We start from the raw sequence: 72,089 nt of genomic DNA on the forward strand, positions 1-72,089 counted from the left end.
TGTTGGAGGTGGAGGTCAGTGTTTTCATCCTCCGCTCGCTCCATCGATTTCGCGCTGGCTCTGTTTCAGAGATGTAACATCTCCCGTTTTCTCTTTTTACAGCTGTACGACGACATCAAGTTCGGAAAGTAGCCTTTTCCTCTGCGCGCACGGCGCTAACGACAGCTGCTAATGGGTGGAGACAACCAGCACACCCCCCCCCTCGACACACACACACACACACCTTGTCCAGGAGGTCTGCACGTGCTGGTCCTGGGACCGTAAAGAAGAAAGAAGATGTTCGGTCAACACGGGACCCGGTGCCAAGAAGCGGAAGCACGGCGAGACGCCGTTTTCTTTCCGCGCAAACGTGTGAATATGAGCTTATGTGTATATACCAGACAAGTCGTGTGTATTATACTGTAAATACAGAGATATTATTTTTGTACCTGTGAATACGTGAAATTTTAAAACATTATTGACAAAAAAAGATGTTAAGAATAATAAAAAAAAAGAATATAAAAAAAACAGCTTATGAGGAGGGTTTGATTTTGTCGCTACTTCGGCACGAGGCGAGAGAAACCAGACCGGCTGCCCGGAGTTGTTAAAACTAAAAAAAATAAAAAAAAGACGCAGATAGTAAATGATCGCTCAGTTCCTTGTAAGTGTGGGATTTCCTCGCCGGGCTGAGGTCATCGGGGTCTGAGTCACGGGCGTTTTAAAGAAAGTCCCGCCCTCATCGCTCAACACGGGCGCCTGGGTTTTTAATGAGGTTTTGAAAGGGGGGAATGTTTTATTACAAAAGCGGGAGGAAAAAAAAAAAAACCCAGACGCTGAAAAGATTCTTTGTCACGTCGAAGAGGAAACATAGGGAAGTGTAATATTTTGCCCCGTCAGCTGACGGGTGCAAAAAAAAAAAAAAATTCTGGGAAAGGGGAATAACCTGAAATATTAACCGCATCATGTGTTCGACTCCTCAGTCAGCAGTTGTTATTAAAACAACTTTATCAGATCAGTTTACGCTTTATCATCCTTCACACTTACAGGACTGTCCAGTCATTTACTTACACAAATAAGGAAGAAGTACTAATAATGAGTTACTGTAGCTCAGTAACTTGAAGTACATGCTGTACCTTCCCGAAGAAAGGAAGTTGAAAGGTGAAAAAAGAACAGGCCCTGTGATATAGATAAACACGATTTACGTGCCTTGAGCGAGAAATCCCGAGGCGGGAAAGTCCGACGCGTCCTGACAAACAAGGAAGGAGCCGGACTTGGAAATCAATGAGAGGAAAGCAGCTGAAGTTGCAGGAAGGAGTCAAAAATGGGTAAAAGCGCAATGAAACAGAAGCAAGAAAATGTCCCAAAATGTGTAAAGTACACATGCAATTTTAAGACATTCAAATATTGTGTAAAAAAAAAAAAAAAAAGGTAATTCAAATTGTATTGGGATTTTCATTAAAATTGACCACAAAGATTAACAAGATATTCACAAAATCACCAAAAAAATAATGAAAAAAAAGTTCCTAAAATCACATGAAAATTGAATTTAAAATGTCAGAAATTGCCCCTTGCCTAATTCAATTTTTATATTGAATAAAATTATTGCAATTTACGTTAGAATTTACCATTAAAATCACTTTGAAAATTGATCCAAAAAATGAATAGATCATTTAAAAATGACGCCTAAAAATATATATAAAATTATAGTAAATCATATAAAATATACCAAGATATACATGTTACAAAAACCGAGCAGAAAAAGCTTCATCTTCAAGATTTCTTAGAAAAAAAAAAAAAAAAAAAATCACCTGAGAACAAACCCAAAGGTTAGCAGGCGTTTGTGGGGAGAAAAGTTGATTTAGGTTTTCCGTTACCAGTTGAACCAGTCTGAAGCCCCAAGGGGTGTCAAAACCCCCCACCTCCCCATCCCCAAAATGAATGTAGGCTTACTTAAAAATAAGCAAGAAAATAGTCTCAACTGTATATAATACACATCAAAATTTGCTTGATGTAATTAGAATATTGTAAAACAAAAATTATGGTAATTTCTATTAAAATGTACACGGAAATTTGCAAGTTAAAAAAACCCAGAGAAGATCAGAAAAAAAGTCCCTCCAGTTATTTGAAAATTTGATAAATAATAAAGAAAAATAAATAAAAAAAATTAGCAAGCCTTATACTTTGGTACTAGTTGAGCATCAGTCGATGTCTGAAGGCTGGACTACACCTTAACTGACTGGATATTTACCTTTTTGCTCCTACTAGGGCAGCTCTTAATCCTGAATAATATCAATGGCTTTTTTACTTTGATATGCGGATTTCGAAGAAGGCTTGAAGGACAAATGAAGTGATGAAACTGGCAAAAGCCGCTAAGAATAACCGGCCGATGACATTTCTGATCATGTGCTGATGACAGAGTGAAAAGCGGAGCTGAGCTTGTGACTCCAACGCTCGACCGATTAGCCTTTGGAGATCCCAGCTATAAAATCCTCCATAATGTACACAATGAATATAAACCGTCAGCACTGGAAATTCCCAGTATTCTGATAGTCAAATCTGCCCCCCCACTCCTCCAAAGCCCCCTGAAAAGAAAAGCTACTACTGTTGCGAAACATCTGGTGAGGAAGATCATTCTTTTCTGATCTGCATCATGTGTTTAAAAAAAAAAAAGAGGAAAAAAAAAAGGATTCAGTTGTAAAAATGAGGTCAGAGTCGTTTTCATTCAGCAGTGAGGGAACCTTAGGGGTTCGGCTTGATTTCTATAAACTGAATTAAACACAAATGAAGCGGATTGCGATATTCAGAGTCGCCGTCAGACAGAAGAAACATCGGCAATAGCAATTTTATTCCAAAACTTTTTTTTTTTTTTTAATTATTGTTGAATGAAACAGTGGGGTAAATGTACAGCAAACAAAGATGACGCCGGTCGTCCTTCTGGGGAACCACATATCCCATCATGCTCTAAACTTGATCCACCGGGTGAGTCGCCGCCGCCGCTCGCTCAGTCCCGCTCGGCCAGGGACATCAGGTGGGTGTCCACCTCCGTCTCTGTCAGGATCCTGTGGGGAGCCGAGGATAGTGACTCAGCGAAGACATTTTCAGACAGCCCGGGTTCGGGTCTATGCGAAGCACGTCCCCTGTTGGCGCCGATTCAAGTGACACGAGGCGAAACGACCGCTGATATTTTAACAACGCTGGTTTCCGCGGAGACGGGAGGCGGGCCTTTACCTGAACTTGGGGTCCTGTGTCGTTACGACTCCCACCTCCAGCTCCGACGGCTTGAAGTCAATGGAAAGGACAGTTGACAGACAGGAGATGGCAGTCTGGAGGGGAAACAAAAGTTGGGGGGGTGAGATGACGTCCCCTTCACTCTGGTTGTTTCGTAATAATTTAACATCATACGAAAAATAGAAGCAACTGCGAGAGGAGACGGTGACAACTCACTAAGTTACTTTCACAGTTCACTTCCTCATCAGTGAGAGTAATACTAGCCGCTGCCGATTGTGATCGAAAAAGAGCGGTCACCTCGATGGTTTGTTCGAAGGTCCAGTCCAGTTTCTTTTTGACTTTCTTCTCCAGGAAGCTGGTAGCCTCTGTCTGCTTCACGCCGGCAGCGGTTGCCTTGAACCCGCAGTAGTAGCCCGCCGGGTCACACTTGTAGACCTGCGGGCCGTACTCCTCGTCGATGCCGATCACTATCATACCTGCGTGGCGCAGGTGCAAGTGGGGAAGAGAAGCACGCTCGCATGTGATTCTGACGTGTGATTTCGGCGAGCACGTCCACGGCGGTTTTTCAGACGCACTTTAACTTACAGCCCGGATATAAGTCTGCATTTATCTCAGTTTCATTACTGCAACTTATCTCACCGCGTAGTTAAGGCTACACGTACGAAGGAAAAGATGCTAAAGCCTGCAGGACGAACTGAATCAGTGACAGAACTTTGCCATTCGCATGTCAACTGAACCTCCTCTAGCTTCAATGACCTATCTGTAGTTTTATTGAAGTTTTTACAAACTTCAATTAAAAAAGTAAAAATAAAAATCAACTCATCTATTTCGAGGGGAAAAAAAGCAACAAAAAGAAATCAACACTTACAACAACCCAGTGGTCGCATCTCAGCGTTCTGCGTGTAGACTTGTGAGATGTCTGCAATTCTCTTGCACAGCATATCCACTGGGATCTCGTAGCCGTACTTGTACTGCCAGTTGGCAGCCTCGTAGCGAGCTCGCTGGACTTGGGAGCGACTGTCGGCTGGTCGTTACAAAATCATGTCGAGGACAAAGAGTTGGCTATTAGTCCCGAGCCACAATCACCGGGATGCTGTCGAATTGTCAGGGTTTGATGTTTCACAAAAGCGTCCGAGGTCACCGGGACCGGGGAAATAAGTGTCGGTTGTAACCGTATTCATTATTGTATACAGAAAGGATCAGAAAAAAAAACAAAACAAACAAAAAAAAAAACATTGTGTTTGTACATGTGTGAATTGCAATTCCCCAGAAAGAAATGAGGGAGCAGATTCTCCAAACTGTTTCATCTGTGCAGACGATCAGATGCTAAAGCCAAAGTCTTGTGACTGCGGTTTATGGCAGACATACAACCCTCGTAAAATGGACGTCAGGAATACAACAGAGATAAAACAGACGGTTTCTGCTACTATTAACAGAACTTAAGCAGTTTTTTGAAGATACAAAATAATCAAAAACCGTTGAAAGTGGTTTTTAAGCTGAGAGCCGCTTTGGCTCATTTCCAAACAGCACACTGGTAATAACTGCGGGTTGGCTTAATATAAACAAAGAGCAAGGACTTCACTTTTTATGGAAGTGTGATTTTCCCTCTCAAGGTTCCTGGTTTTGATCGTCTACATCCTTCTGCATATCTTTTATCTATTTTTTTTCGGTAACAGGTCTGCGTGTCTTACCTGTCATCCCAGACATTACGCATCCAATATTATCGGTTATTCTGAAGAGGTGAGTCACTGTAGAAGCATCCAGAAGCTTGTCCTGTAGTGAAAAGAAATTTTCATGAGACGGTGATGAACCCGTTGTGAATGCAGTAGCACCGTTTTCATTGAAACAAATTTGAAAATAGAACAATGTCTGTGGAGGTTCTCAGTCTCCAGTCAAGTTACAATAAAGCAGTCCTCATGACAATCTTTAAATATACAGTTTATTCAAATTTACTAATCCCCCTAGCTGCTTACTTTATTTGTATTCAATCATTATCTGTCCTGCTTATCTTGCACTATCTTGCAGCTGTTGGCAAGAGACAGGATGTAAGCTGGACCCCTTGGCAGTCAATCACAGGGCCACACAGAGAAAAACAACTACTGACCCTCTCATTCACAAGTCTGGGCAATTTAGAGTCTATGATTAACCGACTTACTGGGACGGTGGGAGGAAACTGAAGAACCTGGAGTTAACTCACGCAGATACCGGTTGAACATGCTAATTCTAATGCCTCCTACAAATTACGCTCAATATTTTGAGACCTATTAGCTGGATAGACGTAACCTTAGAATATCACATTCGCCACTTGCAAGCACAGTTTAAGATATATTATGAGCAGGCGATGAAGTAAACACATATCAAAACAATAAGTCACATTCACCTCAGGGACTCATTGACATCACTCAAGAGGACAAAACAAAAATACAGAGTCAACTTACCGGTACTTTTTTCTGTGTTACGACAACCGCGCAGTCCTTCCCTCTAACGGCTACTGATGTGAGTCCACCTTGGTTTATAGCCTTGAAAGCATATTCTGTGAACGGGAGCAAAGCAGGCATGTTTATCAACACTAAATTCACTTGATGCACCGCTGTCTCTGCAGCGATCCAAAACAGTTGGATTGGTGTGCAAAAAGGCAGCAACTGTTCTCTTTCTACCACAAATGCAATGTTTTATACAAACCAACTTAAGAGACTGAGCTGCTACTTCATTATGTGGGCATTCACCTAGTTTTAGTATATATTTTATTGTTTTTTTATTGATTCATCCATTCACATTATTAACAGAGCAGCACATACAAATGAAAACAGATCCCTTTGAAACAACTTACACAAATCACAATTCATTTTAAGGCAGATACAGTTCTTGTTTGTTTCAGAATCGGAATTGCCTTAATCACCAAGTCATTTTACAACTCCGAGGAATTTGGTTTAATGTTTTAAAAATCCGACATGTAACAGGCATGAAATTAACTTGAGTGAAATCAGGGTGATTGTGGTTGGCGGTGCAAAGCAGTAGTTTTAGACTCAAAAAACATGTTTATTTATTCATTATCAATTAGCTAGAGAGGCGGAGGCAGACTACGGGAAGATTTTAGGATAGTTTGCTCTCCCAACTGTGTTAAAACAGAGCGAAAGCAAAAGAGATGAGTAGAACAAATGCGACTGATGAAAAACAATCTGTGGCTTGTTGACTCGTTACTTGAGACTATAATAAGGGTTTTCTACATTATACTGTCTAGCATTACCATTGAAAGTGACATATAATATCCGACCAAGGAGTCTTTTTTAATTTCGGCTTTTAAAGACTGGGGAAGGTTAACTAGCTATCGTTTCAAACTGTTTACAAAACAAAGGTGCACACTACTTATGGGGAAGAGAGCTGACTTATCCTTGAATTCAGATTACCACTTATGGGTAAATATATGATACACACATCGGTGACGCTGTTCGAACAAAAGCTGTACACGGGGGGAACTTATATGCGACTGATCACGATAAATGATCGCCGTTGTTCCCTAAAACACGACAAGTTATAAAAGTGGCAGATGACATGGACCGCTTTGCTGACTGTAACGCTAACATGCTAACTAGCTTGACAGCCAGGCAGAAAAGAAACCGCTATAATTCGCGTTGTATTAATCGATAAGAAGGTCGTCATACTAGATATAAATCTACCCCTACGGCCCCATGGAGATATTATTTCAAGTATTAACATGAAAATACGTTTGCTTCGGAGGAGTTTGGTGTATTTTTTAGGTAAGGCTAACCGAACCATGACAGAGCATTTAGCTAGCTAGCAAACAAGTAAGCCGGCGAGCCGGGTTTCGTCCGAACAAATCCCCACACTGACCGACTTGATAGAGCCTTCCTTCCGGAGAGAAGATTGTAATGTGTCGGTCGAACCCTGCACTGGAGCCCCGAGACATTTTCAAAGATAAACACGGCCGGTAAGTTCGTCCAAACGAATTTGCAGGCAGATTTTTACTTCATGCACAAAGCTTGCACCCGGAAGTTGAACCACGGGCATCGCAACTTCATCCGGTGTGAGAGGCCTTCTCCGTTGCCATGGTGACGCCGGGCCCGCTCTGTGTTGACTGTTTATCCGGAAGTTCATATCTGTGGGCGCAGCAAGTGTTCTTCATGCAATACTAAAAAACCTACTCAGAAAAAAGCTATTCAAATCACACAAATGATACAGGAAATAAAATCCAAGAAGAAAAACCATGATTGAAATATTTTTTGAACTAATTTATGCATGAAACACACGCACAATAGAAGCAGCTTAAGAAGCCGGCTGTGAATATAACTTACTATTCCACATCTTAGGATAAGAAAAATTTGGATTTTAGTACCTGGCATTGAGAAAGCTATTGCATTCCAATGCAGGCTGGTGAGCAGCTGTGCACAGGTATAATTTAGACAAGCTGCCCGTGTTCAAGCCCACAAAAGTTTCTGGAATGACAACTGGGATAATATTTATGGGGACAACATGATGGGTAGATGGACAGATTATCAATATATTCCACTGATTGCACTGTTAGTTTTTAACAGTGAATAAGGCTCTTTTAATTCGTACACTCGAATCTCCATGATACAGCATAGTAGGACATGATATATGAACACCATATATGAGAATGGAAAATGGGCTTGCATAAAACATGGTCCTAGGTGTGCTATATAACTAATTCTAAGAATCCAGCTGCCTGCATTAGACATCAACATAATTTCCCCCCCTGGCCTACACCAAAGAGCAAAAACTGTAACACTAAACTACTATATATTCTCCGAAATGAAAACCAAGTAGCAGGTCGTAAGATTTTGTGGCCTCTCAGGAGAACATTTTTCGCATCATATAACCAGCCAAGTGAAAATGACAAACGGGACCTGAGCGTGTTTTAAAACGATAAGGTATTCGTACAGCTAATTGTTAATCATCAAGGCGCAGCAATGCGTGAGAACAACGAGGGATTGTTTTACAACACAAGCGCCACTGCGGGCAGTTCTCTGTTGCCTAATGCTATAACAAAGAAAACAGGGTCAGGCGTTTCGCAACTTCAGAATAATGATGAACTCTGTGGTTTTCAGGGCAAGGGCATGAATTATATCACATTCAGAGGCAGACATCCAAAATAGAAAGCATGGAATGCTTTGCAATTTTGTTGCTCTGCACCTACATTGTTTGAATATTTCACAATCTGTAAGAAAAAAAATCAACGCCCCCCACCCACAGCATCAGCCTCCCCCTTTCCTGTACCCTCTCCCCCCTTTGCCTCTTCCTGACCGCACTTTTGAGAGTCTTATTCGAACCGAAGGAACCTTTGAAAGACCCCCACCCACGGCTCGATACTGAGATGTGTGGGATCGAAGAAGAGGGCGCGACTAAAAAAATGTTTTCATGTTGCAGAGTTTCAGCGGTTGATTTTTGCCAGTGCAGACATTTAGATGTTGGGCAATAAGGGGATTACTGTGATGAGACCGATCTACAAAAAGCCCTCATAATGTAACTTGAAACATTTTGACATGGATTGGTGTGTAACATGTTTAAAAACGTTGCTGGCTTTTAGAATAGAATAGAATAGCCTTTTATTGTCATCGCATTTACGAAACAAAATGAAATTGTAATGCTGCTCCATGATGTAGGAAACAAAAACAAAAGGAGACGATGCAACAATATGCTACCCAAAATAACAAGAAAAATTGAACAGACACACAAAAAGTGAGACGTGCAACTGGAACAGTCAGGAATACTGTTGTAAACATGCTAAGATGAGCTATTTTGCAATTGTCAACGGAACATGTAGATATAAATAAAAACAATAAATAATACACTGCGAGTTATGGCACTTGAATGATGTTGAGAAAAGAATCTGGAGGTGTGTGGCGTGGTGGGGATTTGTTTGTGGTGGTTGAGTGTGGTAATGGCTTTTGAAATAATCTGTCTCTGAGTCTGCTTGTGCAGCTCTTGTGGCATTTTGAGTGCCGGCCAAAGGGCTGCAGTTTGAACAGGTGGTTGCCGGGGTGGCAATTATCCTCGATGATGTTTGTCGCTCGGCAATGCTCTCCTGTGCGCCGTTGTGTATCTAGCATACTGTTTAACACTGTCACGCAGTATGTCAGGATGCTCTTGATGTTCTTCTATCCCGCTGTTAGAAAATTTCCCAAAAGCAAACAAAAAACAAACAAAACTCTTAAACTTAATCAAAGGTGGTATTTGTATGATTCTAAATTGATCGTAATATGTTTCGTTATTGTCTGTCTAAGCGGGTCACCGATGCAGATAAGTGTTAGAAACATTTCTGCACATTCTTAATCATATTGTCAAATGTTTGTACATTTCTCTCACTGCATGTTTGACTCGGAAATGTCACCGTCATATTCAAATATTCCACATGAATGTTGATTCCGCTTTAAAAGACCCTTTCTGGTTCCCTCTCGGACAAAAGTTTATTGTTCCCCATGCATTATCTTGTGGCTTGGCATGTTGCAAATGTGTCAACAGACTCCCGGGTATGCTGCAAGTGTTTGCGTCACCAGTCTCTTCTCTCTTGAGATTATAATGAAATGGTGTGGCATCACTCGGGAGTTGGTCTGTGTGACACGTGTGTGCAGACGCCGGTCTGAACACAGAGACTGAACAACCCGTTCTACCCGGCTGCCGTCACTCTCCCAAAGAGCTGACAGGGGATTCAAATCATGGACACTCTCGGAATAACTGGCTGCGCCCGAACTGTTTACACCAGGTTTGCCCGATGCATCGATCGCGATCTACCGGTCGATCGCATGGCGTCAAAATGTAGACGGCAGCCTATCATCCTCACTATGAAATTAGTCACTTGACTGACAGTCGTTCTTTCCGATCTGACCTTTTCTGACACTCGCGTCACTGCGCATGTGCATATAACGGCGCGTTCTGGCAAGCTAGCCAGTTAGCCTTCAATTTATCTCTTTTTAAACTTATGGGTATAAAAATGAGCGGGGGAGCTGGACTGAGTAAAAAGACTTAAATGTATCACTTCCGTACGGAATGGGAGGTGGAAATTTTTTTTTACTGTCATTTTCAAAGTGCGTTCGCCTCATCTGCCGGTCTGCCATCACTTGTCACATCACGTGACTAAGCTTCCTGTGTCTCTTCGATATTACTGACACCTTGTCATATCATCTGGCGATCACTGTGCATAGAAAACAAAGAATTTCATTATTCAGAGAAATATGTTTCCTTACTCCGAAAATGTCAATGAACACTTGAACCCCCGACAGGTACTTTATACAAATCGATAGCCGATTTCGGCCAGGAAAAGCTTTGAGGACAGACGAACTGCCTGGTTCCAATTTTATTCCAGGAACCTTTTAATTTCGCATTTGCGCAGGCAGTAAGGGGCAGCGGTAGGTGTGACACGGACAACAAGGAGAACCAAGCTGCCACAGCATTCATGTTCTGCAAGACGGGAAAAATAACCATGGATGGGTTGAAGTGTTTTAAGTTTCTTCCTGCACTGCCTCATGGTGTAAAACCCCCGCTTTTAGCAAACACGGCCAAAATATTGACATTCTGCTATGAGAAACTCCTCTATGGCGTAGCAGGACAGAAGAGCTTGGACCTCTTTGATGGTCCATTTTGTCGAAAGAAAACAGCTGAGCAGTGACCGCTTTTGAAAATTGCGCATCGCAAGAAGAATCTGGCTAGTGGCTGAGGTTTATGAGCTCCATCAATCACCAAGCACGATCATATGAGCACTTATGGAACTTTAAAAAGACCCTGCCTTGGAGTAGGACCTCAAGGAACTGAGCACCATGGTCCCTGGTTCCTGAGAAGGTCCTAGGAACTGCATTAAGTTCCTATAGTGTTATAAAGCCTAAGGATTGTGCTTCAGATCCAAGGGGTGATTGTGTCTTCTGCAGCCAAACTATTGCTGAATAATGTCTTGTCGTAACAACTGGACATGAATTTCTTCACTTGAAGATGTTTCACCCCTCAGTGGAGAGGCTTCCTCAGTTCTAATGACCTGTGGGGAGTTTCCAACTATAACCGATTCATTAGAACTGAAGAAATCTCTGGGATGAGGGGTGAAACATCTTCAAGGGGAGAAATTCAAGTCCAGTTGCCACGATAAGAAGATTTCGACATGTATTGCAGAGTGATATCACACCGGGTTCACGCCGGGGAGAAGCGAGCTGGGCAGCTGTGAGGTGAAGAGTTGGGTGTATTTCTTTCCCCAGAAGTTCCTCCTTGCGTTTCGTAACGAGTTGATCCGAGGCTTTGTTGCTTTTATTTCAGTGCACTTTTCATTCACTGTGCCGCCCGCCCGGGAGTGTTGCTTCTGGTCTGGCTGGTTTGCAAATTCCAAAGTATTCGTTTACTGTTCACGTCCAAGTGGCTGCTCGGTGAAAATCACCCAAAGGCAAACACGGAAAAGGAATCAAAACCCAAACCTTTGTTTCCTTGAATGTTGGATTCAGATTGTTTGCGTGAACGAGCGTCCCGGAGGAAGCACCTGCAAATTAAGATTTTCGGTTAACCTTTAAAACAGCTGTCACATTTCCTGCATATACGTACTTGAAAAGGTGACAAATTAGCAGCTGGTCAAGAACACGACATCTGGATTCTAAAAATTCTTCTTTGATCGTCATGTCTGCAACGCCGAGCTAGAAATAACACAACAATCAGCTGATATGACCTAATAATCATTTAAAAAAAAAAAAAAAAGGCGATAAAAGTCCTGAGTTCAGCAAGAAGTGACCCTGGGGAATTACCCAGGAGGTGCTCCAGATATTATGCAAAAAAAAAAAAAAAGAACAAGAGAATGAAGTTACCCAGGAATTGCAAGGAAATTACCAGAATTATTTAAGCTGAAATCAACAACAAACAGAAACGGTGTTCAAAAGCCTTCCAGGAAGAATTAGAAAAATGTTGCTGTGCTGGTCCGGTCATTGTGGAACCGGTATAAAATGGATGGAAGAACAGACGATCCAGATAGAAATGATTGACATACAAAGGGACGTGTAGTTCTGACAAGTTTTTTCCACGCCAGACGACCTGGCAGCTCATTCTTACATTCAACATCTACTGTGTGCAGAGACTCTTTTAACCACCATTTGTTTTTTTAAGCTGGAATGAATTAACATTGGACTCCTATTACTATAGTACGGATGTCAGCTTGCATATTTCATTCTATACATATATTCATACATATATATGCATATATATATATATGTGTGTATGTGTATATATAGACATAAAATAATATATTATATTATATATGATTTAGGCAAAAAAATAATTTGTGTCAAAAATTATAAATTATTTCAAGACAGTGACAATATGTAATATGCACATACATGCATATACACACACACACATAGATACAGTATATACAAATAGACATGTATATATACATATATATATATATATGTATATTATAAATATATCTCACTCTTTTCATATGTTAGTAACTTATCCATCCCATTCTATATATACAGACGCACACACATATATTCATCGCATTCTGACATATTCCTTTCTATGCTAACAATGCTCTGTTTACTCAAGGTTATGCTTCTTCTTCTCCTTTCGGCTTTTCCTGTCAGAGGTCGCCACAGCGAGTCAACTTTCTCCATCTAACCTATCTATCTAACCTATCTAACCTATCTAACCTATCTATCTGTCTATCTGTCTATCTGTCTATCTGTCTATCTGTCTATCTGTCTATCTGTCCATCTGTCCATCTGTCCATCTATCCATCTATCTATCTATCTATCTATCTATCTATCTATCTATCTACAGAAAGTCACGCACAGGGCAGCATGTTCAAAAAAAAGCTAATCGTGATAATGCTACAAGGGTCGCTGTGTTGAAGGACATGTAAAAGTGTGTGTTTTTGTCAGTATGGGGCTGATGAGCAGGGAGCACACAGGGTGTTTGTTGAGAAAAGCCAACACGCTGTATCTCTGGATACGTGGACATCATTAAAAACCCCCTTCACACATCTGTTAAGGGAGGGGTGTTAACTACTGGCTTGGGGTTCAGCTCTGGTCCCCACTCCCCTGCACCGGCCCCTCGACAGCATCTCACAAATGTAGTACTCTGAAGATTTTTACATTTTTTTTTTATAAATGTATGTTTGTTTAAGAATAGCCTCTAAACCTATCTTTTTGAAAAAGCTTATAGTTAGCGCCAGGGTAAACCCAGTTACGCTGCATTAGGCTTACCCTGCGGAGAGAAATTCCACGATTCCTCCCCCTTCTCCTATCGCATCAAGGCACCTCCAGCATCTCCTGCCCTGAGAGACTTCCAACATCTCAGGGACGAAGGCACCTCCTACATCTCCTGGAGTAAGGCACTTCCAACATCTCCTGCAAAGAGAACCTCCAACATCTCAACTGAGGTGCCTCCAACATCTCCTACTCTGTGGAACCTCAGTATACTGACAAAATAAATTCTTACCAACTATTCTGTATATATATATACACACATATATGTATATATAAATACACACGCACACACACACACACATATATGTGTATATATATATGTATATGTATATACACATATACAGTATGTATACACACACACAAACTCACACACACACACATATATATGTATATATATATATATATATGACATAACATATATACACAGACACATATATGTGTGTATATATGTATACATATATATACACACACACACATATATGTATGTATATGTATATACATACACATATATGTATACAGAAATACACATACATATATATATATACATAAATATTTATACAAGTATATATGTATATAAATAAATATATATATGTAATGTCATGTCCTCATTTTGTGCTATCTTGTATCCTTGTTGTTGTCTTTGTCGTATTTACTCCTTTTCTATTTATATTCATATTTATTCTATTTATTGCTGATCCCCCATGGGAATCAATACAGTATTATCTTATATATATATATATATATATATATATATATATATATATATATATGTGTGTACAGGCAGGCACGCACACATACACACACACACACACACACACACTCATATCCATCCATTCTATAATTGTCTTTTTCAAACCAAGACTTTGATCAGTCATTATGAAATCAGCTTTCTAGTAGGAACCTGAGGAGGTATTTTTTCCACCTTAGCATGACCTTTCGGTGTCTGCGATGCCCCCTCTCCACCCCATGCGTCTTTCACATTTACTGTAGTTTCTACAGACTTCCTTCTCCTTGCACTGCTGGGCCGCCTCTGTGGAACAGCTGCTTCTGGATTTCCACTCTGCTCTTGGGTGTCTTGTGCAACGGCCCCGTCAAAATTCCCCAACCACCGAGCTTTTTTATTTTTAATGGTACCATTTCTGGAACCCAGCTGTTTTTTTTTCGTCAAATTGAAACGTATCATTGTTGAATAAAGACAGGAAAACACCCTCGTTCACCATTCTACATGGTGCAACTCAAATATTCCGTGGTAGGAACACTAGCATTAGCCCAGGATAGCTTAGCAACAGGATTAAACACTGTTAACGCTACATTTCGGTACTTCAAAAGACGCGGACATTTGAAACAAGTTCTCCTCGGTACTCCGATACTTCTGCTAGATGCTGAAATGATTAAACCATGAGATCCGTCCACGTCTCTGATCCACGGCACTTAATGATACGGTGGTAAAAAAAAAAAGGCCATGTGACCGGGCCCGTCCTGCGGCGCCGCGTGAAGTAACTCAAGAAGTGTTTGCGTAACACCGCAGCATTCAATTTAGGAGAGTCTCATCTGGAAAAGTGAGCACTCGGCTTTTGATGGTCATACGGCGCATCGCCTTCGCGGCCTCTCCCTCTGTGTGGAGCCAGAGTTACCAGCGGGCGGTTCTTCGCGTCCTAGGACCATAGCGGCTTTGCGGCGCGCCGGGACATGCGCCTTTGGAAAGGGGAGGAAAGAAGTACACTTCATCATGTGCTCATCCTGCAGAAGCGATTAAGATCAAAATAAAGAAGCTTTGCAAGGTTCCTGTGCCGGGAACACGGGAGGTGATCGACCAGGACCCCGAAAAGGGACTTCGGCTTCAGTTTGTGCCGAGTTAGTAGTTCAGAACCATTGCATCGGTATGCTCGTGTTACTCTTAGAACTCTATTGTTGGACGGGTATGCTCGTTATACTCACAAACAGAGTACTTTTAGGTAAAAATATGTGGGCTTTCCACGGATACGACTTGAAGCGGAAGACAGAAACATGAGCAGGTAAAGATATATCTAAACGGCTGGAAGCAGCAGACTTTATGGAGCCGTTTGGATCCAACACACTCCCTGGTTTGGACCTTAACCAGGAAGTACAGTAGCCCTGCAGGGTGGTTGAAAATAGATTTAATACATGTGACGTCTTCTTCAATCACAAAAATAGATCTGAATTCAGTCAAGACTGAATTATAAAACTAAAAGCGGGGGAGAGGGTTCACGTTCTTTTAAGGAACCATATGAGGAAGCTTGTTCCACCACACTGCTGGGCCAAAGGTCGGCAGGAAACCCTAAACCACCTCTCCCTCGAAGGCTGTCTCTATCTTCTGAGGCGGGGGAGTTTGTAGAGGTTATCTCCTCACAAGGCCTCGACTAGCGGGTCCTCCCTTGTTGGCCGGATCTCGCAGCAGAATGCGGAAGCCCGTCGAGGAGCACCGGGATAAAGATATTCAACAATCACTTCCATTATCCGTTTTTCCTGCTCCCAGGGTAGCGGGGCTGCCGGAGACAATCCTAGCTGTCATTGGGCGAAAGGCGGGGTTCAACCTCAGCCGTCGTGACATACAACCATTCACCCTCTCATTCACGTCGCGGCTATTTAGGGTCTCGAATGGACGTGGGAAGGTGCAGGGAAACCCGGAGGAAACCCGAGCAGACGCAGGGAGAAAGTGGAGAGTCCACCCAAAAAGGCTCCCCATGACGAGATCCAATCAAGGACCTTCTTGCTGTGCGGTGCCATACATCTATAACGTTTCTTGCAAAGTCATTTCCCTGCACAGATATGATTATTGGCGATCCCGAAGGCATGACTTAGTCACACGTTCCCGACCGTTCGACAGTTTTAAATCTTTTTAGGATTTAGCTAATCGCTAAAGTGTACCCTCCAAACGAATAACAGGAAGGCTTCGGGATACCACAGAGGCCTTCCTTAAGGTTTTCCGGGAGGGAGGATCGTAAGGGTGGGGGCCGAGATGTCAATCATAAGCCAGGGCGTGGGGCGTTGGACTGCAGAGATCCTGGGCTTTTGTTTACACCTGCCAGACTCGTGAACTTTGCACCAGAGGGACGATGGTCCCGACTCAGCTGGACGTTTGCCCTCCGTGTTTACTTGTAGAAATAGTCGCCATGAACGATCCTGATGTGCACTGATTTGACCCATTTCTTTACTGCGCCTATGTGTTTTACGCATGCTTCTATGAGCGGGAACTGGAAAACATCCCACATATTAGCCGATGTAATCAATGAATGTAGCTTGAATTCAGCAGAAATGAAAAATTGGGCAAATCTGTCATGGTCGGGGAAAATCCATATTGTTTCTACGGCTAAACCTAAAAGTGATTTTCGCATCGCTTGTTACTCTTCCAGCCAAAGTACTAATAACTTTTCGATCTCAATAATGAGAGCATTTTTGCTGCTTTGTGATTATAGTTGATTCCATAGGAGCAGATCCGTTCACGTACTCCAGTATTCGCTTATATCGCCGTTGAGACGGTTGTCTGACTTGGGCCAAGCAACCGGTTGATGTTTGTGTTATTTCAGCCTTTTCTGAATGTTTTAGTCTATCTATCTATCAGAATTTCACTGTCATGGAGAAGGCTTTCCTTTTCTTCTGCCATCAGAAGAGTTTGACTTATGCTTGGGAGCTAAAATAAAGTTTCCAAAAAACAATGAAATCCAATGTGGTGCACAACTGGCGAATGTAAACAAAGCCGTCTTATTCGTCCCGTGATGACGTATTCGACACTTCATCGCGAACTTGTCCATGCATAAAATTTATTTTAATGTTGCAAATGGCGTATGTCAGAACGCTGGATGTTTCCGGCTCTCATCAATTTATAGGCACGTAATCACAAAGACGCCGTATTGTGAGGATGTCGTAAACTGAGGGATGGCAGTAGATAGACAACAAATGCAACAATGCTAGGATTTTGTCATGTATGAAGCTTGAGTTATCAGAAAAAAAAAAAAAACATAAGCTAGCTTAATTTTTGTTTTTGCCCCCTCACCCACGGACGAACAGCTAAAAAATCAGCACCTTTGCGCATCAAATGAAAGTTTCCGTGGCCTTGAAAATAAACGGTTGGCTTGGTTCTCCAGTCGGTCTCCGAGCGTTTGAGGAAACACCCGACTGGATGCCGCCACTACTCTACAGCGGCGATGAAACACCAACCTCCAGGTTCTGCGTGCGATGCGTCACGTCGACCCGTCCGAACCCAAATAGAACAGTGATTCCTTTGTATGACTAAATGCTGTGCAACGTCGGATGAAGATGGCAGCTCGATATAAACGCTGGTGGTAAACTGGAGCGGTGAGTATGTAACGTCCACCAACACGCATGACTCACTCCCTATTTTCTTTTTTCGCGCTCACTACTGTACGTCTTCGAAAATCCCCCCCCCCACTTCATACACTCTCGCCTTCATTAATTGAGTGTCCGTATCGTCCCGCAGATGGAAAACATGCCCTCATCCACCCTATTTGGACTCTCCAGAGAGTCAAAACAGATTACGGAGGAATAAACTGCGTCGGGTGAAGTCACCGCGGGGAACGCTGGGGGAATTTGGAGCGAGAGAAGCGTTCCCAAAATTCATATGACCGTGCATTCAGCCCATCACGACGCGAGGTCGTGTTCCGTGCCAATGCATATTTTCGGGATTTAATTCAAATTATTTAGGGGCATTTAACACTCGCGTCCTCCGAGGATTCATTTCCTATTAAACCCTGGCTCTCCCTCAGTCAGTCCCCCCCCCCGATATTCCCCAAGAAAACTTTGCATCAATTTAGCATCGATGCTAGCTCCACCGCACATCTGCATCTGCAGGATTGCTCCGTCGCTTTCATTTCAGCAGCGAGATGTTATGAAAACAGAGGAATGTGCCTCGCAGAGGACTGCCGGAGTGGAATTTTTCCGGGGAATTTCCCACTATTGTGTGCGCACATGCGTGCAGAGCGCCTGTGGGTCAACCGGGCGATGTGTCCGATTGGCAACAAAAGCCAGGCCGATCGAATCGGGTACCTCCGTCGTGCCGGGAAAAGGTAAACAAACCGAACCCGCCGGGTGAGAAGCGGTTCCTGCGAACGCGTATTTGCGTGCGTGTTTCCCCGTTCAGGCCCGTCAGAAGGCGTTCCACTTTGCAGGGGACATTTTGTTCCCTGCGACAACAAACGCCACCGTGCTCCACCTGCTTCCTCATAACTTGTCGGTTCAATGCATTTCCAAGCTCCGCCCCGGAGTCGGCGGCGCAGTTACGCAGGGGTGGTGGACGGCCGCTGACCTCCAGTAGCACTGTTACTTGGAAGCTGCAGTTCTCCCTTCTGAAATCCCCCAAAATTTCCCTCGGCTGAATCTCTCCTCCCAGCTGCTGAAGATAATAGCCTTTTCAGGCCTCTTCGGATGCACGCAGAGGCGCCGCAGCCGGTGAACCTGCCGCCGGTCGCCCGTTTGCACCGGCCATGTGTTCCTCCTAAATTGCTTTTCCAGGGTAGAGCGGAGGGCAGTGTTACAAAGATGGGACGTGGAGGGAGTGTGTGTGTGTGTGTGTGAGTGTGTATGGGGAGGGAGGGGAGCGGCGGTGCTGGTGGTGCCGCCGTAGCTGCTGCTCCAGATGTGTGCACATCTGCAAACGTTTGAACTTGCTGGGGGAATTCCTCTCTCACTGCTCGTCTCCGTTTATTTTGTTCTGCCGAATCCTCCCGGGACAATGAGTTGCCTGACTGCCTCCCTCTGTTCTTCCTCTCATATTTCCCCTCGGTGTGTCACGAGCTATTTGCCCACAGACCGAGCAGAGGGGCCGGACTGGTAGCGGCTCCAGAGGCGTGGGAGCCTTTGTTTTGAGGGAAATTCAAAGGGGGGGGGGATAAAAAGAGCGCAAATAAACACAAGCGCAGACACAACACACACCTATGGGTGTGTTATTGCGGTCCTCCGTCTGCGTTTCAGCGTGACAAACGACAATCAGACTTTAGCCGCAAAGGATTCCTCAATGCTGGGAATGTGGAGCGCGGCTGGTGGTTGTTTTCAACGACGCAGGCAAGGCACTGAAATACAACAAAAGGACTAAAAATATCTGTTATTTCTGTGCTGTGTGGGTTGGCCGGCGCACAACAAAAGCAGGGGGTTTCCTCTCCTCCAGGGTGTCGGGAGACTTCCTTATTATTAGCGTTGCCAGACTCTGCGGTGGACGGAACCTGCAGCAGGCGGAGATGCACCTCGGCGACAGCTGGCGATGAAGACCTTCAGGAAATCATTGTTCCGTATCAGGATAACAATCATCGGATTAACGGGTTAAAGCTAACATTGCTAACGTCATTGGGGGAAAGGTTCACCCTGGACCGGTCGCCAGCCAATCACATGGTCACGTATAAAAACATACAACTGTCGTATAGAAACCATCTAGTCACTTATTAACATCACATAGAAACATACAACAGCTCCAGATACTGTGAGGCCGAAGCGTCAGCTGCTCCTCTGTTGTGCCGCCATGACAATAACAACATCGAAACTTCCCTAACTCACGCGTCATATAGCGACACGAACAATTCACTCTCTCATTCACGCGTCTTATAGATACATAAAACCATTCACTTTTTCATTCACATATATTGATAATTACTCCCTTTCTCATTCACACGTCATACAGAGACATACAACCGCAAACATTGCATGTAATCTTGCTTTATTTCCCTCTACTGTACAAATGCCCATGTCCATATGTCAATTTGTTGTATTTTCTGTATATTTCGTCCTTATAATTTGTTTGTTTAGGACACATTTACACACATCTTTCTTTCATTTTATCTGGTATTGCTGCGACTGGCTGTCTGTCGGGCCTAAAGAAACGAATTTCGCTCCACTCTCATCAGAATGGAATGGCAATAAAAAAAAATCCTTGAATACAACCATTCACTCTCTCATTCTCCAATGACCCTCCTGCATGTTTTCGGCCTGCGGGAGGAAACCGGAGAAGCCAGAGGAAAACCCACGCAGGCGTGGGGAGAACATGGAGACTCCACACAGAAGTAGGAATCGAACTGCTGCGAGGCGAGAAGGCCGGCCCGGGTTTACCTTTCCAAATGTCAACAGGCCCAAATGAGAAATGTTCCGTTGAATTTGAACCCAAACGCCGGGGTTCGTCATTGGCTCAGGTTTTTTTTTTTTTTTTGTCAAACGTGGATCGAGTCTATAAACGCTTTCAAGTCCAACATCTTTCCGACATTAAGTCCGCTCCGGTGCCAGGTCGGCCGAGACAAGCGAACGTTGTTTTACCGATTTTTTTTCCCGGGAAACCATTCGCACAAACATCACAAGCGAAAGAATTGCACGAAAAAGAAAAGATATAAATGCATTCTATCATCTTTAACTTGCATGGAACATAGATGAATCGGTAAAAACGGGACTTATTGGAACGAATAGAGAAACCAAAATCATGCAAGTATTTCATAAAAACTCTAAACACACAAGAAAAAAAAAAGGAAAAACGTAATAAAAGATGGACTGTTCAAAGAAATGGGGAGACTCATATGAGCTTATTAAAAAAAAAGGAAATTACTCACAACTACAGTATCGCTACACTGCATTTGAGCGGACTAATTCATAAGCTATAATTATTAATTGCTGCACTTTACTCTTTTTAATTAATTAGGATATTGGAAATATAGCAACCATTCATTTTAATGAGGGGGCCTCCCTGCTACACTCTTTACAGCTATAGTTTAAGTCATCATTCATTCTACGATGGCTACATGTGGCTTAGGTGAAAGGAAAATATTTAGAAAAAGCTAATACTACCTGATTTTGGTAAACATTCTGGGGAGGGTGGAGGGGGGGCGACGCTGACCCTGGGCGGCGTTGACGTGTTTTACGACCTCCCGACCCTTGTTCGCGCCGCTCGCTTTTCACATCGCGGAGGAAAGTACCCAGAGTATCTGGACTTGACGTTTTTTTTTTTTTTTTTTTATTTCTAAAGGCACGTTATTCCGCAGGGGATGTTTCATCGCCGCTCTGCTCTGACCGACGATTACATAAGCCATTTATAAAAGAAAAAAAAATAAAAAATAGACGCAGCAGGCCTCCACCCTGCAACTCTGAACACCCACTGACCGGTCCAGCTCGGTTAAACCAAAAGGCCGAAGAGGCCGGTGGACAAATCGGGGTCTGATCTGACCCTCCTTCCGTCGTGTTTCCCCGCCACCTGTGCGTTGAAACGTTTGCGGGGGGGAGGTTTTACCGTCCGAGGCCTGCTGCTGCCGTCGGAGTCGAGCCACCTGAAATCCGCAAAGTTGCAGCGGCGAAACAGTAGGCAGCGAGCGCTGCCAGGGACTTTCCAGAACACTTAGCGTGTGTGTAAAGCTTTTTTTTTTTTTTTTTTTTTTTTTTTTTTTTGACAGTCGAGCGCACGTCTCCCCCACCCGGGCCGCGCGCACGTGCGCCTCGCTGTGTGCAAAAAACGGACGAGAAAAATAGAGAGAGAGAGCGAGAGAAACGCTGCGGACGGACGAGGAAAATAATATGGTCTGGTTTTGTGCTCTCGTTGGTGCGTGCAAAGATTAACCCCGTGGTTTGTGTGTAAAAAAACGGGAGAGCGGGCGAAATGTTTCCAGCCTTCTTCTCTTGCATTTTTATAGAACTCCATTAATGGGGGACGGTTCGGAGATTGAGGGTTTTTTTTTTTAGGCGATAAAATGCTGGCGGAGAAAGGATACGGGTGTCCTGAAGAGAGGAACACTTGCTGTGTTTGCGGTTGTGATGTTCTCTAGGGGTGAGAGGGTGAGGGCGGACGGGAGCGACGCCAGGGCCGAGGGTGTGAGAGAAGAGCCGGGCCGAGGTTGGAAATCCCCTCCCCTCGCCAGGCGCTGCCTCGTCTCAGACCCGCGAGGCCCCAGTGAGGCTCACATCAAAAAAGGCTGCTGCTGTTCTCTTCACCCGACCCCCCAACCCCATCTGTATTTATATATGCCTCTTCCTCCCCTCGCCGCGGAACACCTGATCGTCCAATGGTGGCGGAGCTGCCGGCTAACCTGGCTAACCAGCTCCTTTAGCCCAGATCGTAGCCAAGGTCCGTCTCGTTTTGTTAAAATGTGAGCATTTTAACAATTTAACATTGTCACTTTGGGGGCGCAGAGGTTAGCGTTTCTGCCGCACGAAGGAAGAAGGTCCCTGGTTGGATTCTGGGGTTTCCTTCAGGTTCTCCGGTTTTCCAAAAACATGCAGGGCGTTCACTGGACACCATTAACTGACCAGACGTGTGAATGAGAGTGAATGGTTGCACGTCTCGATATGACGTGAATGAGCGAATGAACGGTTGCACGTCGATATGACATGATGGAATGAATAGTTGCACGTCTCGATATGATGTGAATGAAAGAGTGAATGGTAGCATGCCTTTACATGAGGTTTGTGTGAGAAAGTGAATGTCTCGATATGATGTGTGGATTGGTGAGTGAATGGTTGCATGTCGATATGACCTGAATCAGTACATAAGCGGTTACATGTGGATAGGACTTGAATGAACAAATTAATAGTTGCACGATTCGATATGATGTGAATGAAAGAGTGAATGGTCGCATGTCTATAAATGAGAGAGTGAATGATTGTAATGTCTCCATATGATATGTGGATGAGTGAGTGAATGGTCGAATGTCGGCCAGAATGTGGCCGGTCAATCACTGGTGTGATCGACTGGTGATCAGACTCTCCGCCTCTCGCCCAATGGCAGCTGAGATAGGCTCCAGCGCCCCCTTGAGGATAAACCGTACAGTTAATGAATGAATGAATGCCGCCATCTTGCCGCCATCTCCTGCTGGGGGAGGAGGGGGCTGCATGTGATGGTGCATGACAGTGATCTGTTAGCAGATGCAGTCAGGGGGGGAAAAAAAAAAAAAAAGAGCAAAACAAATTTCAGAACAGCCAATCACTGGCCGCCTCCTGCGATGCAGAGGCACGGTTGTTTTCCCCGAGCTCGGAATCCTGCGGTTAGAACATGCAGAAACGTGCAGGCCTCCCTCAAACTGCCTGCGAGCTCCCAGAGGAGGAAATTCGATAGGAGGTTCACGCTTTGCTCTAGGAACTGAGGAATCGTGGAGTTCAGTGATCTCCTCGTTCAGATTTTCTGGACCTGTGCAGCATCACGGTGACGCTATTAAGCAAACTATTAAGTCGTGACAACATGCAGGGTGGCGTGTTATTGCTGTTTCACCTAAGAAAGGACTTTTAATATCTGACTGGGAAAACCCATTTATCATTCATTCATTATCTTTTTCCGGGCGGGAGAGGTACTGGAGCTGATCCCAGCTGTGATTGGGCGAGACCCGGGGTTCACCCTGGAACGGTTGCACGTCCATCACATTCACTCACTCATATAGACAAATTCAACCAATCGTTCGTTTACACATCATAAAGAAACAATTCTGGGGAAATTTAGGGTCTCTCTTGGGGGGAAACTGGAGAAACCGGAAGATCCAACCAGGGACCTTCTTGCCACGCAAGTCACCTTGAGGCTATTCCGAAGAACTAATCATACATATCTGGTGACATTCCTCAGATTCTAGTCATTTCCAGCCTGTGTCCGGAGTCCCCGGGCAAAACCGCTGGTCTGAAATCATCGTCGGGGCAGTGACGACGGGGCACGTGCACGCTGACTGTACCGACACACATGAGATTCAGGTGTGCGGTCAGATGTGTTTGCAGCTGGTACCGTCTTGGGAGAGCAACAATAACAATAAAAAAAAGCTTACTAATCGGACCTCGGCAGAACACTAAACGCCTCTCGATCCCCCCCGGCGTTGACGAACAGGCCGCAAAAATGCCAGGTATGTCCGATCAGCAGGGACATGCAGGGAGTTTTGAAGGATGGGGGGGGAAAAAAAGAAACAGTCAAGCAGGTTTTCGGCGGCGGGCCACTTTGCATACGGGCTGGATATTGAGCGGCGACTCATGCCCGTGCCAGTAAACACAGTCACAAGGACCGGCATTGTCAGCGCTCAAGTCTGGATTTTCCCTCTTAATCACTGATTTGCCCGATGACTGCTGTGTGCCTCACTTCTCCAGAAAGGAAGCGCGAGTCAAACTCACACTGAATTTCCGCAACCCTGCAAGGTTACAGAGAGACAGCTGGTTTTGTTAGCTCGAACCAGATCCCGCCTTTTAAATGAACCAAAATGTGAATTTTGGCACCGTTTCGCAGATTTTCACACTTTAGGATTTGTCAGGATTCGCCGTGTCTTTAGCTTTTCTTCTTCTGACACAACATGCAGAAAAATCCAGGATAAACATGCACCAAACTAAAAAGAAAAAAAAAATATAATAAAACTACTCTATTTGCACACAAGCTTATAGGCTTATTGGCACCACTGGCTCATGAGAATGAACATTTTAAGGGCATTTGTCGCCCCCTAGTGGCCAAGCTGGGGTACTGCAGACCGTGCAACTCTGGATTGGATATTGGCAAACTCTTGTTGCGATTGGAGACACAGCATGCAGGACAATTAATAATAGTTGCAATAATAATATCCATTCATTAATTATCCGTACCGCTTATCCTGCACTCTGGATTGGGCTGAGATTGGGCAAGAGGTCCGATTCACTCTGGACCGACCGCCAATCACAGGGTCATTTGTTGACTTACATTCACTTGCTCATTCACACATCATATATGCCGTTTTAAAACTCAAACCTAATCATATCTACCTCAGCATAACTCGTTGCCGTTCGTTGTTTGTACTTTTGCATCGTGGGTCTCAGAGTAACACTATTTCAATGCTCTGTATGGGTGAACGTAAAGTTGACTTTGAAAACAAAAAAAAAAATATGGTCTGACAACATTCACTCTGTCACACATAATAGACATACAGCAATTCACTCACAAGTCTCACCAATTTAGGGTCTCCAAAGAACCTCCCGCATGTTTTTGGACTGCGGGAGGAAAGAGAACCCGAAGGAACTCCAAGCAGACACGGGGAGAACGTGGAGACTTCACACAGAAAGGACATCAGTGGGAATCCAACAGGGACCGGCTAACCGCCGTGCCACCCTGACAATGCTAAATAAACAAATATTACGGCTAAATGTGGTATCCTCAATTAACGGGCAGGGACAAAACCATAGTTGTGGCGTTGAGTCACACAGCATGGATTCAGAGCCGGCGTGAGTCACACAGGATTGGAGAACCGGCTTGAAAAAAAACTCACAGCCTAAACCTCAAGGTTTCAAAACCGAGTTTCTCACAGACGGTCCGCTCGAGATTAGCATGTTTTCATTTTGGGGCGAAGCTCTCTTTTGCATGTCAAGACCTGGGACTTCCTTAAGTTTAAAAACGGATGACTATGTCACGGCGCCGCTTCTCGGCCGAGAAATTAAAGTGAAACACGCAGAATTTTGCACGGCTAGTTGGTTGAACAGGAATACAGATTTAAATTCTTGAGAGACTACATTTAAGCTGCGTTCATTAGCGGGGAGACGAGAAGTTATATGAATTTAAAATTAAAATCCAACTGCAAGTGAAAGGGCGCAAAGGCTGGATCTGTCGCCGTGATCCGCCGGGAAAGCAGAACGTTCCTGTTTATAAACATCTGATGTCCGGGACATCTGTATTTGTGAATTCGGGATTGAATGCAGGCTAAACGGTCACAAGAGCGGAGATTTCACAACGTCGCTAATGTTAATTCGCTGATTTTATCAAAGCGTGACGTGTTGGTACAAGAACGGTGCTGCCACGGTGATGACTCAGCGGGCGGCGCTGCCCTCTGTCATCGGAAAGCAAGAGTCCCAGCGTCACCGTGACGATGCGGCTCACCCTTAAGGATTTCACAACCACCAAACAGGAGTGAAGTTGTGCTCTGAATAAAGATCGGCATCCGGGACATCGCTTATGAGACCCGAAAAAACGAGTATTTCCACGATGCAGTCACTCATTTTCTGATGAGTCATCATTACAACATAGTTCTTTGGAACAATAATCCGACATATAGAGACATGCAGCCTTTCTCTCTCTTATTAATCCATTTAAATATATACAACCATTCCCTCATACACTTGCACATCCTATAGAGCAGTGGTTCCTAACCTGGGTTCGATCGAACCCCAGGGGTTCGGCGGAGGTCAAGACACACGCCGGACTCAAAATTTGTGATGACGTGCCTCGCTTGGCCATCACTGGCTGCAAGGTGATCACGCCACATAGCTTGGCCTATTTGTGCTGCGCTCACTAGTCAATTTGTGACTGTCGTGATGGTACGTCGTCCGATTTCTTTGTTAATATTTTTATCCCTTCATACGAATTATGTCGAGCAATAAAAGAAAATGGTTGGACGAATACGTACGATATGGATTCACGTGAATAACGGAACGTGACGCGTCCCAACTGCATAATTGCATTGCCAAGTTGAGCAATTCTAGTCTAGAACAGGCAAAACTAAGGCAACACTTCCTTCTTTTTGTGTGAAAGTCATGTTTAGCTGGTTTTGTTCTTTGAACACAGTGATGCTGACACACAGTTCATTTTGTGCACCAATAAAACCTATATCGATGTTTTGAATTAAGACAATTTATATTTCATTGTATTTCTTATTCTTCCTCCTTTCTACTATTATCTATTACTGTTATGTTTTTTTACTTGAAACTCTGGCACAACAATTTCCTTCGGGATAAATAAAGTTGTTCTCATCTCATCTCATCTCAATTGAAAAAAAAAAAAAATCACATTTTTATTTTTCCAATAAATAAGGATTCTGGTGGGGTTCAGTAACTCCAACATGGTTAAGAACCACTATTATAGAGACATAAAACATTCACTCACTCATTCAGTCATACAGATAGACAACCACTCACTCTCTCTTTACATTCCTAATAGAGACATACAACCATCCATTTACACAACACAAAACTTCGCAGGGCGTGAACGGCCCGCCCGAGGTCACGGCCCCGCCCGGCTGTTTGCCCGGGTGTTTGCCAATGTGGTCGTCGTAAGAGCGCAGAATAAGGGCAGTGTGTGCGGTGGACGGGGGGAGGCGGCGGTGGTGGGGAGGAGGAGGAGGGTCCGCCGAGGACACACAGTCCCCTTTCTTATCCCGAGACAGAGACAACGGCTGTTGTGGCACAACGGGTGTTTCAGCGCCGACAAGGGCGGCTGTCACCGGCTTGCCAATGGGCCTCTGTTCAGTCCGGGAATGTTTTAAAGTAAACAAATGAAAATGCATTAAAGGCCCAAGGATATTTATGGTTTTATTCACAGTTTGTTACTTAATAGTACAAAAGAAAGGCTTAAAGTAAGTGCTCGGTCAGTAAAATAAAATACAAAATATAAAAACTTGTACTAAAAACAGGTAAAAATGTTCATCCGTGGGTCTTGTGTGACAATACTTCCAGTATTGGAGGTAACAATACTCCCGTATTGTTAGAGGCCGACCGCGTTCACTATGAAATATTCGAAGTAGTGAGAAAGATCACGAGGGAAACTTAGAAAACTCAACCTGATTTTCTTTTCTTCCACTGTTTGCACGACGACGAGCCGAATGTTCTGCTCTCTGACATGGACATTTAGTGCAGTGAAAACATTAACCGCAAATACACAGATGAGTGTGTGTGTGTGTGTGTGTGTTTAATTCAATGGAGAGTTCATTGGTGAGTCTGACAGGTAGCGTGAACACACCTCGGGCACAGAAAAAAACACACTTAGGGGCTCTTGATGAAAAATTTAAAGCGCCGAATCCCCTGCACGGTTCCACTGAAAGCCTTCGAACGTGGGAGGCCGGCATCACTGACTCAGCGTTAGAAAATGCTGAGTCGTCGCGTGAAAATAAAGGCCTCACCTGCGACGACTCGCCGTACTGACGTGCTTTGAGTTATCTTCAAGGTAAGGGTATAAAGGGACCGCCTGGCGAAAATTTAACTTCCCGATGTCTCGCCGTGCACACGACACACCGGCGGAAATCAGTTTCACACACCGACCGAACGTGAACACAAAGTGTTCCTTCTTTGTAAACACACAGAAATGAAAGCGGGCGTGAGGGCGGGGGGTGTTTAGCTTGCCGAGATGATAGCAGGGACGACGATGGAGTTTGACGGTGCCTGGTTTTCATTCTGGATCTGGTAGGTTGCGTCCACCTCTGGCTGGTCGGCGGCGGCGGTCCGTTGGCCCAGTTCCTCCTGGGACTGCAGCCGAAAGGAGCGTCCTGCCACTTCGGACAGGCGGTTCTCCTCCTTTTCCTCCTCCCTCTGATACAAAACACACCGGCGGCTCAAGAGATGAACGCAGCCTTGACATCAAATGACCTCGGCGGTAACACCGACCTCTTTCTTCATCCTGTAGTATTCGTCGATGGCGTACTGGTATTTGGCGGATGTTATTCCAAAGAGGGAGGCCATCCTTTCCCCCAGGTAGTCGCACGCTGGAGAATAACAGTGACATTTAATCTGTAGAGATTACAACATTAAGACGTCCTAATCTATTTTCAGCTTTAATAGCTGCTTTGTAGGAACTTTTGCTGATTCTAGGGACTGCACAAAGCTCCTATTAAGCAGCAATACTTTAAATCTTGAAGAGTTGCTTAATGGGAACTTTTTATCAGTTCCCAGAACCTTTTTGGAAACCAGGTGTTTTCTTGGTGCACCGGGACAGCAGGGAAACCAGGCACCGTGTAACCGTCTGAGTGCCGACTCTGCGGGAGGGTCTTTGGACGTTTTCAGAGGAACTCACAATGCAGATGGTTGATGATTGATGGAACGCATAAGTCCCGCCCATAAACGGATACTTCTTGCGGACTGTGGAGCGCCGGTTTTCAATAACATCGTGGTCACCCGTCAGCTGTTTCCTTGCGACAAAAAGGAGCGATTTGGTGAGAAATGGAGCCACGAAGAGATCCAAGCTCTTCTGGCCTGCCAGGCCTCAGAGGGGCTCGTAGAGGAACATCAACATTTTGGCCAAAACATGTGCAGAGTTAGCTAGTGGCTAGGTTTCTTCAGCCAAACAGGGAGAAAAAGTAAACAGTTCAACTGATCTCATAGTCCATGGTTATTATTTCCACGATGCGGAACATGAACACTGTTGTATCTTCGCTCTCCATGTTGTCCGTCTCGTTTTGCACTTCTTGGCGGTGGTTTGTTTTTGAATGTGGTGCTTAAGGAGCTTTCGTCACGCCGGTCTCGACGGTGGCCCTCTATGCAAAACTAAAAAGTTCTCCTGGACGAGGGCAAAAATTCGGGCAGGACAGTTCTTTGAACTTTTTCTTTCTGAAGGCGGCTTCTGACGGCCAAACAAAACGAGCCCTGGTGTGCACGATATCCGGGACGCAAGGTCTCAACATCCGCTCAGGTAAAACAAAATGATTCCCCCTGTTAATGTTCATGCACTCTTATTCAAAGTGCACTGACGTACAACAAACACAACAAACGAATGGAAATTAATCTGTAAAAAAAAAATTGTTTTCATAAAGTTCTGGCAAAACAACATTATTACTAGCACAGGATTAGTACAATGATAGATAGGGCTTCAGATGAGATCAATGCGGTATCCAAGGGGGAATATAAGACTTCACCTAATTTTACCTGTACTGTTCAAAACATCCGTGACAATACTGGCTTTAAAAGTTTTGGGGGGTTTTAAAACACCAAAAAACTTCACCCTGTCCCTGCGGTACTTTTTGTCTCCGCTGTGCTCGGTGGGGTTCACCCACAGTTCACTTTGAAGCTGATCCGACTCTGGTTCCCGTCCTAATCCTGAGGGGTGCCTGCTGCCGCGGTGAGCGCCGGAGCTACGCTGACGTTTCTTCCAGAGTTTTCAGAGTCCTCCCCTCAATGCAGCTCAGTCAGGTCACTCCTGGACACTGCTGAACCTTGATATGCTGATAGAACACGGACCACCAAAACCCATTACCTGCACGTGAAGTTATGTTCAATCACGCTGTCAGGCTGTCTACAGTAAAACAGAACAGAAATAGTATCCGCCCTCAGAGGGATACTAATGCACTCACCGTATGAAAACGTGTCGCCTCGGGGATTAAATGCAAGCCGTGCCTTTCGACGCTCCTCCAGTGAAGATGCAAAGTCTCTTTGTGTGTCTTGTTTTGGATACCTGCTGATGTCAGTCTCGCTTCGGGCGCTCCGTGCAGAGAACCGCAGGTACAGCTCAAATGTAATGTTGAACCTTTTTTGTGGTTCCTGGAACCTTTTCCAGGAAGCAAGCGTTTCTTCGTCCGTTTGGACGGCAAAGGAATCAGGGACCACGGACCCAGAACCATCTTAGGTCCTGCTCCGATGCCTCGTCTTTGTACAGTTCCAGAGGAACACATATAACAGAGGTACTTGGTGGAATTCATAAGCCGCGCCCATTATTTTCAAACAAACGGAGCTGGACGAGTTAGTTAAGACGTGGTCCTGAGAACTCCGAACCCGAGAGGAGCTACATTTCACACGCTGATTCTCAAACATTTATGACGGCAAGGAGGAATCTGTTCATTTCATACAGATATGAAAGCCCCTTTTTTTTTTTTTGGTTTGCTTTTTGAACGACAAGTTACACAAATAGAAAGGAGGGTGTAAATCAAACCTGAGATGGTGGATGTAGCCGCTCTCCACATGTGGAACCAGAAATACGGACCCCACGTCATCTTTGACTGCAACACAAACACAAACATCAGATATTTTGACTGAAATCAACTTCGCTTTTGGGACACGGGCGAACGTTCTAAAGACCAATCATACATAAGCTATAGCACATTGCTGATGAATGAATGGATGACAAGGGCAGCATGGTGGTGCGCCGGTTAGCGGCTCCTCGTCACAGTAAGAGGGTCCTGGTTGGGTGTCAACAGGGGCCCTTTCTGTTCTGGAGTTTGCGTGTTCACCCTGTGTCTGCATGGGTTTTCTCTGGGTTGATTAAGAGGGTGAATGGTTGTATGTCTCTATTTAATTTGTGGATGGGTGAGTGAATGAATGACTGTCTTGATATCATGTATGGATGACAGGGTGAAGGGTTGCATGTCTTTCTATAACACGTGGATGACTGAGTGAATGGTTGCATGTCTCTATATGAAGTGTGAATGACAGTATGAATCATTACGTATTTATATGATTTGTGAATGAGAGAGAGCGAATGATTGTATGTCTCTATATCATGTATGGATGATAGGGTGAAGGGTTGAATGTCTTTCTATGATGTGTAGATGAGTGAATGGTGGCGTGTCTCTGCGTTTTTGAATGACAGCGCGAATGGTTGTATGTCCCTATATGACATGTGAATGAGTAAGTGAATGGTTGCATGTATATAAGTCATGTGTGGATGAAAGGGTGAAGGGTTGAACGTCTTTCTATGAAATGTAGATAACAGAGTGAATGGTTGAATGTCTCTAGATGACATTTGAATGATGGAGTGAATCATTGCATAGCGATATGATTAGTGAATGAGAGTGAATGGCTGCATGTCTCTATATGAAGTGTGAATGACTGAGAGAGCGAATGGTTGCATGTCTCTGTATCGTGTATGGATGATATGGTGAAGGGTTGAATGTCTTTCTACGAAATGTAGAAGACAGAGAGAATGGTTGAATGTCTCTGTAAGATGTGAATATGATTGAGTGAATCTTTTTATGCCCATATGTCATTTGTGAATGGTAGGGTGAAGGGTTAAAAGTCTTTCTATGACGTGTGAATGACAGAGTGAATCATTGTGAATCTATACGACTCGTGAAATGAGAGTGAATATGACTCTTGTATGTATCTAATATGAAGTGTGGATGACAGAGTGAGTCGTTGCATGCCTCTACATGACGCGCAAATGAGCGAGTGTAGTTATTTTTCCCTATATAATATGTGACTGAGTGAGGGAGTGAATGATTGTATGTCTCTATATCACTTATGGATGATAGGGTGACGGGTTGCATGTCTGTCTTTGACATGTTGATGACAGAGTGAATCGTTGCATATCTCTATGGTTCGTGAATGAGAGTGAATGGTTGTACGTCTCTAATATGACGTGCGGATGACAGAGTGAATCGTTGCATGGCTATACAGCTCGTAAATGAGCAAGTGAATGGCTGCATGTCTCTTATCACCTGGTGATGGGTCCAGAGTGAGCCCTGCCTCTCACCCAATGCCAGTGTGCAGATAATGAATGGGTGGATGAATGCATGAATAAGACTAATGCCTTGCAAAAACAAGCAATGCATGAACGATCTGCAGGTGTTGATCTGGACACAGGTGCACGCCTGCCCGCCTCCTCACCGCATCAACGGGGGACGCAAGCAGGTCCTTCCTCTCGGGCTCCCGGCCCTCCTCGTCCCCATCCTCCTCCTCCCCCTCCTCCTCGTCGGTGCTGTACTCCTCCATGGTCTCCCCGCTGGAGAAGTGGATGACCCGGCGTGGGGGTTTCTCCCGCTGCCGCACCTCGCAAGTGCCTAGCTCCACGCTCTCGAAATCTCTCGCGAGATCTTGACCCCGGCTCCGCGCGCGAGGCTGCGGAGGATGGGGGGAAAAAAAAAACAAAAAACACCGCGCAGGTGTGTGTGAGTGCGCGTGCGCGCCAGCTTCATAGGGGTAGAGAAAAACAACCACGACGAGTAAATATGATACTGACCCGCTCCGCGTCCACGCCGCCGTTCGCGTCGCGTCCCACGGACACCGTGACATTCGTCAGGTACAAGGATACGTCAGCCATGGTCGCCGCCTTTGTGTCTCCCTCCCTGGATGCTGCGCGTGCCTCCCTCCGCGCCGCTCGCGCCCAGGGCAACCCGGAAGTGCCTCGGCTCACGCGCGCCTGCCAGGGATGCTTCTCTCTGTTTTTCTTTTTCTTTTTCTTTTTTCCCATTAAATCATTTCGCTGTTATTTGTGTGGTTTATTGGAGCTAGATATTGATAATAAAAAAATAAAATAAAAGTTAAAAATAAGATTTCATTTTCGATTCAAAATTAAGATTCGTTTTACATTCATTCATAGCTGTGTTCATGAGAACGAAACACGAGTATTGATAAAGATGATAAATGGAAAAAAAAAGTTTTTCACTCTCAAAACCGCTGAAAAAAATGTAAAAAAAAATCCTTGTCATGAAAGTGCATTTCTAGCATTTGTATTTAAAGCCGCCTATTCCATCTGGGGCCAACTGCTCTGTCACTTTTATTATTATTCATTATTATTATATTTTTCATGCAATTCATGCTTACCAGGGATGCTTCTTTCTCTCTTTTCCTTTTTTCCTATTAATTCACGTTTCGCTGTTATTTATGCATTTTTTCGAGCCAGATATTGATTAAAAAATATATATATTCATAACAAAAAAGATTAAAATGAAATTTAATTTTCATTTCAAGATTAATATTTGTTGTAGTAAACTCATTTGTCACTTTTATGATGGTTTCTTTCTAGATATTGATAATAAAAAAAGATTAAAATGAAATTTAATTTTGTTTCAAGATTTTTTGTAGTAATCTAATTTTTCATGATTATTTCTTTTAAATTTGTATTTCGTATATGTATATGCCTGTACAATGTCCTTGAGTGTCAAGTAAGGCACCTTTTCTTTTTTTTCCTATTAATTCACACTTCACTGTTATTTATGCGGCTTATTCAAGCTAGAAATTGATAATAAAAATAAAAAAAAATAGATAAAAAAAATAAATACATGAAAAATAAGATTTCATTTTCATTTCAAGATTCAGATTCGTTGTACATTCCTCAAATGTCAAATTGTGACGCGATGGCAGTTCTTTTCGCAGCAGCAGCACAAATGTGTTTGAGAACCAGTACTATTGTTTTTAGTATTGATAAACAGAAAAAATGAAAAAAATGTATTTCCCAGCCAAATCTCTTGAAAAAATTGTAAAAAAAAAATCCACACCATTTAAAATTGAGGGGGCCTATTCTATCTGACGCCAACCGCTCTGTCACACACACACACACACACACACACACACACACATATATATATATATATATATATATATATCACCACTTTCTTTTTAATCTGTATTTCATGTATGTATATATGTCTGTACAGTTTCCTTGAATGTCAAGGAAGGCACCTTAAATAAAATGTACTACTTTTATCATTATTATTTCAGTAACTCATTCATTTATAATTAAAGACAGACAGATTGTGGTTATTTGAGCGCAGTAAAAATGGAACTGCTTTTCTTTGCTTATTATGTATTCATCGATCTATTTGAACAATTTTCCCTCCAAACTTTGGATCATTCTCTGTGTCCTTATCACAGATTTACATTTCTACAATTTCTTTAGTATATCGTATTGTTCTCTTGAACCTCCCTGTGCCTTGGACTGGTTATTCTGTAAAATCTTTGGCACTCAGATGATGTGCAGGAACACAAAAACCTGGCTCACTTAATCAAAATCAGCTTTATCAACCAAGTAGGTTCACAAGTGCAAGGAATTTGACTCCGCACGGTTGACAGTGCCACCTCACACTGATGTGGAGGTGAACAATGACTTGGCAGACATCATGATACACAATACAACAACTCCCAGAGCACAATGTCTGTTTAAGTAATAAGGTAATAATCCACATGAGTCATGTAGTAAGTGAGGTAGTACAAAGATGAGGTCACTGGAATAAATATTGTGATGATCTAGGCCCGATTTTATCGTCAGTGCATGAAATGTGTGAGGTGCTGCTCAGGATTTATGGATTTAGCAGAGCGATGGCTCGTGGGAAATGTTGTTCTTATGCGTGGCAGTGCTGCCATGCAGTGATCTGCATGTCTTACCAGACGTGGGAAAAAGGGGGACCAGGTTTCATCATGGGTCTGCAGTGGTGGAGGAATTCAGGTCCTGGATAGAAGACCCATATTATTCTGTCTGCAGTCCTGATTGTCCGTCAAATACATGACACCCACTGCTGGTTGTTTGGATTAATCCAGCCACATGTTTTTATGACTATTGTAAATACTGGTTTCATTGGATATGTCGATAAGATTTACAGAATGAACGCGCCAATGGAAAAACAATGCATTTTTGGAGGATGCGGTCGTTTTACACCTTTACTCAAACCCAGATTCCCCCTCATTCCTTTCCCACTGTGTAAAAAAAGATGTAAAAAGGTGTAAAAAAAGATTCCCCCTCATTCCTTTCCCGCTCCTGTGTCAAAAAAAAAAAAAAAAAGGAAAGATCAAGACACAGAGTGGCTCACAACACGTGCATAATGTTGTTTTGTTCCAGCAATAGATATAAACAAAACAAACAAGGGTGTGTCTCATAGCGATTTGTCACAAGGTGCTACTGAACTAGTTGTGTTCATTAGACCGGCGAGATAAGATTTGTACTAACTAGCTCCATCTTTGTAGTCCAATCAAAGCACGGCGTTGGATTACTGGCGGGGAATCAGAGAGGCGCCTACGTGAAAGCGGGATGGCGGCGCCATTGATCCGTAACGAGCCGGGACGACGGCAACCTTCCAGGAGCCGTGCTTCCTGTTGATCTTATGCGATGATCATTCTGTCTGAAAACAAACAAAACAAACAAAACAAAACAAACTTGATCCTCACGCCTGATCAAACAAAATCTTTGAGTGGAAAAAAAGAGATTACTTCTCAACCAGCGGGGCTGCAAAGATGAAAAACACACATACGGGTTAAAATTATCAGCAGATCAGTACATGCAGAGAGATATATATAAACATATAGGCATCCTCTCGTTTATTTTATCATCTTTGGCTGCAGTTCTATATTGAGCTGTGTTCGGTTGGTGCAAATTTATAAATATTCCAGGACGTTTCATCAACCCGAAGATGAATTATTAACACGGCCTGGGGATGCGTTTCTCACGTGTCAGTTTTGCTTTCGGTGAACGTTTGTCATTTCAAGACTCCAGACTTCTGCCAGCAGCAATCTGCCTTTTCCATTTTTTTTTCTTTTCTTTTTTTTCTTTTTTCCTTTTTGTTGTCCGGAGAGGTCAGAAACATGTGCCAACGCATCTCTGAGCCAAGCATTTGATTTAATTTAAATTGTCAGGGCTGGTTATACTGACTGTCAGTATATTCTAAGCGATGAATATTGATTTTGATATATGATAAATATAGGAGTAATTCTCCATGCAAATGCACTGCAGATGATTATTTTGTCCTTATGGGAACAGTTGTGTTGCAGGAAGGGAACTGTGAGCTTGCAGTTCTTAGTGTGGCCAGCAGGGGTCGCCATTACACCTAGTCCAAACCTGAGCACCCTCCCTTTTAGGAGATTTAAATGACTCAACAGAATTAAAATTCATCCGTCACTTTTATTCCTCCTCCTTTAAAAGGTGGTGAGTCTTAAATGGTGTGTTTGTGTGAGCCAGAGAGGAGGACGTTTTTTTTTAATATTTTTGCTGTTTTGACGTTCATTCACACATGTCACCCGACAACCTAACAAACCGATCTTTGCTGAATTTTTTTGCATGACAAATAGATAACCAACATGTGTGTGTTTGTATTTGTGAATCCAAAATCTGACCAGAAAAATAAACGATTTCGCCAAACACGTGTTGACCGAATTTTCATTCGATCATCCAAAATCGTCACAACGGGTTAATAATAACCCGATGCTGCCACCTTTGTTGTAACGTATTAACAATACACACAAAGAAAACGCTTTAAAGAATATCAAATCTTTCTGAAAGGAAAAAAGTCAGTTTCCCGATGACTGCATAAAAAAGAAAAAAAGAACAGGTTTTCATTAACATTTGTATTGATTGAAAAGCACCGTTAAAGACCCTCCACTTACAGGCGGTTTGTAAACTGCTCTCCCTGAAGGCTTTACCTTCCAGCTGAATGAGAATCAGCTCAACCGTTCAGTTTAATCTTCTTTTTTGGGGCGCTTCATATTTACTCCAGGTCTATCCCAGCTGTCGTTGGGCGAGAGGCGGGGTTCACCCCGAACCGATCCCCAGTCGATCACACGAACACATATAGAGACCATTCGCTCAATCATTAACATGTCATAATTATAATTTATACTTCGTTCTCTGCATTTAACCCATCATGGATGAACCATGAGCGGTGATGGTATATAGCTCCCAGACAATTTCAAGTTAAAAAAGAAAAAATCAGTTTGGACCTGATTTTAAAATACTTGTTTCACTTGTTTTTTTTATTTTTATTATTTCACGGGTCGCCCGTCGGTCGGTTCGGGAACCATTAGCTTCCGAGCACGTCCGGGTCATTGTTAAGGTGAAGAAATTAATTTTATCAGATAGCCAGGTAGTTTATCCGAGTCAACCCTGGTAATGGAAAATATGACGAAAAGAAAAAAAGACGATGATTACCGTGCATTCCAGGCTGCGGTACATCTAATATGCAATGATAAAATTGCATCAATGAAACGGTCAAATATAAAGCGGCACTTCGAACAAATCCATGCGGCACCAGAGGTCGAATTAAAAGTAAGACATATTTAATTTATTATACATTAAAAATACTATATGGCTCTCGATGAAATATATTTTTAGTAATATTTGGCTTTTATGGCTCTCCCAGTCAAAAAGGTTCCCGATCCCTGAGTCAGGGGTTCAGTTTCTTGCTCATCAACACTTCGACACGCTAGCCGTGAATCAAACCAGGAATGTTTTTATTTTTTTTAATTTTTTTTAAATAATTAAAACATTTCTTAATTTTATTTTTTTTTGGTTAATTTATTTATTTTTACTACTTTATTTTTAATAAGGGGACAAACAGCCACTCACTCATTCATACGTCATATTAAACACATGCAGCCATTTATTCACAAACCATATAAAGACACAATGGTTCACTCACTCACTCATTCATGAACGATATAAAGACATACAATTATTCGTGCATCTGTCGGGTCTCCAGTGAGACTCCACGTGGAAAAGTCTCGCTGTCGGATCGAACCAGGGCCGGAAGCGCAAACCGCCTTTTCAATGTGAAGATGACGTTGCCTCTAACCGTAACAGATCATTTGAGGAAAATACATGCCAAATACTTCCTCGTGATACACGCTAACGCCATTCCCTGGCACGTCGACGTTCTTCCGCAGGTCTCCCTGTACAACGCAGCCCCGGGTGATGAATTGGTCTGAAACGAGCGGCTCCTAAAAACGGTCGACGTCGTCGGCGCGGAGGGATCGTCTATTTATGATTGACACGCCTTCATCGGAGAGTATTCTCCGGCAAGCATCATTTAACCTTCTCGTCGTCTGTGAGAATCCTGATCCGTCATTCCTAAATGTGACTGCCATCTGGTTCATTAATAACGCACAATCCCGATGTTTTACAGCCCGGCGATGAGTCAATCTGTCTTCGCTCGCGTTCGTCGGACGGCTGTCGGACAGTCCATTCTCTGCTCAAACAAAAGCCCGTCCCTTGATTCGGTCCGATTCGTCTCACAGTTCACGAAGGCCTTCCAGCATTTCCCACCAAATGACCCATGACGACAGACCATAATACCGACAATGGTTACGGCTTTGCTATTTGCGGAGGGTGTCAGGACGATGCCCGAGAAGGAGAGCGGTGTCGAGGGGGACGGATTTGGCAATTAGATCCGCCGCTCGGCCTGCAAACTCCCCGACTCGAGCGCTGACATTTCCTCGGATTAACTCTTCAGGATGGGCAGAGAAGGTCCGGGGTTCGATCCCGACCGGAGGCCTCGCCCCGGGGAGTCTTCAGAGCAGCCTAAAAACATGCAGGAGGGTCACCGCGAACCCGAAATTGCCCAGATGGTTGTCCGATGAGTGCAAATGAGCGAGTGAATGATTATTTGTGTATACAGTGATCCCTCGCTATAACGCGGTTTACTTTTCACGGTTTCGCTACTTCACGGATTTGCATCGTGGATTGTGTTCTGCATTCTGATTGGCTAAAAATTCACTCCGCTTCTTCCCAACCTGTGCGTCAAAAACATTGCTGTTTAATATGTACATATTGCCAAATTTACATTACTTACGTGCAAATTCTCTTGCAATTTCGAGTTTCTCTAAAACCCATAATGTTGACACAATGCTCTGGACCGACAAAAGCACCTGCGGCAGGAAGATGCTATCTATCGCAGATAAAGTTAAACTTCTGGACATGCCAAGGGAAGGTAAAAGCTATGCGGCTGTAGGTCGGCATTACGGAATGAATGAATCTTCTGTTCGTTCCATAAAGAAGGAAGAAAAAAAACATAAGGACGACTTCAGCAATGTATAATAGAGTATTTAATTGTATAATAATTGTAAAAAAAAAAAATGAAGGTTTCTACTTCACAGATTTTGCCTATCACCGGTTCTTTTTGGAACGTAACCCCCGCAAAAAACAAGGGTATACTGTATCACAAATGTCAAGCTCAAGGTGGGATTAACTTAACCCGCAGGATCATATTTAATTACGATTAGAACTGGCCTGTCGATATGTTGCACGCACCATTAATACTACAAGTCCCACGATGCAGTACGAGCGCTGCTGCGGACCTCGCCGAGTCCTCTGCTGTCACCTCTCCCCCGAAAAGGGCTAAACGAAAGGTGGACTTTGAAAACAGGGGCTTTCGAGACAGGTCGTAGGCAGCGTTCGTGTTCTAATACTGCTGATACTGCGCAGACGTGGACTCATATCTGTGCGTGACGGAGGAACTTTTGGGTGTTGGGATCAATGCGAGGCATAACTACGGGAGAGAAGTGGTATGAAGATGCGTAAATGAAATGGGCCTGAAAAAGAATGGACTTGCGGGCAGGATCCGGGAGATAATGCGCGAGGAATTATTTAGGAAATTACCCAGGAAAAGCTGCTTTTCGCAGCCCATTCTCATCCCGATGCGTCAACCGCCTTACGAATGGTAAAGGCTTCCTTTCGCGCCACATTGAGAACCCTTTTCTCATCATTTTTCGACGGACCTGGAGCGTCATGTTTACGTCAACGCAAAAGCATGTTTCTGCGCGTTTCTGTTCTAAAGGATAAATGGTGTTCTTCCACCGACAAGAAAGGGGTGCCTGATGCCCCGGTTTGTGATGCATGGGGAAGCGTCGTGGAGAAATTAGAAAAAAAATTAGACGCTTCTCCGAAAAAATAATGAAAAAGTGGCGTCTAATGCGTTGGTATGTGATGCCATCAGACGGTGTCAGAATGTGTTGCTTACAGCGCCATAAAAATAAATACAATAGATTTTTCTTGCATTTAATGTTGTTGTTTATAGGCAAGAATATATAAGTTCTGTCAGTTCCAGCTTCAAGTTTCTGGCTTAGATGAGAGAACATCAGGGAGCAGGAAACTAGCGGTAATATATTTCCCTTTTCTACTTTTTTCTTGCTACAACAAGGCATGTTGGATTTTTCTTTAAAGGAAATTCATTTTTGGCTGTGGAAAAATATTTTAATTAGAATTTACCCTAGAAATGCTGCAGATGGAGCCATAAGAGGTTGTTGCGACTGATTTTTTAATTTATTTAATGTTTTTTTAATACGCAATAATTTAAGGATCAGTATGTGAAACAAGTTAATCTCAAAATTTTTTTACAATAAACATTGAACCTTTTTTAAAATTTTTGCCCACTGTGTATTGGAGTTTGACACCCCTGATCTATATCATGTGTTGATGATAGAGATTATAGTTATTTGTCCCTATTTGACGGGGGTGGCCAATTATTTGGACTGGCAGGCCATATTTCTTGTTTGATTTTTAAGCACGGGCCAACTAGGTACAGGATCATGTAAACTGAACTGAAAATTGTAATTTAAATATTTATATTTTTTGGCATTTTATTTCAACTATGAACATATTAATTTACAAAATGTACAAACACTATTTTGCATGTAATCATCCATGCAAAATTAAAAAAAAAAAAAATAAAATAAAAAAAAAGGAGGTTCTAAATTCAATGTTGATTAAAATGTTCAAAGAAAATTGTTGGGCGAGACGGATAAAAAAGGAAAACGGGTGGAATGTGGCCCGCAGGCTGTAAAATGCAAAGGTTTGCTATATGTCGTGGGAATGAATGAACCCAGTACAGTCTTCTAGAAAAGGCTTCTTGTGTGAAGACGACAAAAACTATCTGAGAAACAGCGTTTGCTGCAAAAACGCTTTTACGCCAACATGACCAGTTTTCTAAAATGCACAGTAATGCAACGAAACACACAGATGCAACTTCGTAAGGCAGTAGATGTGAGCTTTGCATTTTTCACACTGCGGCTCCAACAATGATGCAGCTAATTTATGGATTTTTATGGGCTGACGAGCTTCATGGCGCCAAAATGTTTACCTGGCCAGATCGGACCAAGGAATTACACAAAGACACCGCAGAACACACGCGGGTGATTCTCGAAAACATCGATAGCGAAAACGTCGTGTGTGACGGGAATTCTGAGGCTGAGGAAGACGCTCTAGTGCGCAGGACAAAGATGAAGACAGCGATCAATGACTTTTCCTGGCAGGCTACTGTAATTTCTATTTTTTCTAACCAGACGTGTTCCAGGCACTGTTTGGAAAAAGCATTTACGGATTTAATTAAATGTTAAAATCTTTCTGTGTAAATATCTAATGTAACAAATGGTGGCGTATAGACAAATGCGGCCTATAAATGTATACACGTGTGCTCAGTAGTCCGAAAATTACGGTAAGAGGCATCGTTTATTTTATTTTTGTCCATTCAGGCGCGACTGAGACATTATGGTCTGCGCCGGAAAATGACAAGTCGGACCTAAATGATAAATGACGGGCCTTTAAGTTGTCACCAGCTGTCATCATCTCAGGGTTTCCAGCTTGTTTTGCGATCTGCCAGTAAATCAGAGGGCGAAGACCTGATGCACTCTGGCTAAAACCTGCTCCCAAGTGGAACTTATTCATTATCAAATGTTGACCTTTGCAGCGGCAGCGGAGGAAAAATGTATTTCTTTCATGTCACTTTGACTTTTTCCTGAGAGCTTCTTCACATTTTTATTTAAGCTGAGCCTTCATCTCCAAGATACACACTGCGATCTTGGTTCCCTGTCGCTGAGAGGTCAGCGCTTCAGCTTCACCGCCAGAAGATTTGATTTCGACAGAGACGGGCTTTGTTGTGTGGCGTCTCCACAATCTCCATCATCTAGGTTGCTCTCCCCTGGGTTGAATGAGAGCGTGAAAGTGTTTCCATATGACGTGTCAATGGGAGAGTGTATGGTTCAGCATCTCTATATGTGGCTCTGTGATTGGCTGGGATAGGCTCCAGCGACCCCATGTGACCCTTCGTGCAGGAGAAGCGCTGTAGAGAATGAATCGACGAATGAGTCTTCTCGAAAGATGAGACCAAAATTCTAAAACTAGCGAAAGAGGGATGTGACTACAAGCAATCTTCCCTCTAAACTGCACAACACTGCTCGCACACTCTCAACGCACGAGAAAACCTATCCAGCACAGTTAGCGCACTGAAAATGAATTAGACATACAGTATAACTTTATTTTTCTGTATTATTTTGCTGTATAACTGTATGAGTGACAGGTGTCCGGCCAATCATATGATCCGATGGAATTACGCTACGCAGCCAATCACAGCAGTGACAGTACTTGAGCACGTGCTTTGCCCATACACGCTATATAAGAATAACACCAGTGTGGCGGAGTTAAAAGACGCTAATGCTAACATGCTAACCCCTTATCATAGCGAAACAAGTGGGAGGCGAATGTGATCCGTCCGCTCACCAAACCAAAGTAAAAAAGAAATGCGGTTCTTTTAAGTTGGAACGGCTGTGGGAGAATGTGCGAATAGAAGAACGAGCGGTGAAACCGGGTGTTTTCTTTTTCCAGTCATAAAGCGCTGCTCTGCAAAACATGCAGCGAAGAAAGTAGTAAGACAGTTTTCTGATGGAAAAATATGGACTAAATGGAAGCTATGATCCCAGGTGTGATACTGGTGCGTGGCCACGGCGTGCACGTCTAATGCTTCTCACAGTGGTCCAGAGATTGTCTGTATGCCCAGACATTTGAAAAATTAGAGGGAACATAGACTACAAGTCAGAATTACCCTTAACATGTGTGTGGGACGCAGGGGTGCTTTCAGCAAAATAACACACCAGATGGGGGAGAGGGGCCGCACCCCACCTGACTCACCCTTCTGAATTCTAAAAGCCACGTGCAAACCATTAATTTTTAGTGCTTTGTCAATATCGCCCAGCCCGACCTTGATCCGGTCTCGGGGACCGAAATGCTTTTCGCGTTTTGATGGACGACCCGCCGAGGGCTTTTCAAAATCTGCTGAGATAAGACCGCATGAATCACCGGCTCCGCCACTCTGCTCGGCCCGCCGAGGCCAAATCATAGGCCACAAAGTCTTGTTAATTTTATCTTATTTTTTTTTCTGAGAGCCCCTACACACACACACACACACACACACACACAGAGGCACACACATAGCATTCCTTTTCAAAAAATTCTCATAGATGTGTGACAGCGCAGCAGCAGAGTTCTGCAGGCCCCTGCAGCCTCCGGCCCGTGACTGACCTCAGCCCAGAACGGGAACTTCTCTTACCAGGCGTCGCAGGGGCTGGAATGAAAAGCAAGGAGAGGAGTGGTGTATTTTAGAAACAATTTAAACGCTCGAGCAGAAAAGCCCCTTTAGGTCAGCTGGATTCGGTCTCGTTGGACTCTCTGATATATATATACTCTTTTTCTTTTAGAGGCACCTTAAAGTTTCCCCTTTATGAAACATTGCATCTCCACTACTTTTCTCCCTGCATCCATATTTTTGCTCCTCGAGCTCAGCTGCGACTATCCGTCGCTGATCGTCAATAAATTTCAATCATTAAGTCGTTCATTCATTCATTATCGATGTTAAAAGTGAGAGCAAGAAATGCTTGTAACTAATCTTTACTTAGAAAGCTACTGTGCTATTTTTAGTGCTCAGTACAATGAAGTATCAAGAGAATGCCGTAAGCATGCTAAGCTAATCCCTTTCTGTCCTGTGTTACTTATTTTCTGCTCAGTTCATATGCTGAGGATGAAAAGTCTCTCATACCATGCCACCTCCTGTGGTAGCTTAGCATGCGTATACATAGCATGTTAGCATAGCATAAAAATGTACCTCCTATGCTGAGAACAGATCTGTTTACTTCCTTCCTTCCTTCCTAAACCATTTATCCGAGCTAATGCCTTTCTACTTAATGCCAAATACATCTAAATTCAAGAAAATACTATCCTTTGCGAATGCAAAGCTAATTCATTTTCCTGTCTTGTTTATTTTCTGCCAAGCTCTCAAGCTGTTTTTTTGATCCGCAAGCCAAAGGTGGATGAAACGTTATAGATGCTATACTACCCTTTGCGTTATCTTAGCATTAGTATGCATAGCATGTTAGAATAGTGTATTATGCTACTTTCTATGCTTTCCTATGCAGCTCTGGTCACTGTCTTCCTTCCTTCCTTCCTATCTTCCTGCCTGCCTACCTATCTAAACCATCAATCCTGGCTTACTTATTTCTACTGAATGCTACACACATCCATATTCAAGAAAATTCTATCCTGTAAAAATGCTAAGCTAATCCGCTGATTTCTTCCTTCCTTCCTCCTATGCTGGTTTATAACCTGCAATGAGAAGTCGAATGAAAAATTACAGATGCTAAGCTATCTCCCGTGATAGCTTAGCATTAGTGCGCATAGCATGAAGCCAAGTGTGTTATGCTACCTCCTACGCTGAGACCGGGTATGTTTACTATAAATTCCGGACTATAGAGCGCACCTATATATATGTGTACCTACTAATTTTTAATAGAAAAAAAGAAATTGTACATAAATAAGTCGAAATTGTCTATAAGTGAAACATGAGATATTAACACAGCAAGATGTAACAGGAAAGATCTTTTCGAAAACTTTACACTAAATAAACAACTGTAACGTCTACAATTATCGGTAAATAACCCATATGCTTTTTCCAGAACAGATGCCGAATTTGCATGCAGCAGCTCTATTTCCTTCTTCGACAGTCAGACCGATCGCTTTCGACTCGAAAGCAGCATCGAATGCATTTCTGCGCTTCTTTTTCACGATGGGCGTTTGCGCAAAAAGCGCAAAATGACTGAACCGAAGAACGATCGTAAATGCGAGCGGGTTTGCCGAAGCGGTTTCGTTTGTCCACTGTGACGGCGTCGGCGGAAGGAAGCTTCTGTAATTACCCTATAAAAATACAGAAATTAGCTGCATCGTTGTATAAGTGGCAGTTCTCAATGCGTGTGAAAAAAATAGCAGGTTCTATGCTGGAATTTACGGTATTTTAGGTTATTTTAGGTCATTTTAGGTCACATCTTGTCATGTGTGAATGTAGCTAGCATATACATTTCATACATTCTCCAGCAGAATGTATGAAAATTCACTTTCCCCGGGAAGTAATTGGTCGAGGCCCCGGGCTGCCTCGGCTCTTCATCAACACTTTGGCCGAATCATGAAACAATAGCGTCTTCTTTTGGAAACTTCAACTTTGACGAGCTGCTGCGATGCTGTTTCTTATAAAAATGCGTGTGGGCTGCTCTGGTCAGGGGCGCTGGACCTGTACCCGACGACCGGGAGATGTTCTTTTTTAGGACGGACAGAAAACTAGCGTATGAAATAAAAAATAAACCTCACCCGCTCCGGGCTCCCTGCACACAGAAAATACAGAGAAACGGCACAGAAAAAGGGAAGGAGTGTGAATTATTTGCTTTGCTTATCATGTTTCTGATCAAACTTGCCGACCAGCAGAGCTGAAAATGTGCCGGCAGACTTTATTCTTCCCACTTGAATTTTTATTCTCAGTTCGGATGAAATCCTCTGCAGACTTCCTTTTTTTTTCCCTCCTCCCGTCCCCTCATTATTTCACCGAAAAGCTGTTCAGTGATAAAATGCAAATGAATATGGAAATGATTTGATTGAAATAAACAACAACAGTCGTACGCCGCTTTTCCTTTCGACGGGCTCAAAAAACCCGGGCGATCTGTGTCGCCGGCCCAGATTTTGCCATATGGGCAGCCTGGCCCTGTGCCCGGGGCCCCTGGAGTCAAAAGAAGCCTTCTGTGATTGGAGGAAAAACACGCTGTTATTTATAAGACTTCCTGGGATTGGACGGGAAAATCAACCCGTTTGCCGTCTATCGGGGTAAAAGAACTGAGACGCGTGAGTTTTTATAAGAACTGGCAAATCGTTATTTGGTGGAGGAGGGCTGGAGAAGGGAAAGATGACAGAGCGAAAAGAAATGAGCGAGAAAAAAACTCAAGATTGTTTAAAAAGATGAGAGGGAGTTTTTGTGAGGGAGTTTGATGCCGCGGATGCTGACAGGAGGCTCCTTTCTTTGACGCCCCGAGTTTAAACTCAGGTATCAAAATACAGAACGGGATTTTTAAAGAGTGGTGAACAAAAAGGTAAGAAATGAGAACATCTAAAGGTTACAGCCCCAGAGGGAGCTATCAGACTTAGCCAGGAGATTCCTTCAAATGTCTTTTTAAATGGATCACGTCCAAGGGGACGGGACTCTTTGCTCCTTCGGGCTGAAATCCTCCCAGTCCTGCAGAGGCGGGTGGACTACGCCGCTCCTCAGCTCACCAGGGAGTGCTCATCCTGAGGACAGGTGGTCACCGGTTGAATTCAAGGTCCGGGTTATCGATAACGTCTGGGACAGGACTTCATCGCGGGTTGGGCGGCCGTCCCTCCAATCAGACGATTGGTTCTCCAAGTGTCCTTGGAGTGTCCGAGACACCGAACCCCGAGTTGCTCCCTCTGGTCTGGCTTGCATGCCAACTCCACCACCATAGGGATGGTCACTGGAGAATTCTTGTTCAGATGGGCACTGGCTCAACAGGGAGCAACCTTTGTCAGGGACGAACAAAAGATCTACGTTTTCGTGCTGGACGACCACCCGCTTCATGATGACCAGGCAGAGGCAAAGATCGACACCGTGGTAACCAGGAGTACAACTGAGGGTAAAGATGAAACGGGCATACAAGTGCTGCACCACGGGAGTTCAACCTTTAAGCGCGAGCAGGTAAACCAGGTCAATCCACACCAGGTTGGGAATCTGTGAGGACCTCTGGCCTGAATGACGGTGTGGAGCCGTTCCAATTCCGTGGTTAACTTTTGTGCCTGAAACAAGAGGCACTAAAAAAAAACGCGAGGGGAAGATTGATGCGATCGGAATGTGAAAGTCCGCCCTTGTGGCAGGAGGCAATGTTGCCGGGGGAAGCGGCTCAATAGTTCACCATCAAGGCGGAGCCCGAGGCGGACTCCGCGCCGGCGCTCCCACACCGACCAGGGGTGAAGAGTGAATGGAAACTGAGCAGCTGTCTCGGGTCGAAGGCGAGGTTGGGCCGCGCCCCGCCCCTTTGCCGATTCTATCGCCCGCTGAGTCTTTGCAAGGACGATTATCTAGCAGAATAGCCGGGGCGATAAAAGCCCGCGGTGGAGGAGGAGGTGTCGTCGTCGTCGTTCCCTTCAATATCATCCGCCGGCCCACGGAGGGAAGACATGCGGAGGCAGACAAACAACGCAAAAACACTCACAAAACCCCCGAACCGTGACGGGTCCTGATTCTTCCTTCATCACCATTTGTGTTTATGAAGATGTGTGTGTGTGTGTGTCTGCAAGCCGCACATCCGACTCCACATTGCTGTTATTTGCCGACATGAAACCCGAGGGAAACGCAGGCTTACTCGATTTTTGTTCTGGGTAATTGTGCTTCCCCTGTCCGTGTCCGCAGGGCAGCTCCTCCCAATCCTCTCCTCAAAGATGTGACTCAGTCACCGTTCAGAAGATCATCCTTTGAAGGATCTCCGTTGTTGGCGTCCGTTTTTCAGTTGTGTTTGCACAGTTGTGCTTTGCCGTCTTTGAAAGACGATGCAGTTCTGATGTCGGCCTCACTGCAAGAAGGTTCCCGGTTCAATTCCATCTGTTCTCTGCTCTGGCCGCCAGGGTTCTTTCCACAGCTTTGCGATTGACATGTGATTGGTCTTGGTTAAATTCCCCCTCTCACGCAATGCCAGCTGTGCAAATACAGTGTGAATGAATGAATAAATGAATGAATAAATGAATGAATGAATGAATGAATGAAGGTTACTGGCTGCAATGCTACTTTACTGTTGCTTATTGGTTCAAAAATCCCTGAAACGTCTTGAATTGAAAAATATTCACTTCTGATGAACGACTGGGCTTTGATTTTGTTGGAGACAAAAGGGGAAATAAATGAAAAAATAAATATATATATATATCTATAGATAAAAGTAATAATAAATATAATCTATCTATCTATCTATCTATCTATCTATCTATCTATCTATCTATCTATCTATCTATCTATCTATCTGTGTATATATATATATACACAACTCAAAAACTAAACTGCAAAAACTAAAAGACCAGTGGAAAATTATCAGTTTGATTGTGCTGCCTCCGGGTATTTGTTTATATATTTATGATTTTCATGTTCGAGTATTTGGCATTTGGGAGTTATGCTGCGTTATGTAAGTTTATGAAGTAAAACAAAAATGTCTATTTTACTCAAAGTTATGCCTATAAACAGCAAAGTTAGAGAAACTGATGATTGCATAATAATCGCTTACTCTCTCTCTCTCTCTCTCTCTCTCTCTCTATATATATATATATATATATATGATATAAATAATAATAATGATCAGATATTTTAATACTATATAAACTATATATAAAATTACATACTGTATATCACTTTAAATTATGGACAGTATCTGTACATCTGACTTGTATCTGTGTATCTGCATGTGTGTGTTGCGCATGTGCGCGCGCACACACAAACACACACACACACACACACACCCACACACACACACACACACACACACACACACCACACCAGATCAGAGGTCTATCCCGAGGATACTGTCAGTGATTCAAAGGAAATGATTAGTGGGAACGAGGATAAAACATCTCCAGACAATAATAAACGGATGCAGAGACTGAAGCTGGTCACACGGGGAGGCACTTTCATCCGGCGCGGGAACCGATGGACTGTCCACAGGCCAAAACCCAAATTTGAACAAATTAGTACCATCTGGGTGGATAAATCATAGCTGCGGTATCCTCGCCGCTATACTTCTGCAGATTAAATTTTGATAAGACGGACCTCGCCGAAAGGCGGCTTATCAACGGTATTCCATCGGCTTGCAAAAATATTTGTACTTGTAGTGCAAACAGTACTTTGGTACTCCGAAGCAGCAGAATAATAATCATTGATCATATCTGATACGCTTAATTAAATATGAAATACCAAAAATGATAGCAAATACCTATCAATAGGTGGGCGGATGGAGTGATAGACGGCATGAAAACATGCTATGCATGCTAATGCTATAAGCAGTAGCATCCTATTTGTGACTTTACATTGTCCTGAAATCGATCTATGGATAGATGGATAGATGGATAGATAGATAGATAGATGGATAGATGGATAGATAGATAGATAGATAGATAGATAGATAGATAGATAGATAGATAGATAGATAGATAGATAGATAGATATTGAGCGTTTTTCTGCATTTTTGACAGCAACAACAACAACAGATAGAGGCAATTTGAAGTAAAGACTGGGGTATATAAGTATTTATACTCTGCTTCTACTCTGTACAGAGTATTAATCTTCCTTTTACCTCCACTAGATGCCACTGAAGCTCCACATTATCCTCCCAATGTGCTCCTCCCTGTGTCTGAGGATGCAGTGAATTATTGAGCTCTCGAATCCAGAATCCCACAAACACCGGCGGAAACACGAGTATCTCAACAGTCGACAGTCAGTCACTCGGTAGCGTTATCTGCCCTCATGGCCGGAGGGCAGCGGAGCCGAGTCAACAACTGCAACTCGTAGGAAACATCCACAGACCCGTGATGCAATCGGATGCAGAAAAGCCTGACGTTCTCTGGTTGTGGAGGTCGTCTGCGGCCCGGCGCCCGCCGGCCTCGTTGTTATACAACGATACGACTTTGACACCGAGGCTTGTCTCATCGCTTCCAAATAATTCCCCTTTTTTTCACGGGTGTTCATTTCGCACCTTTCCCCCGAGGATTGCAGTCTCGCTCATTCCGACGTAGCTTTTCGAAACAATCCCCAAAGTGAGGCCGAATTCCTTTTTTTTTTTTTTTTTTCATCCACCAGCGTTTCGTTTCCCATTAACAATTTACAGAGGAGTGTAAAGAGGCTATTTGTAATCAGTCACGCAATTGTGCTGGTCAGCCGTTTATTGGACAAAACATTATTAATCTTTAGCTGTCAAAACCTATGGATTTCTCGCGGAATGTAATAGCAGTCGCCCGAGCGCTTCTTTTGGAAAAGGTTACCGCTCTTTATGGGATGCGGCGAGTTGCTGAACTTTAATCCAAGCCCTCGAAAACATTTCATGGTATTGTTTATTTTATGAATTAAACATTTCCCGTTTTGGCGTGTGTGCAAAATGATAATCCGGATGGGTATTTAGGAAGAAAAAGGCAGAGGAAAAGTTACGGCTGCCAAGAGAGCGTAGACACGGCAGACTCTCACATTAAAAAAACACTTGTCCGATTCATTTGCAAGTAGCGTGAAATCACATGTATCGGGATGCCGCATACGTACACCTGCTACTACATTAGCATTGTATTTATTTACATGTGAACAGTGGTTAACACCTAGCAGTTCTCACAGTCCAAGAACGTGACATGGGTTCATTGAAGATGGAAAAGAGCGAGTGACGCACGCTATACTAAGATATTTATCTATGTCCTGACAGAATGCTAAGTTAATCAATGTTTCACATTGTTTTTTACCCTCTGAGCTCTCACATTGGTTAATGGGTCAAAGAAGGATGAAAAGTTACTAATGCCTCACTATGTCCTATGGTACCTTAGCATTAGCATGCATAGCATCTTATGCTACCGCCCACAGTAAGACTGGTCTGTTTACTTTGGTTTGTCACATCTATCTATCTATCTATCTATCTATCTATCTATCTATCTATCTATCTATCTATCTATCTATCTATCTATCTATCTATCTATCTATCTATCTATCTATCTATCTATCTATCTATCTATCTATCTATCTATCTATCTATCTATCCATCCATCCATCCATCCATCCATCCATCCATCCATCCATCCATCCATCCATCCATCCATCCATCTATCTAAGACTCTACTGAGCATGTGCGTGAAAAATTTCATCGCCCAAGTTCATGACAAGTGAAACGCCCCCCTGCTGCGGCCATGACCCCCCCCCCAAACTTTGTTAAAAGGTTCATTCGAGAAGGTCCTGAACTAATAATCTGCAATTTAGTGATTTTTCTCACTAAACCTACAGCCTTGATTTTATCCAGGCATTGAGGAGTGCATTGGTGAGAAAGTGGCGTCACAGACCTGCAGGTCGACAGCCCTACGCGAAAATGTCCACGATCTCCTAACCAAGGCCGCAATAAGTCAAAATCCATTTATGTGAGGCTTGAGTGAAAAAACTGGTGGCTGTAGGTTGAAATTTCTTTAAAAAAAAAAAAAATTCAAATATCACCTTTGGTTTACTGCAGTCCATTGTTGCGGTTTGCATTTTACAAATAATAATATGAGGAGGAGATTCTCCATCATTTCTCTGATAACAGCAGGTCCTGCAGTGGAACCAGGGGTTCAGTCCGTATCCTGGGGGGGAACATCAGCTTTTTCCTCCAATCGATACGGCAATGGGCCGGCACGGCGGCGCAATGGTTAGCGCTTCTGCCTCGCAGCAAGAAGCTCCATGTGACTGAGAGAGCGAGTGGTTGTATCGACCCATATGATGCCTGAATGAATGAGTGAATTGTCGTATGTCTCTATGTGGCATGTGAATGAAAAAGTAACGGTTGTCTTGATATGATGCGTGAATGAGAGGGTGAGTGGTTGTATGTTTCTATGTGAGCATGAATGAATGACTGAATGGTTGTATGTCTCAGTGATGCATTAATGAAAGTGAATGGTTGAATCTCTCTATATGATGTGTGAATGAGTGAATCATTGTTTTCATGATGCGTGAATGACACAGTGAATGGTTGTATGTCTCTATATGATGCGTGAATCAATGAGTGAATGGTTGTATGCCACTCTGTTATGCATAAATAAGAGAGTAAATGGTTGTATGTCTCTATGTGATGTGTGAATGAGTGAATACTTGTATTCATATGACCCATGAATGATAGCGATGCATGATGATGCATGAATGAATGAATGAGTGAATGATGTATGTCTCTGTGGCATGTGAATGGTTGTGTCGCTCTATGAGCGTGAATGAATGAGTGAAGGTTGTATCTTTATATGATGTGTAAATGAATGATTACTTGTATTCATATGTCATGTGAATGACAGGGTGAATGGTTGGATGTCTATATGATGTGTGAATGAATGAGTGAATGTCTAATGTCTCTATATGACGTGTGAATGAGTGAATATTTGTATTCATTTGACATGTGAATGACAGAATGAATGGTTTTATGTCTTTATATGATGCATAAATGAATGCCTCTCTATGCGGCGGTGCCGCCTCTCGCCCAATCACGGCTGGGTTAGGCTCCGCCCCCCTCGCGACCACGACTGTAGGATAAGCGGTACAGACGAATGTAAACAGCAACAAAATCCTTTCTCCCAATTTCTGGATCATTTTTATAATCTATTTTCACATTTACTTTAGAAATGAAATTTCATAATAATCAATGTTTTATAAAAAGATTCATTTGCTACAAATAGAATTTGATGACGGTATGCAGTGGGGTGATATTAGTGAAGTTTAAGTTGGGAAAGATAAGATTTTAAATATTAGATTACTTGTTATAACAATAAAATGCAGTCAGATTTACTTTATTAATTATCGGACATTTAGATTTTGTAACCCTCCCGCCCCCACGTCTGGTGGGACGACCACCTCCGCCAGAGCCACGGCGGGAACTTCGCCAAACGCTGTTTGCTGACGGACACGCCTATAAACTCCGTTGTTTCTGGGGCTCTAGAGCTTTCTGCTTACATTTCCCAATGTTCAAGTGTGAAATAAGGCTGCGCCGCTTTTATTACAGGGTTTGTTTACGTTTGTTGTGTCTTATTATCAGAGAATTACGATAAAGGACACTAAATTGGAGAGAAATACAAAAAATAACAGACAAACGCAGGAGCAGTAAGTGCTCCGGCTGCTCACAAACACAACCGGAGGAAGTTATTAAATACTATTACGACTTTGTAAGACTGCACTCATGGGGCAGGGTGGTACGGTGGTTAGCGCTCCAGCCTCACAGCAAGGAGCTCCATGGTTGGATGACCCGTGTTTGCGTGAGGTTCCTCCGGTTCCCCGAGTTCCTCCAAAAACATGCCGGAGGTTCGTTGGAGACCCAAAGATGTGGATGAATGAGTGAATGGTTGCATGTTGAGAGTAAATGGTAAAATGTTTGACGGACTGGCGACCGGCAGGGACTGACTCGTCTGAATGAATGAATGAATGAATGAATGAATGAGTACTGTCCTCCTCCGAGGACGTTTACCATTCCACCTTAACCGTTCCATTGTACTACATCATCATTAAAAAGTTCATTTAAACAAGGGGTACACACACTTTTTCTGCATGCAAGCGATTTATAAAATGTCCACATCAAAAAATCTACCTTCTATAAAAATGCAAAACATAGAGTTATTTTAAACTATATTGAGAATTCTTTCTGTGTGAAATATATGTTGGTGTACCTTGCATAACTGCATGCACAATACAACTTTATTACATTTTTTGTCATGACCTCACTCCACAATGGAATCAGCCAGGAACGTCCGGTCGATGGTAGAACGGTATTTTGACTTAATGATCTTTACGTGGGGAAAAGGTTGACGAACATAAATAAGTGAACAACTGTGATTTTAATTCCTTCACCCTTCCTTTAAGGAAGTCGTAGTTTTTATGAACAGTCCGAAAATGCTGCTGCACACTTCCCTTTTTTTTTTTTTTCGTAACGGCAATGGTAGCCTGGCGCATTTCTAAAATGACATAGTAAAAAAAAAAAAATCGTCCTCCCACTTCTTACTTGGTCCAGCTGCTGCACTTATGTTAATAGCATTTCTAAAGTGTAAAAGAAATAAATTGGAGGATAACCAGTTAGCTTGCGTTAGCACTTTGCACCCATGTGTCAAAAAAGGTCAAACGTCAGACTGGCTTCCCTGTACGTTAATCAAGTGACAAATTTCACAGTGATAGTCTGACGTCTATTTTTTTAATACCATGCGATCCACCCGCGCTATCTTAGCGATCGTGGTAGATCGTGTCCGACGTATTAAACCCTCTGCATTTCCTGGTTGCCAGACTCACTTTAAGGAACGTGACGCATGAGCCGGAGCTCCCAGGGCGAGGAGAGTCAAGCCAACGTAAACACAAACAAACCCGGGCGGGGGCTTTCCGACGGTTTGGAGGAACATAATAATAAATACTGTCCTCGCGGGACGGTCCGTCGCCATCTGTGAGACAAGGGGCTTTTATTGCTTCTCCTACTTCTGGCTGGGTTTTACGCAGTGATCGGAGCGGCGTGGAAAACTCCAAAAGAGACACTGGCGTGCACTTAAATGCGGGGCCGAGGCGGCAGACGCGACGCTGTCGAAGTGGAAGCACGACGCTTGAACGGAGAGGGACCGGGGCGGTCTCTGCGCGCACGTTATTTCAGAGCAAGCGTAAAAAAACACAGGTGTTTTTGTGTATAAATACACATTTTGTGCTCATCAACACCTGGATACGGAATAACTACAGTTCCGGCGGCGTCCTCCGTGCATCCGTTTCATGGCTGCCGACCCTCCGAGGAAACTGCTTGCCATAAAGAAAACTACTCCCAGTACTGCATTCTAAGTCCAAACATAAAAAAATATATAGTTACAGCTTTACTCGTCTGTACTTGGATATTAAAACAGCTTATTATAACTAAATAAACAGCTGCCACGCTGTTCTGGTCTCGCTTTTATTTATTTATTCTCGCTTAAATGCCTCTATTTGGTCTGCAAATGAGGGAGTGAATGTGTCATTATATGACATGCGAATGTGTGTCCAGCCTTCATGCAACCCTAAGTGAATGCATGAATGTATGAAGGAATAATCAAAGAAAAATACAGATTGAAACAGTTCACACCTCATGAGGGTCTACCATCCTTGTTGGTATCCGATGTGCTTCACCCTCTCATCATCATGTATTCACACACCCCTGCTCCCAGCCTTGCAGCTGAGCTGTCAATCAACAAAAAGGTAATTCTGGATCTACACGCTGGTCACACTGACCCCACAAGCGTGAAATAAGGAATTTGATATTCAACCTTGTCTATAGGTTTGTTGTCCATACCATGTTTTCCGTCTATATTGTTTTGCTCTGTTTGTCTAATTCTTCCCCCCATGTCGATATTACATATTGCACGCTGAAACCTTTGGATTCATTTCCATATTTGTATGTGAGAAAGTATCGGCTTCTAGGGTCTGGTCTTGAAAAATGGTGAAGATAATGTTATTATGCTAATATGACATGATAACAAGGAGAATCGATCACATGATCATTGCCTTTAAAAATGGAGCCACAATAACATGTTTGTTACTCATATTTCTGTTAAGCATCCGAGGAAGAGCCGATGTTCACGTGAGAAAACCCTCTTTTTGTACAACATGTAGAATGAATGATCTTTACTTTTCGAGCACTTTTGGTGTGCAGAGCCGAGCAGCAGATGTGCGTGTTTTTTCACTTTTTCTAATCAACAAAAGAAACCTGATTTTTCAAGTATATATCACCGCTTGAACTCCACCTCCACCGTGAAACACACGGCTGGCGATTTAATCTAATTGTGATCGCTCCGGGGGTCACCTGACCTTCTCCTCCGGGGTTGGATGAGATAAACTCCCGCCTCCCGGAAACCCTGACAGCCAAAAAAACAAACATCTCTAGTTTATTTGGTCGGAAAACAACTTAGTTTGATTCACCGGCTCGAATCATTTATCACAGAAGTGCATTTTGTCTAAAGTAGATATTTTTCCACTCGCTTTTCCCTTTTTGATTCATTGCTAAATCGTTATGTTCAGGGAGGTGCCGATCCGCGCTTCTTGGCCCCCGGTGTGATCCAAGTCATTTCATCTGGAGCGCCTGCCAACGCCGCTCCCCGTTTACGATACTCGACGCGACGCGTTTAGGAAAATAAACCGCGCTCGGGTTTTTTCCGCTCGCGTCGCAAACATTAAGGGTGGTCGTTTGGATGCCGCCGTGGTTTGAATTTCGAAATACCTGCACGTTTTGCAAACTTTCAAGGCATCTGGGACGATTTACGGACGAATCACATGTCCGTCCATTACGTCCTAGATCTGTCTGTATATAATCACGCAACAGTAGCAACGGCACTGACAACTATCGATCTATATACATATATATAAACAGTGGACCCTCACTTTTCTTCGTTCCGAAACCCCCGGCGAAAAAGTGAATTTCCGTGAAGTCGAGATGTGATCTTATTTGATAATATTTACAGATATATTAACCATCACTCAACCCTTTACAAACCTCTCGTAAACTGTTCTCAACTCACCGTCGACTTTCTTTGTTTCCCACGCTCTTATACAGCACACTAATCATTTTTGGATAATTGTAACATATAATAAACATTGAAATACAATACAAAATATAAAGTAAATGAGTAAAAATCAGATTAAATGTAAAGTACCATAATTTCCCGACAATAAGCCGCGACTTTTTTCACGTAAGCACAATGCCGCTAATATATGGACTTTTTTGGGTGGGGGACGCTAACAAGCCCCATGCCGCTAAATCGTTTATCCTCGTCACATTGGACCGATGAAATGACCGGGAAATTCTGAGTCCGTTCAACTCCGACACCGACTTTGACGGTTTTAGTGCGCAGGAGGAAGCCCGAGATAGCGACCGGCTAGCCGGTGCGGCTTATATTGAGGTGCGCTTAATAGTCCGGAAATTACAGTAAACAGAAATTACTTATTGAAAGAAATCAAATTTTCTATTTTTAATAAATCATTTTATAGCGTACTCAACATTGAAAATACTTTGCTGCGCCCCAACTTGAATGATGATGAATTTTCTGTGCAGCCGTTATGGCAGTGAATACTGAGATCTTGTATTTTATTTATTTTATAAAATGAATTTCAGTTTAATTTTACGATAGTTTTTACTCCTTTTTTTTCCATCTCAGACTAGAATATGGCTATTTCATCACAAACTTTTTTTTTCCTAAAAAACACTAAAGAACAATTAGTTGCAAGAGCCAAATTACAAAAAAGATCCATGAAGTTGCATATATAAATGTGATACATCAAAAATTGGTATCATAGCACAGCTTTGGTCGCGAAGCACCCTGGCTTCAATTCCGACAAGGGGATCTTTCTGTGTGGAGTTTGCATGTTTCCCCGTGTCTGAGTGGGTTTCCTCCGGATTTCTCTTGGCAGGTTAATTGGAAAAAATTGGGAAAATTGCCCCAAATGAGTGAGTGAATGGTTGTCTGTCTTTATGTAGTAATAATAATAATAATACGTAGGTTTTCTATAGCGCTTTTCATGATACTCAAAGACGCTTCACAAGTAAGAGACAAATGAAACTATATATATATATATATATATATATATATATATATATATATGTATGGCCCTGCAATTGACCCTGCAACCCTAAGTGCAGGTTAAATGGCAGAAAACGGATGGATGGATTATATTTAAAGGAACTATTGTGCTTTCTACCACTAGTCTATTAAAAGATATTTTTGAATGCCGCTGATTCACTGGTTAGCTTCTGCTAACTTAAATGCTAACATGCATCAAAACAGAGTGAATGGTTGTTTGTCTCCATAAGACACGTGAATTAATGAATGAATGGACATTTGTTTCTATATGACATGTAAGAATGAGAGCGAATAGTTGAATATCTAAATGTAGGGGTGACATGAATAAATCTGTGTATGAAAGGGTGACGGGTTTGGATGTGTGTGTGTGTGTGTGTGTGTGTGTGTGTGGCCTCTCGGCCGATCACAGCTAGAACTGGCTCCAGCATCCCGCGACCCTGAGTGTAAGATGAGCACTGCAGATGATGACTGAATGATTCAGACCTTATTTCTCATTCTCTGAGTGATCCGGGGGAAAAAATAGGTAGTAGTACTACTTGAGTTCAGTTTTCCAAGTACTTCTTTGCCGTGCTGTGAAGGGGAGCGAGACTATTTAATGTACTTGTTTTGCTAAATCTGCAACCAAAAAAAGGATGTGTCTTTTTTTAGCCGTGGATTTATTCAGTGGCAGACCTTATTTCACGCAGGTCAATATTTGCAGCTGGCATTGTTGCGCAGCGGCGGTTTGCTTGTATTCTAAAAAGGAGGCGAGAAGAAGAAAAGGAAAGAGAGAAAGAGAGCGAGATGCAGCATTTCTGCTTCTGACGTCTCAAAAAAATCTGACGTGCCTTCTTTTTCCTCCTTAGACATGTTTGCGGACGCCTGGGCTGCCAGGAAATCTATAGGCGGGAAAAAAAAAAAAACAAAAACCAAAAAAAAAAAAAAAAAAAAAAAAAATCACAGCCGTGCACGTGCAGCACACACACACACACACACATATCTGGGGGAGGGCTCTGCGGTGATGATTTTAATTTATACATCATTAATAAGGAATGTCAGAGTTTGGCGAGGGTGTAGAGGAGACTCGCAGTCGGTTGGCGAGAAAGAGCTTGGCCCGAGTTTGCAGACACGTTTGAGATGCCGGGAGCGGAATACGAAAGAGAAAACAGGACAAACACACACACACACACACATGCACAGACACATGCACACATCTGAGGATTACTTTAATTCTGATGCAACGTGTGCATTATTAATCCTAATCCGGAAGTGGTGTTTTTACAAGGGTTACCTAAACGTAGGCGCGGGTTTTGAAGGCGGAAACCTTCAACGGCTTGGATGAACCGCAGCTCAATGGCCAGCCTTGGAGGTGATGAATAATCATTTTTAAAAGTTCAAAACCTCACCACTTCTTTATCGCACTCCTGATTCCTCATTTGCAAACAGCACACACACACAAAAAAAAAAAAATGACGCCTTCATACGGCTTTGCTCTTTCATGACTTTAATTTAAAACTCATTCGCATATTCAGCACATATATATTAATTAAAGTGAAACACAAAAACCTCCCTGAGATGATTTAGATGCATAAATTTTAGATTATTTTGATGATGGGCCTCATGTTCAGGGCCTCTCGACAGTTTGTTTGAAAAGTTAAAAAGGACATCCATGAATGCATCCATCCATCCATCCATCCATCCATCCATCCATCCATCCATCCATCCATCCATCCATCCATCTATTAATGCCCCCTTTCATTCATTCATTCATTCATTCATTCGTCCATCCATCCATCCATCCATCCATCCATCCATCCATCCATCCATCCATGTATGCATCCATCCATGTATGCATCCATCCATGAATGTATCCATCCATCCATGCTCCTTTTCTTTCATCCATCCATCCATCCATCCATCCATCCATCCATCCATCCATCCATCCATCCATCCATCCATCCGGTCATCCTTCCATCCATCTTCTACCACTTATCCAGCCTCTATCCATTATCTTGGTGTTCTGGTCAAAACCCCAGATGTTGACCAGAGATAACGGTGGGAACGAAGATCGACAACGACATCACAAGTTTGACCGACGGTCTTCACCTCCGCTGCCGCTGCACCGATCCACCTGCCAATCTCTGCTCTATTCTACCCGAGCTCCTCCACACGGAGTTGTTCCTCCGGCCTGCATCCGAGCTGAAGACCAGGAGCCAAACCGGTTGTAGATCACGGTCGGATGAAGCCGATATCACTGCGTCGTCTGCAAAGAAGCGGAGGCTAACTGCTATAGCTACTAACTTGCTGCCGGCGACGGGGCCTTGGTGAAAAGCGAAAGGCAATTTGTAGAAACCTATTCTTACTTTCCCTTTCTACTTCAAACATATTTATTCTCTTCTTATACACTGGACACTTATTAGGTATATAAAAAAAAAAGGAACTGGTAGTTAAATGGCCATTAATAACGCATAATTTGACAGTTGTTTTGTTAATAAGCAAACTTCTATTCAAACTACTTTCCTCCTCCAAACTTTGTCATTATTAATAATAAGAAAGAGATAATTATCATTCATGTTGTTTTTTTTTTTTGTTTTGTTTTTAAGCTGAGAGCACAATTCTCTTTCTTTTTCTTCTTTTAAACACAGAGAACGCCACGGCGGCCGGACCTGGATGACCTGCACACCGGAGCGGCTGATAGGGGGGGGGGGATGTTTGGCCCACCGGCGGAGATTCATCCTCGGGGTTATCGGAGGATACAAACAGAACCGCGGAGATCAAGGGCCCCAAATTGGGGGCAGAGTTGTGTTTCTGCCACCGGCCAACCGTCGGCACGCAGTCGGCCTTGTCATTTTGCCGTCCCGTCCGTGTGACGGATGGATTGCGGCTCTTTTTGTGTGCCGGCTTTCAAAGGGAAGGTGTGGGAACGCTGCGTTTCTCCGGTGGCAGGATGCTGTTTCCACGTCTCTCCTTGCCTATAATTAGCCAACCTGATAAAAACACAGGTTTGCTGGCTTGCAGGATCAAACAGTGATGAGCAGGCAGCTCTACCCGCACAGACGCCAGGTGGCCGTCCTTCAGATAAGTGCCGGTTTTATGTGCCGCGAGCATCTAGAGGACATTTATCGAGAGACGGCAAATCACGATCGCGCAGCGCTAAATCAGAACTCGGAGGTTACGGGGTAAATAATGGGTGAAAATTGCTTCTAGGCCAAGTATTTCGCCATTTTTTTTGCCGCTCGGCCTCCAGATCAGATTGGATCACGTCGCCTCCGACGCGATGTTCCTGTCGTGAACAAGCCGGAGCTTCGAAACAATGATGAATTGGTCCTGCGCCGCGGAGGCGAGGGGGGCCGCAAACACGCCAATACGACACGTTCCAAAACCTTTTTTTGGCAATTTCCTGTAAGACGATATTCCTTTTTTTTCCCCTTCTTCTGATTGTTCATTGGGACTTTTCAACCCTTTTGCAAACAAACACATCTCCTTCTCTTTTTACAACTTATTTACGTGGGCAATTGAATCACGTGATATAAAACGGCGGCCATTTTCGGGCAAAACAATAATAAACAATAAGTATCTCTTGATAGTAAAAGAAATGGAGCTGTTCATTCATTGTAGCCTTGCATGGCAGCTCTGGGTCTGTGAGTACCTGCATGAATGGGCGAATGCAAGAATTTAAAACAGTTTGTTTAAGTTGAGATATTTCAAATCGCTTATCCTGCCGTGGGGTGACGGGCGGGGGCCTCCAAGCTGTCCTTGGGTCATTTACACTATTCCGTTCGGCGTGGTATCCAATTGGGATCGCCGGAGCAAGCGGTACACGTTGTTCCGTATTCTCCGTTGGGCATCGAACGCGCCACACTGAAGAGATTGTTTGTGTAGATAAACTCTTTTTTTTTTTTTAGTTTGCTTACTTACACCTGCGTAGGTAGAACTCAATTGTTATCTGAAAAGAAAATCAACCTTGTTGGGCAAATCAATTTCGTTCCTCACATCCAGTTCAGGGATGAGAAGGATTTATATCCCCTGAATAAACATCGATTGGTCCGTTAGCTTGAGAGACACCGTTGGATATTAAGAGAATCTCAATAAGAGAAATCATATTGTATCATATCATATTTGTATTTCCCTGTTTGAGAATGACCATGATGTTCTGAAGCGTCTCCCCTCACTGCAGTTTGGAAAGCCTGTAGCTACAATAGCACAGTTTATTTACTTTCACATCAAATTAAATTCCATTCAGCCCTCTTTTAGAGACTGTCTATCCGTTCATCCATCCATCCATTTATCCATCATCCACCCACTCCCTCAATCATGACACTCTGAATGGCAGATGTAATTGCTCGCTATGTTTCGATCGATCGATCGATTCATCCCTCCATCCATTCATTGACAGAGACATACAACCATTAAATCCCTCATTCACTGTGCCAACTATGGCGGCCATGTATGCTCACTCACTTTGAGTCCGTCCATCCATCCATCCATCCATCCATCCATCCATCCATCCATCCATCCATCCACAGAAACATACAACCATTCACTACCTCATTCATGGTGGATACTATGGCATCCATGTATGCTCGCTCACTTCGAATCGATCCATCGATCCATCCATCCATCCATCGATCCATCGATCGATCGATCCATCCATCCATCCATCCATCCATCCATCCATCCATCCATCCATCCATCCATCCATCCATCCATCCATCCATCCATCCCTGCAAATCCAGTGTCCAAAAAGAAAAAAGTCGGCACCGAATCCATGCTACTGATCCGTGTCAACAAAGTTCCCTTCCTTTCCCCCTGACTTGTACTTGGAGCTGCCATTACGACGGCCCTGCAGTGACAACAACACTCATTCAGTGTTTGCGGTGGCCAAGTGCCTCGGGCAGAAATCCACTGTGCTAAATTGACACTTTTGGCTTTGTGCTGGAGAGGGTTTCTTTTTTTTTCCCCCCCGTGATAAACAACACCACTTAATGTAAACTGTCATTAAGAGAGGCAGCGCTTCACACTCAGCTCTTTTTGAGATCCCGTCCGCCGTGCAAACACAAATGGTGAAAAAGGGTTTCTAATTGGCCATCATGCAACAATAATCGGCGTCATGTCACCTCCTCGCCGATTCTCCTCCCTCCCCTCGGCCCCGTCAGCTCCAGTCTGAAATGCGCCGCCGCCGCCGCCTCTTTACAAAAAGCAAAACCACTCCACAAAAGACGGAGCAAGAAGCCGGCGTGGACGGACACCGTCAGATCTGACAGAGCGAGATTGGGCAGGTTATCTCTGATTGTTATGGTGCCGTCCTCACTCTCATTGGCTGGAGCTAAAGTTCACCCTGGGCCGGTCACCAGTTGATAAATATATATATATATACTGCTCAAAAAAAATTAAGGGAACACTTGAACAACACAATGTAACTCCAAGTCAATCACACTTGTGTGAAATCATAGTGTCCACTCAGGAAGCAACACAGATTCATTTTGACTTGTTTTAAGGACATTACATCAAAGTTGGATCAGCCTGGAGTTTGTTTTTACACTTTAATTTTGAGTGTGATTCCTAATCCAGACCTCCATGGTTGATGGAATTGATTTCCATTGATCATTTTTGTGTGATTTTGTTGTCAGCACATTCAACTGTGTAAAGAGCAAAGTATTTCATAAGAATATTTCATTCATTTAGATCTAGGATGTGTTTTTTAAGTGTTCCCTTTATTTTTTTGAGCAGTGTATATATATATACTGCTCAAAAAAATAAAGGCGACGCTCAGACAACACAATGTAACTCCAAGTCAAACACACTTCTGTGATACCAAACTGTCCATTTTGGAAGCAGCACTGATTCATTTTGACTTGTTTTAAGAACCCTATGTCAAATTTGGATCAGCCTGTAGTGTTTTTCCACTTTCATTTTGAGTCCACGGGTTCATACATTTGATTTCCATTCATTGTTTTTGTGAGAGTTTGTTGTCAGCACAGAAAAAAGTATTTAAAAAGAATATTTCATTCATCCAGATCTAGGATGTTTTTCCTTTTTTTTGAGCAGTGTATATTTATATATATTTTTCATTTTTTTCCATATTGTATTTCCTTTTTGCTGTCTACTTATTGTGGATGTCTTTTCCGAACTCTTTTATTTATATTTATACTCTTATTTTTTTCATATTGTCATTGTTGCGCTGCTGTGACAGACGAATCTCCCCCATGCAGATCAATAAAAAGTATATCTTATCTTGTCTTATCTTATCTTATCTGTATACTGTATAGCAGTGCTTTTCAATTATCCCCCCCCCCATTTTTGCCGCAACTATAAATCGCATCATTTGTCCATAAAATTGTTATATGTACACCTCTGCATGACATTGCATCCTTATTATCATTATAGAAAAGAATAAAGAAAGCAATATAGATGAACTTACAACATAGAATAACTTTATTGACATTTATTAACGTGACAGTGCTCGCTGGTTAACTGAGGTAGAAGTTTCACAAAGCGGGAAGAATATTCAGCACGTTTTCGGTGAAAAAACTCAAGCTTCGTCTTAGTTTTCGTGCGACTTTCGTTTTTTTCATTATTTTCATCTCTCACCGCCTTTCTTATCATCTGTGCAAAAAAAAAAGCCTACATCATAAAGCTAATACACCATAAGCGTGTTCCCCGGGGTCAAGTGTGCAGAGAAAGTATCAATAACAGTCGAGAGGAGTGCCAATGAAAAGGACTTTACATGTCAATTCCTGTAAGCGATGAGCAAACATTTAATTTGCAGTTTCATGGGGACGTTTGTCAAAGTGCAAGTCACACAATCTCGGGGAGGTATTGCTCATACCTCGAAATATAAGAATAATTTGATGACGATATGCTGAGGAGGGAACAACCGACCGATTTCGGATGTTTCAACTGGAAATACTTGAAGCAACTCGGGGATTGGAGGCGTTTGACCACGGATGACATCTAAACTACGTACGCCAAGGTTTATTTTGCTGCTGCAGCCAAGGCTGAATCGTTTGAGGCAAAAAGAACGACAACAAACAAACCGGCTCACCATTCTTAGGTTGCCGATATCTTATTATGAGACGGTAAAAGGACCACGTCTGTCTCACAACCGCTTCCAAACAGAATGCGACTGGTGTCGACATTAAAAACATCACAATCGCTGAATAAGTCTAAGGCAGGTAAGAATTAAGATAAGACAAACTTTTTTGATCCCCATTGGGGAAATTCTTTTGTCACAGCAGGGTAACAGTTATAGTATTAATAAATATAAATACAGGGACAATTAGAAGACAATTAGAAGGCAACAACAACAACATCAAGGATAAGATTGGACAACAAGATGGGGAAAAAAACAGCAATGGTGAAAATAGACAACCAAAATGACAACAACAAGGATAGGACCATAAACATATATATATATATATATATTGGTATATATATATATATATATGTACGCATACACACATATATATCTATAAATGTAAAATGTCCCCAAAGGGGATATTCTTTTGTCACAGCAGCATAACAATTATAGTATCAATAAATATAAATATTATATCAATAGAGAGACAATTAGAAGACAGTTAGAAGCTAGAAAAGACACACAAATAAACAGACAGCAGAGAGAACAACAACAATATCAAGGATAAGAAAAAAATAAAAATAAAAACAGCAAGAGGGAAAATAGACAACCAAAACAACAACAACAAGAATAGGAATATAAACAAAGTGACAATAGCAATGACAAAATTAACCAAAAATAAGCAGGATGGGAATGGGCTGAGAAGGATAAAAATAAACGATGGATTTTCGGCATGACTTGTGTGAATGGGTGATGTAGTGAGGTTGTGGTAGCACAGATGCTAACACGATTCTGATGAGGGCTGACGCCTGAGGGTCACATTTCTGGGACTCTTCATTTTTTCGCGCGTTGCCACCGACTAGAGACGCCAAAATGAATCTGCATTTCACCCACACAGGGACACAACTGTGCAACACAATACAAGGCCCGGGAAACGCAGAAGAGCACACCCATGCCTTTCTGCTGCATAAGGAACTGTCAAGTCGTTGGATTAAATTAAAAAAGAAAAAAAACACACAAACCCGTCCAAACAGAAGCACGCATTCATTATCCATCTTGCAGTCGGCGCCGTCGCTGGGTCAAGAGGTGGGGTTTACCCGAATATAGAGACTCCCTCATCCGTTCACACATCTGGGCCAACAATGATGTCCATGTTTTTGGGCTGCATCAGTCTGAAGCCAAGATATGAACATTATTTTCCAAGAGTCCTCTTGCAAACAAAAAGAGAAATCCCTGTAAAATTAAACCGCTGTTTGTTTTTCTCCGCCTCTCCCCGGCGGGTCAGTCCCAGTAACACCTGTTTGATGTGCCGCTTTGCCGAGAACTTACATAATTCTGCGAACGCAGAGAAACAAGTAAACAAACCGGACCAGAGGAGAAACCCTCTTTGATTGAATCAACAATCTAAAATTCTTTGTTTTCCAACAAGTCTGATTAAAAAGATTCGTTTATTCTTCGGTGCTAATCTGCCATGGCAGACGGATTTGCAAAATTGTGAGATTATGCAACGGAGTCTTTGTGTTTCACGAGTCAAGAAAGGATAGGAGGAACGTCAGCCGGGGACATGTTACACGGCGATCACCGTGGTTACCGCTGTTCAAAAGCCTTGCAGTTCACGCTAACCCCGCTGATTTCATCGGATTTCTTCATGAGGACTGAAAGACTGGGGATCGCAGCTTCAACGACGCCGTCGGTCAAACCAATTGAACGGAAAAAGAATCATGCAAAAGCGGCCAAGCAGGGAAAACCTGCATGTCAGCAGGAAGCCTTTCTGTGTGGAGTCTACATGTTCTAGAATTGGAAAAAGAAAAAAGAAAAAAACGCCCAGTTTGAAAAAAATCTGCACACTAAACGTGCTCCAAAAATAAAGATAATTTATTTTACATATAGTACAGAAAACTTGTCCTCAGATGCTTAACAGAGATGTGCGCATCTGAGGAAGAGCCAATATTTACTCAAACCGTCATGCGAGAATAAGTTTTCTGTATTATATAAAATTTTTCTTTACTATTTCGATCAAAAAACCTACAACTCATTGGAGACCCCAAAATTTGCCGAACACGTGAATGAGTAGATGAATGCTTGTGTCATCGATCGGCGTCCGGTCCAGGGTGAACCCCACTTCCTGCTCAGTGACATCACGGATAGGCTCCACCCCCTCGCAACCCTGATTGGAGGACCAGCGATATGGACGACGGTTGGCAAGCATAGAAGGCAAACAGATGGTTGTCGCCGCACTATCGGCTATTTCCTCCAATAGCGTCGTCCACATTGGCTTCGTCGGCCCCGGCATTCACACTACTTCCTGTCACCTTCTGAAGGTACTTCCTGTGTCCTACTTGTTTTGATTGGCTGTTTGCGATATGGATTTCTGCAGCGCAGAAGCTTGATTGACTGTTACCGAGGGCGGTTAAGATCTGCTCCTCTCACGCGTTAACAGATATCTGCGCAGACTAGCCGCCGCTCTGTAAGACGTCGAATCCTTGGTAAAATCGGGCAAAAAAAAAATCTAGCGGTGTTTTGGCTACGAGGGATGCAAACAAATAAAAACTACGCAATGTCGATCGGGGGTCGCTGGATCGAGTGCGGCGGCACGTCGGCGGTCAAACTGAAACGGTGACAAACCGTTTCATGACACCAAGCACGGGGCGGACGGAAAGATCCGGCTGTGACCGGACATCGGTCCGGGTCGGAGAGCAGAGGTGAGGCTCGGCTTGGAGATACAGTTGGCAAGACGACGCTGGTGGCTTGTAGAGAGGCAAGGATGGAGGGAAAACGGACGAAAAAGTGGAAAAAGCTGATTTTCTGAATGATTTTCTGATCCCGCACGCATCTTGCCTATTCTAGTTTATCTTATTTCTTGTCATTGCTATTGTCACTCGATTCATATTGTCGTTTCGCTCTGATAATGTATTTTATGTAATTTTCTTTGGATATTTTCAATCAATATTGAATACAAAATAACTCCTTAATTTTTCCCCTTTGTTTAATTCTGTAAAGACAATTACATACAAAAATAATGGTGGTACATAAATATGATCATTAATGATTTTAAAGTTGAAATAAAATACCAAAAAATTAAAATATTTAAAATTGCAACTTTCATTTTGTTCAATTTACATGATACCAAGTTGGTCCGCGCATAAATATTAAATCAGAAATGTGGCCCACCAGCTAAAATAATTGCTTTAAGCTGTTGTTGTTTTCCCTGCTCTCCATTTATTTGTGGATGTCTTGCTATCATTTGTCTTCTAATGTCTCTCTATTTATATTCATATTTATTTAATTCTTTTAAATTTTTTGACATTATAAATGTTACACTGCTGTAACAAAGGAATTTCCCTTATGGGGATCAAGAACGATTACCTTATCTTATCTTATCTTATATATAGATACACACAACCATTCACCCTTTCATTCACATGTCAAACAGCGACAATAAACCATTCACTCTCACGCAGACACGGGTAGAACACGGAGACTCCACACGGAAAGGCGGATTTGAACCTTGGACCTTCTTGCCGTGAGGCAATACTAACACATTAAACCGAGGGTTTGGCTTCCAGACGGAACAGTAATTTGTTAAAAGCAGTGTTGGATGAAGACGCGGCCAATCAGGCGAAACCTGGCCAAATCCGAATCCGTCCAAGTTCTGAAAAGAAGGTCACGTTTGATTGCGGGTAGCGGTTTTCTGCCCTCGTCTTCGGCGCGGGGCATTAATTTAACAACCTGCCCTCCGACCAGCGGCGTTTACCGTTTACTCCGAAATTCATGTGATCTTTTTATCCGTTCTGTTGTCGTTCCGGATCATTTCTTCCGCTCTCCGTCGAACCCGGGGGATCGCGTTCCAGGCGAGGTCTGGCACGACGGTAAAACCCCCGGCGGTCACGTCCGTCCGATAATCAGAGAAAGATTTGCGGGCCCGGTGAGGACAGGGAGGATCGAGCTTTCCCGTTTTATCGGCGAAGGACGATCTGTAAAGGGAGGGCAGAGGGGCTTTGCAGGCTCTTGTCTTTAACTTCTCTTTAAGTTGGGCTGATCAAGAAAAAAAAAAAGAAAAAATATCTTTTGAGGGATTAAATCATCGCCGCAGACGGCGCGCGGGAGGCGGAGTTTCGGCTGGGTATTTTTCCTTTCCATTTTAATAACCAGTCTCGGGATGAAAATGGCTCCCTCTCGGCCTTTCCGTTGTTTTACTGTCTCCCCTTCGGATTATTTTTATTCCTCCACGTCATTTTGACACCGGCGGCCGCCCGGCCCAGGCACTTTATTGTGACAAGCAAATGAAAAGTAAGCGAGACAAGAAAATCGGCCGTTTTACATAAAAATAGGGAAGTAGAAAGAATTTGGGCGAAAATGTGAAATGTGTCAAAATTATACAATAAAATGACAATCCCTGTACGGAAATACCACCTTCCCTGAACAATAAGGGGGCCTTCTAAGGGCCGTGAGGTGGTGAAGTCTATCTCAGCTGGATTTGGGGGGAAAAGCGTGGTTCAACCTGGGCTGAGATAGAAACATCCAACCGTTCACCCTCTCATTTTACACGTCTTACGGGAGCAAACCGCCTGTCACGCTCTCATTCAATCATTAGAAAGAGACATCCAACCACCGACCCTCTCATTCAAGTAATAACCATAATAATTATAACAATACACTTCATTCAAGGGGCCTTACTCAACACTCCTGGAGTGGGATTCAAAAGAAACTCAAGTGTCAAAAAAAAAATATATATGTTAAATATATTGCACTATTTTGATCTGTTGCGGGAAATTCCATCTCTGTCATCTAGCAGAACAGTTTAGAATATATATAATATAAATGTATAAATGCATATATGTCATATATAATGTTAATTTAAAAAGTCCCCACTGCCGCCCATATGTGTATATATATGATGTATGTATATATACACTTATATTAAATATAAAATATGATGTTAAATTAACAAATAACAAATAAATTCTGATGAAAAAGTAAAGTTAAAAGATAAATTGCTGAAATATATATGTATATATACACATGTGTGTATATGTATTTATATATACGTGTAAATATATGTATATATATATGCATAAACACATATGTATCTATAAATATAAGATGTCCCCATAAGGGGTATTCTTTTGTCACAGCAGCGACAATAAATATGAATATGAATATTAATAGAGAGACTATTAGAAGCTAGAAAAGATGGAAGATAGGAAAGACGCACAAATAAACAGACAGCAGAGAGAACAACAAAAACCAAAGCCAAAAACCATAGACAACCAAAACGACAACAACAAGGATAGGAAGATAAACAAAGTGACGAGAGCAATGACAAAAATAAACAAAAATAAACGAACGGGCTGAGAAGGATAAAAACAGACAACAGAGTTCATGTGAATGGGTGAGGTTGTGGCAGCACAGATGCGCAAATATTTAGATACATACACAACACATGTACACAACATATATACATAACAAATACATACATAACATACAAATAAAAGTAACAAAGCAGTTGGCGTCAGACTGAATAGGCCGCTTTATAATTTAAAGAGATGGACGCTTCTGAGTCGATGTGGTCATGAATTACAAAGTGTGTGTCCTGCAGAGACATACAACCGTACGCTTATTCACATGTCAAATCGAGCCGTACGACCGTTCACGTCCGACCGCACGCCATGTCGCGTCCTCTCTTTCACATGTCATATGGAGACATAGAACTATTCACAAGTCCTACTGAGACGTACAACTATTCACTCATTCATTCACACGTCTGGACAGTTTAAGGTCTCCGATGAACCTCCTGCGTGGTTTTGAACCGTGGGAGAAAACCGGAGAAGCCGGAGGAAACCTAGGAGACCTTTGTGCACCAATTAAAAATGAAACACGCTCTTCTTTTTCTTTAAATAGAGCCGGCACTGATACAAAATCGTTGGGTATAACCTCAGAATTGACGGCCTTTTTGTAGTTTTTCCCCCGGTTCGATACGAATAGCAGCCTGTTTTATCCTGTCCGCGTATTTATCGACAAAAGACGCGGGCGGAAAAATCCAGACAGTATCGTGCTTCCGACAGAACCTCCACGGCACGTGAGGACGAGCTAAAAACTCCGGTGGAGAAACATCAAACAGAGAGTCGCGTTTCCAGTCTCTGATGTCTGGACCTCCTTTTACCAGAGCAGCAATTTGCTGAAATGATGACATTTCTGTAATTTGAGGAAATGCCCAAAGTACAGTCAGATGTAGATGCTGTAATTTAAATCCCGACATCTCGGCCGAATGAAAGGGTCCTTTTTACCTTCCACATGTTATTTTATGTCAATCAGATCTGATTGTGGTACTTTCTACTTTGAGCCCCCTCACCTCCCGCCAGAACCAAATACATCCCTTGTCTTTTTCAAACATTGTATACAAATAAATTTGCCGCAGAGGCAAATATTGAGAAGTGCATTGCATTACAAGACTGGCTAGAAAATAAACAGTGTTTCCAAACTTTCTGTATATTGGAAGAGTTAGATCGTGGAGCCGAATGATCCACATCATCTACTTTTACAATAATAGCCCTATATATGTATATATATATATATATATACATATATGTATACACACTATATGGCCAAAAGTAATGGCTCACCTGCGTTCACTCGCATATGAACTTAAGTAACATCTTGTTCCTAATCCATAGGATTCAATATGACATGGCTCCACCCTTTGCATCTAGAACAGCTTCAACTCTTCTGGGAAGGCTGTTCAGGAGTGTGTTTTTGGGAACTCTTCTAGAAGTGCATTTGTGAGGTCACACGCCGATGTTGGACGAGAAGACCCGGCTCTCGGTCTTCGGTCTGATTCATCCTAAAGGTGTTCTTTGGGGTTGAGATCAGGACTCTGTGCAGGCCGGTCAAGTTCATCCTCACCAGACTCTGTCATCCATGTCTTTATAGAGCTTGTTTTGCTCATGTTGGAAAAGGAAGGAGCCAGATCCGAACTGTGCCCAAAAAGTTGGGAGCACGGAATCGTCCAAAATGTTTTGGGACGCTGAAGCTTTCAGAGTTTCACTGGGACTAAGAGGCCAAGCCCGGCTCCTGAAGAACAAACTTCACATCTGGCACAATGCAGTCATACAAGTACCGTTCT

The 72,089-nt window shown here is 43.1% G+C and overlaps 3 protein-coding genes across 3 annotated transcripts in view; 1 reads left to right on the plus strand and 2 right to left on the minus strand.

The window, feature by feature from the left end:
- Positions 1-505, plus strand: part of LOC147213395 (NF-kappa-B inhibitor alpha-like) — a 2,353-nt gene extending 1,848 nt beyond the window's left edge. Inside the window, exons 5-6 of the mRNA XM_086143341.1 lie at positions 1-14; positions 103-505. The exon at positions 1-14 is cut by the window's left edge and continues 247 nt beyond it. Of these exons, the coding sequence (XP_085999467.1) occupies positions 1-14; positions 103-132 (44 nt within the window). The 3' untranslated portion in view covers positions 133-505. The remainder of the gene's footprint in view (positions 15-102) is intronic.
- A 2,315-nt stretch (positions 506-2,820) lies between these two features.
- On the minus strand, positions 2,821-7,251 carry LOC147213396 (proteasome subunit alpha type-6). The gene is made up of 7 exons (XM_086143342.1): positions 7,060-7,251; positions 5,646-5,740; positions 4,899-4,980; positions 4,076-4,231; positions 3,505-3,683; positions 3,208-3,302; positions 2,821-3,038 (listed from the first exon to the last, which is right to left on the minus strand). Exons 1-7 carry the CDS (start codon positions 7,133-7,135, stop codon positions 2,981-2,983), a joined length of 741 nt encoding a protein of 246 aa, XP_085999468.1. The 5' UTR covers positions 7,136-7,251; the 3' UTR covers positions 2,821-2,980.
- A 20,370-nt stretch (positions 7,252-27,621) lies between these two features.
- LOC147213397 (protein FAM177A1-like) lies at positions 27,622-33,163 on the minus strand. The gene is made up of 5 exons (XM_086143340.1): positions 32,992-33,163; positions 32,640-32,870; positions 30,967-31,033; positions 28,713-28,810; positions 27,622-28,637 (listed from the first exon to the last, which is right to left on the minus strand). The coding sequence occupies exons 1-5, from the start codon at positions 33,070-33,072 to the stop codon at positions 28,443-28,445; spliced, it is 672 nt and encodes a 223-aa protein (XP_085999466.1). The 5' UTR covers positions 33,073-33,163; the 3' UTR covers positions 27,622-28,442.
- Positions 33,164-72,089: the final 38,926 nt, after the last annotated feature.

Source organism: Fistularia commersonii, chromosome 36 (assembly GCF_037954325.1).
Source record: "Fistularia commersonii isolate RoL2024-O1a breed Wild chromosome 36, RoL_Fcom_v1.0, whole genome shotgun sequence".
Classification (NCBI taxonomy): Eukaryota; Metazoa; Chordata; class Actinopteri; order Syngnathiformes; family Fistulariidae; genus Fistularia; species Fistularia commersonii.

Bases quoted from the DNA above. Each gene is read 5' to 3' on its own strand.
- LOC147213396 (XM_086143342.1), bottom strand. From the start codon at position 7,135: ATGTCTCGGGGCTCCAGTGCAGGGTTCGACCGACACATTACAATCTTC. The intron at 4,232-4,898 runs GTAAGACACGCA...TGTAACGACCAG, and splicing joins CGTAATGTCTGGGATGACAG to CCGACAGTCGCTCCCAAGTC. The intron at 3,684-4,075 runs GTAAGTGTTGAT...TGCGCCACGCAG, and splicing joins GATGCGACCACTGGGTTGTT to GTATGATAGTGATCGGCATC.
- LOC147213397 (XM_086143340.1), bottom strand. From the start codon at position 33,072: ATGGCTGACGTATCCTTGTACCTGACGAATGTCACGGTGTCCGTGGGA. The intron at 32,871-32,991 runs GTCAGTATCATA...CATCCTCCGCAG, and splicing joins GCGGCGTGGACGCGGAGCGG to CCTCGCGCGCGGAGCCGGGG. The intron at 28,811-30,966 runs GTTTGATTTACA...GTTATTCTCCAG, and splicing joins GGCTACATCCACCATCTCAG to CGTGCGACTACCTGGGGGAA.